At 42.8% G+C, this 72089-nt stretch overlaps 3 protein-coding genes across 6 annotated transcripts in view; all 3 read right to left on the minus strand.

Moving 5' to 3' along the window:
- Nucleotides 1-17024: 17024 nt before the first annotated feature.
- On the minus strand, nt 17025-34884 carry mn1b (meningioma 1b). Of its 2 annotated transcripts, XM_040155443.1 has the most exons (3): nt 33781-34884; nt 30095-33673; nt 17025-18534 (listed from the first exon to the last, which is right to left on the minus strand). In XM_040155443.1, the coding sequence occupies exons 2-3, from the start codon at nt 33621-33623 to the stop codon at nt 18320-18322; spliced, it is 3744 nt and encodes a 1247-aa protein (XP_040011377.1). In that variant the 5' UTR covers nt 33624-33673; nt 33781-34884; the 3' UTR covers nt 17025-18319. The 2 variants fall into 2 exon arrangements, with proteins under 2 accessions (XP_040011377.1, XP_040011376.1); XM_040155442.1 differs by having other exon boundaries at nt 30095-34884.
- Nucleotides 34885-39793: 4909 nt separating this feature from the next.
- On the minus strand, nt 39794-60005 carry LOC120805268 (phosphatidylinositol transfer protein beta isoform). 2 transcript variants are annotated; one of them, XM_040155353.1, is made up of 12 exons: nt 59913-60005; nt 56472-56502; nt 54722-54867; nt 54365-54456; nt 54134-54141; nt 53914-53988; nt 53741-53824; nt 49998-50075; nt 47309-47419; nt 46707-46829; nt 45693-45768; nt 39794-42591 (listed from the first exon to the last, which is right to left on the minus strand). In XM_040155353.1, the coding sequence occupies exons 1-11, from the start codon at nt 59930-59932 to the stop codon at nt 45721-45723; spliced, it is 816 nt and encodes a 271-aa protein (XP_040011287.1). In that variant the 5' UTR covers nt 59933-60005; the 3' UTR covers nt 39794-42591; nt 45693-45720. The 2 variants fall into 2 exon arrangements, with proteins under 2 accessions (XP_040011287.1, XP_040011288.1); XM_040155354.1 differs by lacking the exon at nt 45693-45768.
- Nucleotides 60006-60737: 732 nt separating this feature from the next.
- Nucleotides 60738-72089, minus strand: part of LOC120805289 (tetratricopeptide repeat protein 28-like) — a 162138-nt gene continuing 150786 nt past the window's right edge. For both annotated transcript variants that reach the window (XM_040155400.1, XM_040155401.1), the window contains 11 exons: nt 71127-71267; nt 67735-67879; nt 67392-67571; nt 66672-67216; nt 66106-66353; nt 65900-66024; nt 65429-65660; nt 65101-65177; nt 63450-63579; nt 63193-63300; nt 60738-63041 (listed from right to left, as the gene is read on the minus strand). In XM_040155400.1, the coding sequence (XP_040011334.1) occupies nt 61429-63041; nt 63193-63300; nt 63450-63579; nt 65101-65177; nt 65429-65660; nt 65900-66024; nt 66106-66353; nt 66672-67216; nt 67392-67571; nt 67735-67879; nt 71127-71267 (3544 nt within the window). In that variant the 3' untranslated portion in view covers nt 60738-61428. The remainder of the gene's footprint in view (nt 63042-63192; nt 63301-63449; nt 63580-65100; nt 65178-65428; nt 65661-65899; nt 66025-66105; nt 66354-66671; nt 67217-67391; nt 67572-67734; nt 67880-71126; nt 71268-72089) is intronic.

The raw sequence follows: 72089 nt of genomic DNA on the forward strand, positions 1-72089 counted from the left end.
AGCAGGCATGGAGCCACAGCTGTGTCCCACACAATCATGTCGACTAAGGCCCTCAAAGACAACATGTCTGCGTCAAAAAAATGACAAAGCAGTGTCATATATGGCTACAAGCTGGAGTGAGGAGATAGGAGAATCATGAGCTATGTTAAAGTGACTTAAAGCTGGATGGAAGAGAGAGGAAAAAAGAGTTAGAGAGCAAAATGGAGAGAGGGGGTCAGTGGGGGACATGACAACCACTGGCCCTGTCAAAAGAGTTTAGTCAGACAACAGAGATCACACAGTACGGTTAAGTTAGCTGTGTTTCGCTCACCGCTTGTGCAACTTATAGACACAACTATCCTGCAGTTTCTGCTCAAGGAAAAATGGTGTTTTCAGAGAGGCTTGATGAATGGAGAGGAGAGAAAGGGGCCAGAGAGGATCTTGGGCCCAGAGGAAGAATGCGGAGAAAGGATGAGTCCTTTCTAAGAAGATGGGCGACGGCCAGAGCCGGGAGCAAAAAGAAGATCCTGTTTGCTGTCCCTTGATACAGTATACACACTAAATAGTCTTTGCAGCAGATTTCAGAGACAGACCCTTGTCTTTGTTCAGCTAATAGGCAGACCACTCTAAATGGGCTGTTTTTCAACCCTCTGACACAAAGACACTTTTTCATGACTCCTCAGTGCCATCGTTTTCCTGCTCCTCTTCTTCAGATATCTGGAACAGAGCACTCTCTGTGTCTTGATGTGTCGCTCCCACAGCACAGGAGCTCTGAGCAAACTCTCTCACACTGCTCCTCATTGCCAGCCTCACATCCCTAGTAAAACTACACTGCACAACAGACACAGGCCAGGACTGAGTAACTACAGGCACCCTCACTGGGTCCCATAGAGTAGAATATGTGGACTATTAAATGACCAAAATGGTCAGTCATAATACCCAATGGCTGAAATCAACATTTTACTGCAAACCATAAAGTTTTTGCTCATGAAGATGAAATCAATAGTAGGAAACTATATCCCAATGAAGGCCTGATATGGATTGGTACCATTTACAGAGTGATTCCATGACATGAATCATCATTCTATACAATCATGATATACATTTTAATGAGGTATGTTGCCCTTCTCCAAGATGGTCTGTACTTGTTGTCAACTGCACTGTATACCCAGGAGTTGTTGTTACTTGACTGTTCTGAACCCTCAGGCTGTTTGGCACCTACTGGAGGTGAACTCAGTTCATTATCTAATAGCAAATTCCACCAGTGGTTTTCAGCCCATATTCCTGCATGCAAACAGTAAACAGACAAGTTCCCAACAAATACAGGCACGGAAAAAGAAAAATTACTTACAACCATTTATTTTTTCATCTCCACTAATACTCGAAGTAGTAATAGATCACTGCTGTCAGGTAAGAATCTGCAATCCATGTGGTTTTTTTCAGTTCTAACTTATGATTGGAGTGGATTTCATGGTCCTCAGAAACATGAAACATGCTCCACATATAATGAACCGTGTAAATCTTCAGCACGGGTAGAAACCATAAAACGCACCAAAAGTCAGTTTACAAGGGATTTCCCTGACAGCAGCTTTCTCCTCAGAACTTTCACTTAAAAACTATTTGATTATCAAAACGTATAATCCATAATTAAGACTTGAATCTTTTTGCCCTTAAAAGATTGAGAAATTTTCTTATTTCTGATAGTATCACAATTGGGGTGATCCAGTTTATTTCAAATTATTGTCAAATTAAGTAAAATTTGGTTATAAACAAGGGGAATTAGTATCTTTCTCTATGGCAAAGAGAGCATAAAAAATGAAAAACTGCTGTTTGATGACTGCAAAGATTTATTTTCAGTGTTGCTATTCACACTATGCTGTATATATCCTTTAACTATCAATGTGCTGTTTTCATGAGTTTGGCATCAAATGTCACACAGGCTGTCTGTGGACTTTGATGGATCAATCTCTCTCCCACCAGCCATCCCCAGGGCTTTCATCTGGTTATCTCTGACCACTGTCTGTCTGCCTGACCGCCTCACCTATTCACACTCGGAGGCTTCCACACAGCCCTGCAGCTCTCACTCCAAAAACCCTCCACATATACCATTCTCATTGACCACAACCATTAGTAGGGGCAGGTTTTCAAGTGAGACATCTAACCCTCCCCATCTTCACACTCTTTTGTGTACAACCTATGTGGTATGAAGACATATACGTAAGGATGCCCTATCAACTTACAAGTCACTACTGTTGGGCCTCTCTCAAGCCTATTCATGTCGATGACTAGAGTCATACACATATAAGCAATTTCTCATCCTTCTGCGGAAACTGGGTTGATTCCATGCCCTCCAAGTCCTTGAGGTACATGGGCACACATCCATTATTTGTTGCATCTTTATGACTTTAGTCTGTTTCACCTATAATCGTAATAATTATCAATTACTTTGTCTAAAATTTGTTGTTTGATTCACAGCTTTTTCTTTTTGCTGCTCCTTCCATGACCCAGTTAAATGCATCACTCAACAAATGTAAAGCCCCTGATCTTTCTTTCTCTCACACACACTCATACTTGCACTCAATCTTTCTCCCCTTTTATAGAAGTTCTCATATAGGCTTATTTACATATCCTACAGAGGCATATTCTAAATGTGACTGCTGCTGCTGGAGGCTTTCCCGCCCTCTCCAGCAGGTCTTTTCAGCCCCGGGGTTGCTCGAGTGATGGGATTAGAGGAGGCCTGGAGCGTGTCCACGTCTAGAGCCGAGCAGGACCGTGCTCCGACGACCCACCAACCTCAATGCTATTGTCCTGCTTCCCAGCGACCCACTCCAGGTGCCAGGCAATAGAGAAGATGCTCCAAACTTTCCCAGGAATGAGAAGGAGTGACTAAAATAGTTCATTTAGCACCACAACCTTCTACCACCATCTCACTGAGAATCTGAAAAGGAGACTATTATCAAAATAGAGGCAGAAGGGATGTCTTTCTTGCTCTTTATCTCTCTTCTCTTGCTCACTCGCTCACTCTTTTAAATCTAAATTCTCCTTTTTTTGTTGGGTAGGGGGGCCAGTGGGAGGACAGTTGTTTTGTCTCCCTCCATTGGCTGATTTACATCTCCACAGCTTCTCTATCAAAGTGTCCATTGTCAGTTCTGACCTATGAAAATTACAGAGGACACTGGGGGCCTTTCTACTTTGACAGGCTAGCTAGGACACAGACAAGTGTCCACACACACACACACACACAGACACACACACGCATACACACACAAATATACTCGAACACATTAAAAAATACACAAACAGTATAAACACACAAGATATACCCTCTGCTTTTTTATTTATTCAAATTTTACACAGATGATCAGCGAATATCCATCGTCTCCACTGTACTCGTTTTTCTAAACATACAGAGACTCCAGAAAGGAGAGATGGTGGAAGGGGAAGAAGGGAGGGAGGAGCTGGGTCATCCGGGAATAAGGGAGAGGCATCCATTTGCACACCAATTGTTTTTCCTTCTCTCTGAGCCAGGGAGAAGAGAAAGACCACCTCTCTACCTCTGAGACCACCATCCCTCCTTCTCCTCCTCCTCCTTCTCCTCCCCCTCCTCCCTTCACTCCCCCGACCTTCCCTCCCTCCTCTGTGAAAGCAGCGTGAATGGAGAGCCACATTCAGTTGGGATGAATGGGATGAGGTGGAAATGGGTAGGGGGTCATTCTGACCGCCGCAGCCTTCCAATGCCAGAGCCACATGTGCTGCATATTAACATATGAAGCCTTGTCACTGCTGTATCCACCCTCCCAACCAATCTCATTCACATTCACTCACACATACACACACACACACACACACACACACACACACACAAACACACACACAAACACATGGAGCCTTTTGGTCAGGTGCAATGCCAGAAACACCAGAAATCTGTGAGCATCTTAACAGGATTGTTCACCAACAGCGGGGTGAACTTATGGGCAACAAGGACACAGGAGTGGCAGAGGGTGAGTGGGGCTAGGGTAAGGTAAGTGGGAACCATGTCAAAACCGCAGATAAAGTAAATAAATAAATAAATGAGCCCGATAAAAGCAATAAAAGACAAAGCTTCTACCTCCGGAATTAAAAGAAGAACCCTGAAGCGATCTGCAAATCCGAAAACCATTGAACTGTAGTTAAGCAAATTGGAAAAACAAGTGCAAAAAATGTGAGGAGAGGGCCAAAGAAAACGTACCTTGGGCCCTCGCTGCACAGGGACCTTTTTTAGACTGCCTTTCCTGTTAGACTTTCCCTCATCGAGACAGTGCGTCACACGCAGGGAGTCTGCAAGCCCAGCAGATGTTAACCCTTTGCAAGCTAAACAGCAGCCTTTCCTGAGGAGTACTCCACAGGGCCAATTCACACAGTGTCTGCTGGCTGAGTTCGGTATGTTTGGACTGAGCCTCTTACTACTCCACCATACTCCCCTCAGGCTCTAATCTGTTTTACAGCACAGCGGATTTAATGATCATATTACAACTTCTACCTCTCAGGAATGCTTGTCTAGTATTAAAAAAAAACAGGTTTGGTTTGTGGCCAACCAGCACATGTTGAGTCGTCACAGCCTTAAACAGTTGCATGGTAATATCATAATACGAAAAAAGTTGCACCCCTCACCTCTGACTGGGTATTGTGTATGTGTGTGTGTTTGTGTACTGGTGGGGGGCTAGTTATTAATCACTGCCTGAGAGCTGACATCAGGCAGCCAGTAAACGTTAATTAGGACCACCCAATGGCCAGGCCAGTATCATTAGCTAATTGAGTTTGTTTATGTGTTTGTGTTTGCAGGGACTGAGTAAAAAAGAAAAAAAAGGGAGAGTGTGCGAAGGGAGGAGATGAGGGAGGGAAGTTGGGAGGCAGAGGGGGGAGAAAGGAGGGAGGGAGAGATGTGGGCTTGTCTCATCGAGTGCCTTGTTGTGGTGACATGTCCTTCAGCTCAATCCATAGGGAGAAACAGAGAGGGAGAAGGGGGATGGAGCAATGGAGAGGAAGAGAGGATAGAAATACAGCCCCTCCATCCCAACCACCCACCCACCACCATCACCACCACCACTCCGTCTCAGCAACCTGAGGCCACAGCCACGACCAGAAACTTTCTCCACAGGCAAGTCATGGAAAGAAAGACATAAAAAACCACGAAAATATACCCCCCCCCCGGGCTTGTTTGCGAAAATCAAACGCATTCACACCACACACACACACACACACACACACATACAGTTAATGCACACATACGTTAACACACGCTTATGTGAGCTCATGCACCCTCCAGTCTTTCCCTGGTGTGCGTTTCACACGCCACCTCTGCAGCCTCCCGGGGGCGTTTAGAGTGATGCTGTGTGTATAGAGCAGCCATGCCTCAGTGCTGCATGGTCTCAGATGGCCTGGTGTGGCTGGCTGTGGTTACGCCTGTTGAGTACGCCTGACCACCACATGATGAATCACATCCCCGCTCTGTCCAAAACGACACACACACACACACACACACACACACACACACACACACACACACACACACACAGGCCGACCCACTACTTCTCAGCACAGCTCAGAGCGGTCCCAGCAAGAGAAACAACTGTCCTCTTCCCTCGTCGTGCATGGAGATTAATTTTAACAATCCAAGTCGGAGCTCTGAACAGCAGTACAGGAAAAGCAGAAAATCCACCAAGGAGCAAAGGGGAGGAGGGAGAAAGCTGAGCTGCAGCCCTCTGCTGTCAGGGTCTCTCTTCTTCTCTCTCAGTGATTTGTGCCCTTGGCCAGGTCCGATTCATGTCCCACAGATAGCTCAGCTCATGCCCCAGTAGGCTTGTTAAAGCAGCTGAATGAATGCCTACATGTAAGGATTTGGCCCAAAAGCTAGGACAAAAAACAACAACAAGAAAGCAAATCCAGGCGGACAGGCGACAAAGTGAGACATTGCCCAGTTTGTTTTGTAACTTTCTGCTGCTTTCTTTTTATAGGCAGCACAGTGATCATTGGGATCACTGTTTTCTGCTGGTAAAACACTTCCAATTTCAATTACAGTTTGTGCTAAAAAAGAACAGCGATAATATAAGAGAAACACAATTCGAGGAGAGCATAAAAGATTTCCACTGTGTTTTGAGGGGTATAGCCTTTCTGTGTTAGCAGAAACATCAAACAAGAAACGATCAAACTCACTGAAAGTAATAAAACTGCAAGATTACTTTGCTTGTATATAGTATTAATTTTACTAGACAATGTTTCCCTATGTCCTACTACTTTACAGCAAATCTTAAGTAAAAAATCGGGGCCAAAAACTGTTTTTAATCAAACAAAATCTTGAAAAAGCAAATCAAAGCACTCCAGTACTATCTGGCATCTCAATAACCCCTGACCCCTCCCAAAGCTTCACACATGGATTTAAATCATCAGCCCAAACTGTTTTTGGAGATCATTGTCACCCAATGCAGCTATTAGATCCAGAGACTCCTCTCTTGTTCAGTCCAAAGTTATCAAGGATTTTATTTTGAAAAGTCAGTTTTATTCATTTACAACTCTTGGTGTTTTACATTCAGGGTAGGATTGGTAATTTCAGGGAAATCACAGGGATCCCTTTTCCCACATTAATCATTCTCCAGAATTAAACACACAGTGATTAGACTTACATTACAGAAATTTACGAAGTGAAACTACCCCAGTTAGGACACATACAGGCTGACATCCTTGCAGGTGTATAAATTGTCTTTTAGGTTGTGCTTGTGCGGCTGTATGTGTCCCATTTCAGTTTGTCTGATAAAAAAAAGCTGCCTCTCTCCGTGTTCACCAAACTATTTGGTGTACTAACTGCTAATAGATCACCAGGGATTCTGCTTAGCCATTCACCTGCAAGCTTACACTCCTGTGTGGAGGATAGCACTCTTCCAGTGAGTAGGGTGAGAGGTAGAGAGGGAAAAAAATAAAACAAAGGAAATGAATGGGAAAAGCACCCATTAGAGAGGTAGATTCCTGTTACCATGGCACCTTGGCATGGTTAAAGATATTAGAGCTCTGAGCTAATCCGCCTCCATCCCCCACCTTTCCCAATGCTCCACCTTCACTCCCCTCCAGCACACCTTTTACATGCCGCGGAGGAGGGTTGGAGCGCTCTGTGGAGCATATCCGTGAAAGATGCTCCTGAGCTAGGCAGGGGTGGAGAGACACTTCCAGCTGGATGCTGGGATCCAGGGAAGAAGCTCTAAAATTAGCCCCAGCATGGGGTGCAGGAACAGGGGAGTGGGGAAGGGCTGAGGGAGGGAGCGAGGAAGAAGAGTAGATAGAATGAGGGTAGGAGACTTGTGGAAGAGAAGGAATGCTGGGAGGCAGAGGGGGGCGGAAAGGGTGGTGACAGCACACATCCACTGAGACGCCTCTCTGCACATTCACTAGGCTGTGGCAAATTAAATGTCTGAACTAGCACTTCATAAATATACAGACATACACACACCTCTCCACACACAATTATGCATGTTCATAACACCGGCTCTCACACATCCACACATTCACTCCTACGCATACAGTATGCACACACACGAGCAAAGCATGAGCAAAGCACACAAATACCACATCATTAAATGATCTGCTCATTGTGAGATCACTGGGTGGCTACGCTGGGGCTTAAGCTCCATGAATGGTCCTGTGTCAATGGGCATCTGTGTCCCCGTGTCCCACTTAGTCCCCTGCCGAGGATCCCAACCTGCAGCTCAGTGTGGGAGAGCAGAGGGCAGATGGGTAGAGTCCGATTATAGAGTTGTCTGACCTCTCTCACAGGCAGCTCACTGTGCTCTATGCCCAGGGCCAGCACAGAAAGAGTGTTTGTTGTTGGTATTAAGGGCTAAACGGCTTAACGGTAAGCAGACGTGCTTCTAGAGGGTCGAGCACATAGTTTTGACTTGCTGCCAGACTCTGAGAAACAAGGCAATTCAGGGGCGCCTCACCAGGCTAAAAGAGGTAAAGGAATAGGAGACTGAGAAGGAGAGGCGGATGTAGAAGGACTTAACTATAATTAAGAGGCACAGGTGTGTATAAATTGAATGGTGAGCTTCAGCAATGGAAAGTAACTAGTTTTTATCATTTATTATAATCATACAATTTACTTACCTACTCACTATCTTGTAGCCAATTTTCTTACAGCCAAGTGTGCAGTTATACAACTTTTTCGGGAACTGTGAGTCACTGCACAAATATGTACAATGTTCTACTAAACTGGCTGTGAAGTTGTGCACTCTTTGATGTTGCTCAGTTACCACTTTCTGCTGGGCCTTGGTACCTCTCGAGTCCACTTGTCAACCAGTCCACAGACTTCCTGTTGGGGCTCTCCACTTCCTGTCTGGGTTTGATGTCTCTACGGAGACAGTACATGTCTCCTCAGAGAAAGTCACAAATAAATGTCAACATTTCCTTCAGCTAAGTCAGTTCATCATGTGCGCTGTGTGTGGTTATGCTTTTTCATTTAAAATATTATGCTTTCACACATCCACTGCGACCCTGAACTTATCTAGACATTCCCCGGAGGAGCTGTATGTGAGAACGCAAATATCTGAATCAGTTGGACCGAACATTAAACTGACTTTATGCCAGCTCCCTAGTACAAAATCTGTGTAATGTCCTGTTGAGCCCATGTGTGAATTGAGCAGGTCATTGTCTGGAGAATTCACAGCTAGCGAGGGGGCGTGTTGACGATGTCTCTATCATGCAACTGTTACGAAATCGGCGGAAATCCAAACATCCGAGGGTGAAGAGGAAGGGTCATCGGAGCGTACTTTTTGCATCATGTCCAGCCTCCTGCATGCTTTACCCAGGTTCCACCCCTCGCCTAAACTAAACGGACTTTTTCCAGTAGCTGAGAACACATCTGACACTGACAGTCTCCAGTTGTATGCTACATATGTGAAAGGGCAACTCTGGAAAATGTCCAGACCTGATTCTCCGGACATTGTCTTAACTTCATATGAGAAAACGGCTTAAGTGTTGTACATGCCCAAAGCACATGAAACTGACTGCTTTTGTTATTTCTATGGATTTTGTTACAGTAAAGACTATGTACAAAGCATGGCTTACATAAGTACACAAACTAAAAAGTAAACTGCACTGCGATTAAGTTGAAGTACTGCTAACAGACTGTGTCAACTGTGAGCGCAGCCCGAGATGAAAAGGGCTACAGTAATCCGCTCTAGCCTGTTGATTTCCCTAATCTCCTGCTTTTGTTGTTGCTGGAGCACAGAGGAGGGTGTGACAGGGTCAGGGGTGAAAGTTAAGAGCCTGGATGGATGGAGGAGGAGGGGACAGATGAGGTTTCATGTCCTGAGAAGACTCTGTGCCTCTGGCTGAAACCACTACTTCCCCCTGCAACATTCCCTCCCCCCACCAGGCTAGAGATAAGAGCAAAGGAGGAGGGGCCCTTTTGGAAACACAAACAGGTTTCTGACTCACAAAGGTCAAGGGTCAATAGGAGAACTTCCAGCGGTGAACACCTATCCCTATTTTACATCTCATCACACACAGTCCCATACGCATGCACATACATGTCCTCTGACTAGTGGGCTTTTGCCATTTCTTGCCTTTGGTTGAAGATGTGTTCTACAGAAAACAGCACATCTATGAACTCCTTTGCAGAGTGATTACTCTTGTTGCATTTTCACTTTTCTATTATTTTGTAAAAACTAGTTTCAAACTTGCTGTGACAACTGTAGCGATAGCAAAGTTGTAGGACAAATTTCTGGAAAGACTGTGACTTAGTTAATAGTTGTACTACCTGATGGAAATATCTCATGAATGTAGACTAACAGGAAAAGTTTAGTTAAGAACAGCTCAACAAAAAAGACAGAAAGAATGACTTCTTGCCATACACACCCGCAGGAACGCCCACGCTTTTATTGCACTCCACCATTTTGACGGAGGTGTGAAGGTCCCTCCCTCCAGCCAAATACCTGTGGGATTATTACCGTGCAGCCTGAAACACGCCTGGCCAAAAGACCAACCCACAATCTGGGTAAAAACAACATCCGAGCCAGGGCGCTGGAGAAATCCCCAGCCTTTATGTGAGAGGCAACTGGAGGAGATGAGGTTGCACTAGCATGTCTTCTCCTCTGTGACCCCAGGGGGTGATAGGTTGAGAACAGTGGCTCGCATTGTTCGACTGTAAACACCCCCCCCCCAACACCTCCACCTTGCCTCCTCTTCACACTGTACCCCACCCAGCTGAAGATCGAGTTAACTCTTGCCTGCGGTCACTCCACCTCTCAGGAACCCAATCCTACACTGCTCTGTATCTATCTCCTGGGCCAGCCAGCGAGAGGTTAACGCTTAAGCCCTTTTTCTCATATGATTCATTACCACCAAAACCTCACTGAGGAGAATAAAGGCCATAAGTGAGCACGGCTGCACCACTGCAGGCAGATATCAATCAGCCAGCATGCTGATATTGTGCGCTTTGAGCTTTTGCACTCCTTTGAGAGCTAATGCGCAAATGTATTCCTTGGGCATTGTGTAATTATCATTTTGTGTGTAAATGCTCACAGTTTGGACTGTGAGAATGTGCACCTACTTATCCGTGTGTAATGTATGAGTGTGTGTTATATGTTTACAGAGGGAAGAGGTTCCTTTGTCTTGTTCCCAACGCTAAGGGGCAGAGCAGGGGAGCAGGGCTGGGCCAGCAACTCATAAATCACAGGAGAGGATAGAGACTAACAGCTCAAATTAAGATAAAACCCCCTTAATTATCAGCTAAACAGCCTGGTGTCCCCTCTCTCCCTAGGCTATCTGTCACCCAGCAAGCAGGCACAGTCACCAGGGGACAGACTTTAGTGCTCCTCACACATAGAGTGGAGCTGCTGACACACACACACACAGAGACACACAACACACACTATATGTCCTCCCCTCTTTCTATCATATACACATAGAATAAGCAAGGACTTATCTGAAACTTCCCTACTGCATCTAAGTTCACCCATATCACCAACCAACATGTGGCTGTCAATCAAATTAACTTGTAATGTATCACCTCTGTGCATCTGTTAACCCCCCTCCACATACACACACACACACACACACATGCATATACTCTCCTCCGCCTTTTCTCTCTTTGCTTATTCACCACGCCAATTATCATTACCCTAATGACTTCTCAATGGTCCTCAGTCCTCTCTTTCTTCAAAGGCTATCTCTACCTTGCCCTCCTCCTTTCTCTCAATTTGCAGTCCAATGAGATGTCCTGACATTCTTCTGTGCTTGCAGTGACACACACACTCACACATACTCATATATACGAGCAGCTCCCCTTGCCTTCCCTGGAGGTGCATTGTGAGGCAGTAGGTGGGGAAATTCGGCGGCCTGGGTCTACTCAAAGCTGGAGAGAGTGGTTGAAGCACATTAAGGCAGTGTGTGTGTGGGTGTGTGTGTGTGTGTATGTGTGTGTCAGGGCACATATTTTAGTGAGAGACAGAGCAAGAGAGAAAAAAGGAGAAGAGAGAAAGGCTGCACAAAAAAGGAGAAACCAAAGAACTCTATTTTGGCATTCGTGGTGTTTAAATGTTCTTTTTTCAACAGCTCTTCTTCTTTTTTTCCTTCAGTTCTCTTGGAGGCAGCGTATTGATTTTATATTAGGTCTGAGCTACCATCTGGCTGCTTTTCATTCCACTGTTTTTATAAAGCAAGGGGAACAGAGATAGAGAGAGAGAGAGAGAGACTGGGCACAAAATTCATTCTACTTTAAATAAAGACAGTGCAAGAAAGGGGAGCATACAGAGATAGAGTGTGTTTGTGCCTCACCACATAAGTTTATGTTTGTGAGCATTATGTGTGTGTGTTATGTGTTATATTCATGCATATGGGTAAAGAAGGAATCATGAGTAAACAGACAACCAGGATAGCTGATGAAATACAAAGAGTTCAATTTGACAGCAGTTCCCTGGCTCTCCATAGCATTTTCACAGGGGGATCTCTTCACACACACTCAGCCACCCCCACCCAAAAGTCCCCTCATCCATTTCCTCATGGTTGTCCCCCAACTACAAATAAAAAGAAAAAACAGATCGTCCCCAAGAGAAAACTCTCAGCCCCTGAGAGCAACAAATCTCTATCTCCCTCCATCTTTCCTTCTCTTTTTCCCTACCCATCCCTTAGGAGTGAGGTAACCAAGCACACTGCCTTGTCTCATTCCCTCCTATCATCTATTGATTTGTTTCATCAATGTGTGATTGTCTGATGACAAATATTTAACATCATGCCATGGTATTGATCTGAATACTGTGAGTGAAAGAGGAATTGAGGACACCTTTTTCCCCCATTGGGTCAGGCTCATATTTGTCCTCTGTCTATGGTACATTCTGCAAAATGCATGTAGTCTTTCCAGGTCTTCACCGTAAATAATTGTCTAAATGGGCTGCAAAGTCCAGCTGAAGCTGTGAATTGATACATTGATTTAGAATTTTTATCTATTTTAGATGCCAAGAAAATTGTTTTTAAGGTACAGCGTTTGATCAGATACCAGAAGGATTCAGAGTTCCAAGAGTTCAAAGAGGTAGAATAGAACAGGAAACCTCAGGATGAAACAGAAACAGACCACAGTCAAGTTAGAAATGCACATGTGGGTTTCAAAATTGAAAGACAATTGAAATGACAGTAATACAGATATAAGTATTAATAGCTGACTGGCTCATCTGTAGACACTCCTGGGTAGAGTAACTGATTACATTTCACCATAGTGAGTACTAATATTATGACAAAAATTAGCCATTGATGACCAAGACTTCATGAAAGACACAAAAAACAAAACAATCTGAATTTTATATGGCCATGCTGTATATGAGGATGCCACCGGCATGCCGGGTGCTGATGCTGAGCAAGTTATCACTGAGTGTGGTTGTCGGGTACTGAGCCTGCGCTGAGATCCAGGACTGTTCTGTGATTAATGATAGGGGACGCGCCCCACTAATTGTGGTTCCTGACACAGGCACACGTCCCCAGACAAAGCAGGACAGAGCCAGAGCAGGGTGCCATGCTCAATCACCTTCTAGGAGAAAGCCTGTGTGCTCGTCTGGGGGGTTCGCAGGAAAGAGAGGTCACAAGATATCTGGTGATGACAGTAGAGGAGAGTTCAGAAGTGACTCAAGTATCTAACCAACCGTGGGAAGAGTAGGGAACGTTCAAAGTTTGGCCATATGGCTGGGACTGGGATTTACTTGAGAAAAAACAGAAAACACAGACTAACAGAACCTGGAAAGGTAGAGCGTCCTAACATGGAAGAGGGAGATTTACTAGGCCTTACTTTATCCTCACTGGATTATACTCATTGGATTTTATTTTAAGTCTGCTTCTGGCTTCTGGCTTCTGTAACTACATGCACCTGTTGCAGCAAGATTATATCATTACAGCCATATTGTTTATTTGCATACTGATGAGTTTTGTTATATACTAAAGTATATATAGGGACCTTATCCCTAAGAATGTTACTTCTTTCTTCTGCACCATATGCAGGTCCCAGGTCCATTAAATTCTCGGGAGTCAGGGTTTTTAATATACTTTAACTCTATAATTTTACAACATGAGTAAACATTTTACTCAAGTGACCCATGGACTCTGTCAAGACAGAACACATGGCCCCAACATGCAAATGCTTGTGCTTCCCTTCCACCTGCTGGCATTATTCGAGGGTGAGGACAGATGGAGGTCATGAATTGGCTGCAGCAAGGGACTCCAGACACTCAGCTCTATCAAGAAATCCCTTTATAGGGGGAGCGAGGCAGACCGTTTTCATATTGTTACTATCAGCAAAGAGGGCTCTACAATGGGAGAGTCCCGAGAAAGACCAGATCTGCTGTGGTGTCTGTGAGTATTTATTTCATTAACTTTAGATTGGTGATTGAAATTAGAGCCCAATAATTGTTAAAATTTTCATATTTTGACAGTAAATAGCTAAACTTTAAATTTATATGTCAATGTACATATGTATTGAAGTGTTTGCAAGCACTTGTGTCGATTAGGTGTTGGCATGCATCCATGAACATTTCTTAATTGTACCTTGGTCTCTCCACAGCCCTGCCATCCTGGGTCCAAGTCCTTCAGGCAGAGCCCCCCCTTGGTCCCTCTTCGGCCCCCTAGGCCCCCCAGGCCCCCGTGAGCTTCCCACAAAAAGTCCACAATGCTATTCAAACAATAGGCCAAGGGACAAAGAGCACATTTACACAAGTGGAGCTTTCTTTGAAAGCAAAAAGGCACTGTTTGGAAGATTTCCAGCCCCGCCCCCCCCCAGAAAAAAAAAAAAACCAGAGCCCCTTATGCCCTGCTACACCCCACCTCTCAGTTCCCTAGCTTAAAAAAAAAAGTTCACCATTCTAGTGATGGAGACGTGGGAGCCAAATATACTACACCAAGCCATATCCCACCCGCCAGTCCACAAGCTCCCCCAATTTAGCCAAACCCCCTCTTTACAGGACAAAAGCCCTTTAGAGGCCGAGTGTATGTGAGGGCTCTGGTGGATACCATAGTGGCTTAAAGACCGTGGAGGCCTCTACTCCCAGTCTCCCTCCATTTCTCTTTCCTTCTCTCTCTCAGTCTCTCTTTCTCTCTCTCTCTCTCTCTCTCTCTCTCTCTCTCTCTCTCAGGCACTGAAAGGTTCAGCAAGGGGTAGAAAGAGTTCGGAGAGAGTGGGGAGGGGACAGTGGGGGGGGGGGGGCTGTAGGGTTAGCTCTTATGTCAACATTGTGGTATTTTCCCAAAGATGCATATCGCCTCTATACAAATAAGACATGTATTTATAGGAGTACATAGAAAGCTGCATGAGAGGAGAGTGTTTGGCTGAGCTTTCTGGCCACGGCCCCCATGGCTCCATGGATGGTCTTCATGGCTAGTGAAATTGTTATTCTTTAGATGCGTGTTGGCTGGGAAACACACAAGTTCTCAGGCGACCACACAGTACTCTCCTTCCCACTATGGCTGCCACGCAGAGGAGCCCATTGAAGGAAAATGTCCCGCACCATACATCTTCACCGGGGCTAATATCACAAGGACTCTTTGTCACTGTGTCTCACGGGTCATGTGGCTTGGTAGCAGAGATGTTTGGGAAAACATGTAACTCGTATTACCACACCACATGTATGATGCACAGCAGACAATTACTATGCTATTTTGGATCTGAATTAATTCTTATATTCATATCTATTACAGCAACAAATACTTCGTCAGATAATTGCACAGCATGTTGTTTTACACTTAAATTCATTAAGCCATTTCATCTCCAAGAAGGCAAAACTAGCTACCAGAGCCTCACGTACGTAACAATAACCTGGTATTCACAAACTGTCTGTGAGCATCAGAAATCTGTCAGCACAAGCCCTTGTCCTGCCAAACAAGAGGTCAGCCAAACCAGACAGGCAGGTAGTGTGTCACCACAGGAGTCTCCTGGCCTACACAGACTGTGGTGACTGTTTAAGGAAATTTAGCACCTTGGCATGAGCAAATACAAAGCACAAAGCTCATATTGAGATTAGTCAACATAGGGAAGCACAAAAGAGAAGAAATTGAACCCTGGTTGATCTGTAAACCCAACCCGGCCCTGAAAAAGACAAAGCTTTTGATCTATTAAATGTATGCTAATCAGTCATGTGGTTGCTAATGCTAAATACCAGTCAAACCCGTGTTATCAATGAATGTGAACTTGTCCTTTTGTACAATATGTCCTCACGAATAACAGAAAGGTGACAGATCTAATTGCTGTATGGAATTGTGACCAAATGCATGAAATGTTTACAAGGTTTAAGTGCTTACAAACATCTAGTGAACATTCTGAAATACAAAAAAATTGTGTAAACATAAAAGCATACAAATGCTTTGCGTTCCTAACAGACTAAACCTAAACTAAACCTTGACTAAACCTAACAGAGAACCTCCAGCTTCAGTTTCACAGTGAGCAGTCTAATCAGCATTTACTCCCCAGCCATCTCTCACTTTCTACCCCATTTTCCCTTCTTAAACAGCCCCTCCCAGGTGACATGACAGTCTCTCATATAACCACTCTCTGTTGTTTGCTAGCGGTGCAGCTCTCTGTGCATCACATTCACAACAGGCTCCGCAATCCTACACAGCAGGCGCCCGGTACAGTGGCAAGCACAAATACACCTGAATAACACAGATAGGGTCCTGCAGGGAGTTCCAGTTTGTGTGTGTGTGTGTGTGTGTGTGTGTGTGTGTGCCTGTGTGTGCATGTACGTATTCTAGACAGCAGTGATGCAGTTTGATCACTAGCCCTGTTAGGTAGCATTGACGTCTCCACCTCAGAGTTGGCACACAGGGGAGTTATTGATTAGCATTAAGCATCCATGCAGATGGCCAATAAAGAGCAGGTGAGCCAAAGAGAGCCTGGGGAGAGGGAAGAGGGATGTTTGTGTGTTTGTCGGTGTGCATGGGACTGCAGGAGGAGGTGGGGGTAGTAAGATGGTGCTGTGTAGCCAAAAACAACAGAGATGATGAGACAACAGACTAGTAAGAGGGGTCTTTATATTAATATATATATATATTTTACAAAATGTTGGCAGGAAAGATAATGATTTGCATTCCATTTTAGTTAGGTACATTGTATTTGGACCAATATTCTAATCATATTTTGAAATAAAATTTTTGTCATTGCTGATTTTAGAGGCACAAAGTGTCAGAATAGATGGGTGGATAAAATGGCACACAAGTTGTGAGCAATTGTACATGGAATTAATCTTCTTGGTCTCCTAATCAACCAGGAAGCCACATTTTCTATTATTCCTGATGTTTCTCCCTCTGGCTTTAATGTGACGCAGGTTCCTGCATGCTTGTCAGGTAGGGGCATCAGTTCACAACGTGCCTGTCATATTTGTCACTTGGAATATACAGTAGGCACCCCTGTAATTCACTGATTGTCCTCAGAGTAGGTGTGTGTTATACTGTGCACAAAATCCCAAGCTACACAATAATTTTTGATTTCATATTTGCTGTGACTAATAATTTACGAAAGAATAAAACCAACTGCCAAAGTAAACACAAAATTCCACCTTTAACGTCATATTTATTGTTATTTAGTTACTCAATAAAACATATACAGATATATACAATATGCAGGAAAACAGACGACTGCACTTTACATATTATTAAAAAAAGAAAACAAAAAACAAAAATCAGTTCGCAAATTTCCGTCATAGTCCTCCATCTATTGTTTCAGAAATTCAAATTCAACAGAAGCTTTATTTAAAGATTACAAGATTGCCTAACACACAGCAAATTTTCTCTTATTATACATGTGCAATACCAATAGTCTTTTTTTCAATTCCCTTATTAAACAATCCTCGACCTCCATTTTCAGTTCCCATTGGATAAATTGTATACAACTGGTTGAGATCATAAAGTCGTTAGCAGAGGTGAGTAAAAGAGAAGAGAAGACAAGAGAAGAGAAGGGATGAAAGATATTCTTGCCAATATAAAGAATTGAGAACTACAACAAATTTTAAATGATTGAGGGCAGCAAATGATAACGGTTAAAATTTGCTTTGACAAAGAGGTAAAAAGTTATGTTCACAAAAAATTGTTGGGTTACATTCATGCACAATCACCCTCTTCCCATCGTCCTCTAGTTCTGCTTCTCGGTGCTCAGGCCACTTCTAATGAACCAGTAAGCCTCATTTGAGTGTGGGGGGGGGAAAAAAACAACTTTTTCTGCATTTTAGGAGACTGTAAATTGGGGGGGGGGGCAACAAACACTATAGTTGCCTTGACTTGAAGGATAATGTAAGTATCCTTACAGTAAAAGTGATAGGATGACGGTCTCATAACAAGATTCAACACTGGTATACGATCACAGCCAATGACAACTGAAGATCTCTTCCTCTTATTCTGTATTCTCCTCCTTTGACATTTCTTTATTTTTCTTCAACAAAGAAAATAAAAGAAAAAAAAATATTGATTTGAGGTTTTCCAGATTTGGGCATCGTTGAGTAGAGCCCAAGCTGTATTGTCCAGCAGTATGTGAGAGAGCATCTTAAAGTGTGACTGCATGTATCAGAAAAAAAATGGTATTTGCGTGTGTGTGTGTGTGTGTGTGTGTGTGTGTGTGTGTGTGTGTGTGTGTGTGTGTGTCTGTCTGTGTGTGTGTCTGTCTGTGTGTGTAAGTTCATGTTTGCATTTATGAATGTAAATGTCTTTCTCTCCCTGAACAGGCAAGAGCTGCTCGCAGTTGCCTAATCAACACCTTATCATCATCATCCTCATCATCATTATTGTCTCTTAATCTTCCCTTCTTCTTATTTTGTAATCTTGTGTCCTTCTTCCTGCTGGGCCTGCTTTTTGTTCAAGTCAGTGCCGCCACAAATGTCCCAAATCGGTTGGAGATATCAGAGTGGAGAGAGCGCCAGGACGAGACGGGCCCCCCTCTGCCCTTACTGTCCCCCAGCTCATCTGTGCAGTGGACGGACAGGCACTGCAGGTGGTTCCCTCCACTGCTCCCACTTCCTCCTCCGGCCCCCGGGGCCCCAGCTCCACCCTTACTCTGGGACAGCTCAGATTCTGCAGACAAGCACAGAGAGGAGAAGGTTAATTATGACTGTAAAAAATGAAAAACTACAAGCACCTGGCATTTTCTGATACAGATGAACCATTTAAAATACACACTTTCAATTAAACCAGTGTCATTTTCACATCCCACTCTAAATCTGCACTGTGAAATTATCTCAACACTACCCCCCACCAACCTGAAAGGGAGGCTGTAAGCAAAGCTCCCTCTCCTCACACTCCACCTCCTCATGCCTGATATACACATGTGAAAACACACACACAAACATACACGCATTCATTTGCTCTCGGTCAGGCGTGCAAATCTGGAGCGCTCCTGCATGACCTCCAGTCAGAGGGTCAAAGGACACTGAGAAAACTGGCCTTTAACCCTGCTTGACCCCGTTTAATGATATAATGGCCATGCTACGGTATCAACCCTGTGTCACCACGATGTGGAGCCTCATTTTAAATGGTTGCAACATACTTTCAAAAAATCCATATACAGGTTGATTATACATCATGTTAAAGAGTTCATGCTGATGCCTCAGATGCATCCTTCAAATACGGAGAAAAATCACTTTGTGCTGTGTAACGAAAAAATTTGTCAAGGGGAAGATTGAAGAGGACACAGAGTGTTTGGCTAACACTATACATAAAAGCATAGCGTCACACTTCATCTGCCGAGGTAGACTGCAGCGTACTGAGGAGGTAGAGGACAGAGATGAGGAAAAGTTTTGAAGGAGACACACAAAATACAATAGGAGAAAGGGAAGCACATCAACTACGAAAGAGGTAATGGTAGGGCTACGTGTTATGACGGTAGTGTTGCATTGTGTGCTTTGGGTATTGCCTCCAAGCAAGCCCAGAGCCCAGAGAAAATGTGTGTGTAGATGTTACGGATCCCTCTCTAGTATCAGTCTGATTATTTTCCCATTTCCTCACCACACCGAACACCCCACTGCCTTGTTCCATGTGGATGGTAGAAACAGTACTGCACAAAGACACAGAGCTTTAAGGTGCAGGGACAACTAGGTGTGTGATTGTAGAGACAGGTAGAAAACAGCTCTGACAAGCTGAGTTACATATGTCAGAGAAGGGAGATGCTGTGATAGACAACACATTCTGGAAACAGAGGCTGCAGATCACAACACTGCGGTCACCTAAGAGAAAAGAGAAGCACTGCACCAACCTCCATATCATCCACAACCCTGATTCCCCTTTTCAGCTCATCTTTCTCTGCTACTTAAACAGTTTTGTATTTTGCTCTGCTCAATGTTTTCATCTCCCTCCCTCTCTGCTTTCACAAACCCTGAGGCAGCAGTGACACAGTGTTAACAAAACGCAGCCAAAGAAGAGAAGGCCAGCCCAGGCCAGGCCAGGGCAAGCAGCTAAGACAACCAAGAGAAGTAGGCAGGCAGACATGTAGGCAGTGAGGCAGGCTTGCCCCCCAGCCTGTCTGGGCTGCGACCACTGGAATGGAAAAGTGGGGGGATTTGGTAAAAGGTCAGGCGGCCAAGCCGCCCGTTGTTCCCTGTTTCGTTTGTCTCTCTGAATGTCGGTCTCTGCAAATTTCTCTTTTTCCCTCTCTCTCTCTCCATCTCCCTCCCAAGGACTGGAGACATGGTGTAAGTGGGGGCTGAGGGTGCGGGGGGTAAAGGAGAAATGAGGATTTAGAGCAGTGTTGGTGGTGGCAGTGAGGAGATCTAACATTTGCCAGAGGGTCCAGTCATACACCTCAGCATGGCGGATCCCCGCCCCCTGCCAGTATAACCCCCAACCCCTCCCCACCCCACTCATACTCCCTCTTCCCAGCACTGTGCCCTCAAGCACCCGCCAGCAGCTCATGCTAGCTGGGCACAGCAGGGTCCGCACCGGCCTGAATAGGCAGCCAAGCGTTCCCCTGGCTCACTGCTGACACACAGCAAACTGACAACACGCACAGCCAAAAACACACAACACGCCAACCACTGCTGCCGCTGCCATGCCCACACCAGCCCTTAGCTGATCCACATGCACACACACGACCACATACATATGGACGTGCGTGCAGAAACGCAAACACACAGTCCCAGCTAGAAACATCACTCTGCTTCAACGCAAGGACAAGATTGGAAAATACAAGGACAAAAAATACTCATAGCTCAAATTACAAACACGAAAGCTCTGTTTTCTCACACAAACACACACTCACAAGTTTATCCCTTGTATAATCCCAGGATCCATGTTCAGGTATAAACTCGTATAAAAAAAAATCTTTTTACACATCTGAAACAATTTAACAGATGCTTTCAAAATTTTTTTTTTTTTTTAATCAGTTGTTAATTTTTCTATCAGCTCTTCAAGTTAAAGCCCTGCAGTCCTTCTGAGTGGCTTGTGTGCTATCTGTTACAGTACACTTTTCAATTGACAGCGTATGCAAAATCCACTACTCGTAAAATAAACCAAACACTTGACCGCCACAGGATTAAAATATCACCCACTATTACAGGGTAGCCAGAGGGGATTCAGGGGATGTGATTTTTATGGGAAAAATCAAGACACTGCACTTAAATTGTGAGCATTATCCATGGCGGCGTGTTTGTTCAAAAGTGGAAACGGCAGTGTGAAATTCTACATCACACAAGTCTAAATCCCAAATCACCATGACATTTTACAAGCGGAGAAATCTTTTTTTTTTTTTTTTTTTCTCCCAATAAGATCTATCTTGTTATGGCTGTTCATTGACTAATGTAGAATTCATATCTACAGTAATATCTCAATAATAGCCTAATAATCCATCTGAGGGGAACAAGTGTTTAGCATCAACAAGCGAGGGGGAAAATACCTAATAAAAAGGGAACAGTAACAGCACAAGCAGCTGTGCTGAGCCACAAATACACCTAAATATCCTTAACTACATTACAGCCAGAAAAGATTACCACAGTGATGTGTTAAGTAAATACTGAATTTAATGGGATGCACTTATATCGCCATATCTCTCGCCCCAAGTGCCGTACTTTGTTATTTAGTGTCTGGTGATGATGCTCTCACACACGCACACACAAAGACACAAACACACACACACACACACACACACACACACACACACACACACACACACACACACACACACACACACACACACACACACACACACACACACACACAGCAGCAGCAGGGTTTGGGAGCTGTCTCACAGACACAGCCAGAGACGATTTACAGAGATAAGTAGAGCTTCGAATGCCATGAAGGCAGGGAGCACAGCGCACAGCTCTGGTTGTCTGGTTGACACCAATGTGTCTGGGAGCTGACGGCCTGACATGGGTTTACACGTCATACCATACACACTCAACACATTCGAAGCAAAGCAAGGAGGTAAACAATGGCTGCTTGGAGACTATTTTCTAGCAATTTAATAATACATGTTACAGCCTGCAATTATTTTCTCAATTAATCTTAAAAGACACAACAGTTAGTTTTGTCACAATTAGAAATAATGACAGTAACCTTTGAAGCTGACACAGATATTGTGAGTATTTGTAAAATAAGTAGAGCAGAAAAGAAACTGAATGACATGTATTTCCTTAATGCCGGAGGAAAAAAAATAAAGTGTGTTCAAGAAGGTTTGAATCTACAAAGCTTCTTTCTGGTGCGAGTTCCTCAGAGCCGTCACATTGATTTCCCATGCCCCACAATCCCATGCGGCAGGCCTCTGCCCTTTCTATCCCAAGCTCTATACTTCCATGACGACACTTCACCTTTAACCTCGTGCTCCCGGGGGCGTGACCCCATCCTCTCTGAACACAAACCAGCCCAATCAGAATGCTCCGCTCACTGACAAAAACACCCAAAGGCCTTCGCTCCTATGACAGTGTGTGACATCAGGTCAGATTCCTTTAGCATAACAACTACCACTATGGCCTTGTGTGAGGAATCTTGTCTTTGTCAGCACAAAACACCCGTCACAATCTGCAAAGAAAAAGTCTGATTTCAAAAAAGGGGGCGAGAAAAGGTCTGATTTTAACCAGGAGGGATAGGGTCTAAAGAAAAGGTTTTTGTCGGGCTGAAATATAACACCGTAAGGTTCTCCTTATGATGTCTGCCCACGGTGTAAGAAATGACAGGATATGCAGGTCAATGCCAAAAAATGATCAGAGGTAATTAAGACACCTGCGAAATGCAGCAATATCCTTCAACTACAGGTGTGTTTAAGGGAAGTCTTAATGGAGTAAATAGGGGCTAACAGAGGTATTAGCCCAGGTATCCCGTGCCCCAGGGTAATGGGGGGCATGTAAGGATCCCTGCAACCCCCTCCCCAACTCCACCCAACGGTGACCTTTCCCTCAGTGCAGGGAGCATATCTGGAAAGAGCGGGGGGCACGTTTCTCAGGCAAGGGCACAGGGGTTATTTTGGTTTGAATTTCTTCACTGTTCTCTGGCCTGGAATATAAAAAGGAAAAAAAAAAGAAAAAGAAAAACTTGCCCGGGCAGGCATTGCCCCCAGCGTTCATTAACTTTTCACCAGCAACACACCCATTCCCATTGCCTCAAACTCATACCCACAACATATACGCCCCCCCGCCTCTGGCCACAAGAAGTGCTTAGGAAACCAGACACAAATCAGAACATGGGAAGTGATTTAGTGCCTCCTTCATAACTCACAACCATGTCCAGGACCTGTCCAGGATGTCATCCAAGTCAGTGACATATTGATCTACTTCACTGTCTCTATTTTGTTCAGCACAGCACTGCGCACTTTGTTTTCTGTGTTTCCACCTTTATGGAAAAGGTCAACCACACGTGAAAACAGTGGCAATTCTGAGATTAGTAGCACCAGCATGACAGAAACTTTTTTTTTTTAATTAAAAATTGGAGTTTGTAATTATGGATTCTGTTCCAGGAACAGCGAAAAAAATAAAAAAGGTAAACAGATCATTTTATTTTAAATACATAACATTTAAACTTGATATTGTCTATCGAGTCTTTTGCTGTTACGTGTTAACTAGTTATGTTATTAAAGAGGGACATAGTTACGTATGAGGACATATAGCTACATAGATAAATGTGTTCCTTAAACTTCTACATACAGACAAGAATGAACAATAGTCAGGGGGCATGAAACTGATGGAAAAAATATTTTGAATTGAATTATTTTCTTATCCATAAATGCATATGCTATCTATTAGAGCCAGCCACCTCTTGTGAGAAACTACAGATGTTCTCTGAAAAAAACCTCTCTCAATCCCTGTTACTTTCTCTTTCACTCTATCAGTCTCTACTTCTGTCTCACAGGAAAAACAGCTCCAGTGTCATAACTCATTTGTCATTTCTTCAATAGAAATGAAAGGTGCTGAAGACTACCTGTATGGCAAATACCATAACCACTGCTGACAGCATGACAACATCTGCACCTCTGAAAACCCGAAAACACACACGCATACACACACCTTTTATAAGCTGTCTGTGTATCACGGGCGACATATGAATCGAGCACACATTTCAGGAGCTTTGTGTCCAACTGATCCTTTTTTTTTTTTCTTCTTCTTTGGACTGCTCTGGCAGGCCCTCAACAAGACAGTGGACATTTGGAGGCACGTCACATACATCCACAATCAGAGATTTGGAGCTCCTCATTCTCTGCATCTCCCAAATAAATTCAACTTTCCATTCTCTGCTGCAACCAAGGAGAATATTTACCACTTGCTGAGACAAGTTTTATTTTATTCTAACACCCTTGCCCAGGGAAAAAAAAAAAAAAAAAAAAAAAACACCGGATGAGCTGCTATTTTGAAGAGTTGAAAATCCAGCAAAGCAAAAGGCCTGACACCTTTGTTCATCTTTTTCTCTCTTCATCAGTCGCAAGCACGCTTCTTTAATAGGCTTCCTTTGACTGTCAGTTGTGCTCAATGTCTTGCAAAAGCCCAGGAACATAGAGCGCACATGCATGCACGCACACACGTAGCACATAAACACGATTGCACAAGCACTCACAAACACTGTCTTAAATTCCAGACGCTTTAAAAGTGTGATAGGCATTTTTCAGACCCACACTATTTACAAGTCAAGTAAATACTCTTAAATATTTTCAACACATTAGAGTTAAGTGAGCGTGTTCTACCGAGCGAGACACCTGAGATCGGGGGGCTGAAGCCGTGAGCCTGACACTGAGTCTAAATAAATCAAACTTTATGTCTACAGCTGACAAATCCACACTATCAAGTTGCAGCGTCTACAAACCTGCCCTTCGTCACATACTCACGTGCATAGCGGCACGCACACACACACACACACACACACACACACACACACACACACACACACACACACACACACACACACACACACACACACACACACACAGAGATGCAAACAATCACAAACATATATCAAGAAGAAGAAAATACATCATGATAACAGTAAAAATAGTGTTATTTTCTTTGTCCACATTAGGAATGATTTTGTTCAGGAGGACATGAGTTTCTAAGGACACTGCTTTGTCATTACAATGGGTTTATGTTGCTGAAATCAGCATTTACAGACATAAACTAGCTGTTCTTTTTAGCCCTGATGAACATGTCAATTTCCAAGTCAACTTACAGAAGTTGCCTGAGGATGAATTATGACTTTTGGAAACAATATTACCAAGGCTAATTGCTATGATTATCATAATGATTATCATTACTGCAGTACAGGAGTCTGCGAGAGGCTTGGTGGATGTTTGTTGTTGAAAAAGTCAATATGAAACACCTTGTAATGACAGGTAAAGAACACAGACGGCCCCAAGCTGTGTTTTCCGCATTCAAGCATGTGCCAATCACTTTCTTCTTTTTTTAGAAAAAGGAAATAGAAATTACTGGTGTGATTTTTAGGGTTGTTGTCGTACTGAAATGTCAAAGCCAGGTAGTCTCACAAGACTGTTTTCCATGGTGGAATATCAATATGGCTCTTTCTGTGGATTTAAGTGCTTTCTAGTAGGTGTGATAAGATACAGGTTCCCTCTTTTCAAACCTGTCAAAGTCAGAGCGACAGAGATTTGATCATCGTTAGAGCTGTTTAAGGACTGATTACTGAGCGTGAAGAGTGAAACTATTCCACAGGGTCAACTGTGAAGTGTTTTAACTTTGCTGATAAAAAAAAATGTCACTCAAGCGTTTGTGGCAAAAACACTGAAAAAGTAAAAATAAAAATAACTGAATCACTTCCTACGCCTGCTGATTGCCTGTTATCAAGACTACGCATGAGTTTCCAAATGAACGGTCAGCTTCTGGCTAAGATATACAGAAGAGACGGGAAGAGGAAGAGCGAAAAAGAAATTTTTAAAAAAGGGGAAATAATATTAACTGACACCGTACAAGGAAAGTTTCTCATGTGCACCTCAACTCCTTGGGAGCGGAACATGCCGTGTAGCACTCAAGAGTCTGCAGGCTGTGAGCTTAAAGCAGCAGGTATAACTGTGCCTTAGTGGAAAAACTTAAGCTACGTGCTGTCACAGAGGGGGGAGGCCAAACATGGGGTCCAACGGGGGCCATTACTGCAGCACGCAGCACTATAAACAGTCATACAGGGACAGACAGGGTGAGCTGGGATGCACTGGGTGAACAACCAACAGTACTTTTAGAGCACCTCCTCTACAAATAACGCAGTTTACCCTTTATTGGCTACTTGTCTGCACATTCAAAGGAAGTGAACAAAAAACATAATGTCTAATTTCTGCCCTGTGTCTTATTTGTATCATAGCAAGATTAGCGGCTCCTGTAGTCTCTCTTGCTCATAGCGTTAATACAAACACACCTGGCAACAAAATGATCTGGGGTCCCTCTGAAGTTTCACAGCATTGTTTGGTGGAGCTGCACTGAGCGATGGAAACAATCACCTGATACGACCAAACTGACCCTTGACCCCCAGCAACAGCTCATCTGAAGCAAACTCCTTTGCATGCCCAAAGTACACCCATGATTCATCTGTTCAATTCTCAAGCAGCTAAAGTGAACTTCCTATACAACACTGAGTAAAAACACTAACTAAAAACTGAAAAAACAGCAAATACACATCATGTATTAGTCCTCAGGACAAAACCTAAACCCTCACCAGAAACAGATAATCCCACATAAAGTTGAATGCCTGACAACTAAATTCAATTTGTCTGTAAATTAAAATGAGAAAGGACTCAGTTCTACTTATAATTATAATAAATTCAATTTAGACGCATTTTAAATTACATTTTCATTTTTAATTAGGTATCTAAAATAAGGTATTTGTGTGTAAATGGATGCATTAATTACAGTATGTCAATTTTGAACTTATTAAGTTTTGAGTTTTAATTGTTGAAGAATGAAAATAATCTATGCATAATTCAACAACACTCCGGAGAGAGCAAAATAAGTCATATATGTGTAAATGAAATAGTCATAAGAAAAGTTGTTTTTGGAGGTGGAAAGGTGGAAAACCATTTCACCTGGAAGAAAAAATGTATCATATCTACCACCTTAGAGAACAAATTTCTTAGCCTATATGTGAGACTTATATAACCGTGCAGAATTTTTTCCAATGCAAAAATATCTTAACAGGTTATGTCATCTTGTGGTGATGAGGTAAATGTTATTTCAACTTATAACTGGGAAAAAATATATATATCCAATGTCGTTGGAAATACATATATTTATTTCATCCTAATGGAAATGATCATCTTTTAAGAATTTTTTTGACCAAGTTACATGAAGTTCATGCTAATGGACTAATGAATTTGCCCGATTTTTTTCTAATTAGTGTCACTGACATTATCTCCCCAGTGGCAGATTTTTGTTCAGGAGACTGAGGACTTAAAACTAGACTAACTGTTTGAGGTGGATATTCCTTGCAGTGTGAAAAGCCTGTGGGACGTTGGCTCTTATGGAACTACACTGTGCGCTATGACTTATCTGAAATTATTATGTTATTTTGCTCCCTTCTGTGTAGCCTAAGAATCAGATTCAATCTCAAAATCCCCCTCCCCTCCCAAATACACCTCCACCCTTTTTTCATCTTTGCTGTCTGAAGCACTCAAATGAGAAACTGTCAGGAGCCGTGATTTGTGCTAACTAGCTATCGATCGCTCCAGAGCTGCATGCCTCCTGTCCATGCTGGGAGGGTTGGAAGAGGAGAGGAGAGGAGAGGAGACACGAAGAGAGAGAAGGAGCGAGGAGGGAAGGGGGAAAAGGACCAAAAAATATACGATTCTGTTTTTAAATACTTATTGTTTTTTTCTGCTTTTAAATATCTACTCTTTTGGTGCATTTGTAATGTTAAATGTGCTGTCAGCCCCAGAGAATTAAAGACAGTGAATGCAACAGGGTGAGTGTGGCTGACTACTTATCAGTGCTGGGTTTCCTGCTCAAAAGAATACTCATTAATCATTATCAAAAGTAATGATAATCACTCCCTGGCATCAGGGACTTTTCTTTCAACTGCTTTTTTTTGTTTTCTTTAGATTTTTCTTTTTTTTTTCCCCCTTCTTTTTTTAATATATTAACAGAACTCAATTACCTCTTTTGTAAATGACAATGAAAGAATTCATGGGAACAAAAAAAGCCACGATGTTCAATGACCTTGTCATTTGTCTACTAAATTAGCTGAGAGGACCAATGGAAACGAGTCACGAGGGGGGGGAAAAAATAGCTGGATGAGGGGGAATGTAATAGTTTTGATCATTCTGGCTCAAATGAATATCTTCGCTGCTTTTTATTTTTCCATTCATGTATAATTACGGTGACCGGTCATATTAGCTCACTACACGGTCATTTACAGGGCTCCTTCCATGGAATCGCTCCAGTGCTACTAACGGACACTCTGTGCTCAGTCTCATATAAACAATGCGCCTGGAGCCCAGAGTCGGCGCGGTGCGCGCGCCCGCCCCTCCCCGCACCCGCACCCGCACCGATCAGAACAAAGAGGCGCTCGAGACGCGCTAGGCGCGTTCCACAAATATATATAGGACCTATATAGCCTCTTAATTATATATATCCATACGTCCACAGGCCTTCCGGTAGCTTAACCTTTACAGTGGGTAGCTCTTTCAGATTTTTTTTTTTTTCTTTTGCAGCAACGTCATCCATCTCTGTCTGGGTTTGAGTTTGAAATGATTTGGAAAAAGCCAGCGCAAAAAATGAAAAGACAAGAAAAACAAGAAGGAAACGACACCAAAATAAACACATGAATAAATAAAACCAGCATATTCTACCCTAATGCTGCAATTATAATACACAGTAATGCATACGATTTATTTTCTATTACGATTAAAGCGCACAAAATAATATAAATAGAACAACAATATAATAATGAAGTAATAATAATAAAACATTATTATTATTATTATTATTATTATTATTATTATTATTATTGTGAGGCGAATTACAGGAAGAAACTAATCCGCAGCTGATCAACGTAACCTTAAATAAGTTATCTGCATTTTGATTTAGAGTCACCATGAAAACATTAAGATAAAACGACTTGTAACCATAAGACTACATTTGCAGATTGTAATAATATCTCCGTCTAGATGAAAAACTGTTTCTGTGCCTTCAGGCCATATTTTCCATTTTCCTTAAGAAACCCTGTGTTGTCAGCAAGTCCCTATTTACTTCCAAAAAATTTCTTACTCTAACTGAGTTAGATAAAAATAATAAATCATTTAAAAGTAACAATTATAAATAATAAATTGTTTAACAATAAACAAACTATAATTTAAAACTACATACTAAATTGTATTCAAAGTTTCTAAATCAACTGTTTCCCACGGAAAATAAAATGAAACCTGAATGGCTGTATTAATGCCACCATGATATTTAATCCTCGAAATCCCGTCCTGCCAATCTAAAATCAATCCACTTTCACCAGCTCCGTATTATCCCATGTTAATAACAAAAACAAACATGTAACAAGGCGAGGGAAACCCCGCTGCGCAAACGTATATGCTCAAAAAGCTATTAATCTTCTGAATGTAGCTGTTCACCCTGAAAACCGAGATAAAGAACCACAGGAAATGTTTACTTTTCTGGAGCTGCTCTTTTGAAGTGCCTCTGAAACGAAGAAACCTATAAAAAAAAAAATACGTTGCAGAGAAGGCACAAGGTTTACTGGGTTCAGTCAGATGGCATTTAAAAGTGCTCCATTCTTACAATCACCCTTTACATTTTTCAATAAGGACTCATTTTAACAAGAAAAAGAAAAAACCGCACAAATCGTTATTTTCGTTGTAAAGACCCGAATGGCGCTATTATTAAATGCATCATCTCCTATAAGCTACACCGCTAAAATTCGAAGAACCTGGTTTACAGAGACGCTACTTTCTGGCCGCACAATTTGGACATATCGTTCTCTATTATCAGCGTTACCAGAACATTTGACCTATTATTATCTTGTGTTATGCCGCATTTCAGATAACGTAAACAGCGTTTTAAGATTGATAATATACTGATTTTATGAGCGAAATTGATCAGTTAATGTAGTTGCATGAGCTTCATTGTATGAGAGTGAATGTTAGACGTGGAGGGGGTGAGAAAGAGAAAAGGAAAAATGTTATAAACGTAACCAAAAGAAATGAAAACTGTGTAATTACCTTCTTTACTGTTGTTTTGGCTCTTATTTTTTTCCCAGGGTCCCATGGCCTTGTCATCCTCTGACCCATCCATCATGGCCTTGTCACTAGGCACGTACCAGGTGGCATGCTGCTCTGCCATGAGGGTGTCAAGGTCAATAGTGCCCATTGAGCCCTTCCCAGCGTCCGGGCTGCAGCTCGCCAGCTCATTGTCTCCGTTCTGTGAGGGACAGTCGCCATTCTTTTTGCCATTCTTCATTGCCAGGGGCTGGTCCTCAGAGATACTGAATTGTTGCCGCTGTAGCTGGATCTGGGCCTGCAGAATCTCCAGGGGATGGATTTCCTCCTGGCCAGAGGTGCTGGATGGAGTGCGTACCTGCTCCACTCCAGGAGTGCCTGGGTGGCTCACCCCACTGGCCCCTGTGCCCCCACCAGCATTCAGTCCATAGCTATCTGGTGTAGAGGTAGTATGATTGTTAATGCCCATGCCTAGGGGCTTCTGTCCATTTATCAACCCGTGGTCACTCCTCTGCATTTTGGGTGAGCCGGTGATCATAGGGCTGCGATTAGGCTTGGTTGCTGAGGCGCCTCCTGCATCTGAGCTGGAGGACACCTCATCCTCGTTGCCATAGTGGGTGCTGACATCGTCAGGAAAATCCACTCGTGGTGAGCTACTGTCAGACTTGGCGACACTTTGAATGCCACTGTCCAAAGAAGACATCAGGTCGCCCTGGTCCCCCAACATTAGGTCGCCTCCTTTTCCCCAAGAGGGTGATTGGAGGTGTTTCTCATGGGGTGTGCCCCCACCCCTCTCCCCAACGCCAGCCGAGGGGGGCTGCTGGCCTGGACTTACAACAGGGTTACCATTGTCAGGGGAAAAAAAAATTCCAGGGCTCACATGTCCACTGTCTCTTTTTCTCCTCCCTCTCCCTCTCCCACTCCCTGTTGTTGCCTTCCCCTCACTGCATGGGGTAGCGTCCATGTTGTAATTTGGGGAGAGGGCACTGGCTTCCCCCTGCACCGTCTGGCTTTGACTTGCAGGCTTAGAGTTGCTATTCCCGGTGCCAGGCATCTGGCTGTTCTGGGAAGTGCTGCTCTGAAAATATTCAGGACCAGCACTGCCAGTCCCATTAGATGTGCTGCTATTAATGTCCTGCTCTGTCTGACTCAGTTTTCGCTTGCCCTCGTTTTGGTTCTTCTTGTTGAATGTTACGTTAAGATTGGGGGCCCCTAGACTAGCGATCATGTTCTGGCAGGCCGTGGAAAGGGCCGCCAGACAGCTCTGGCCGAAAACACTGTCTTTAGTGCTGGTTTTGCTGAAGTTCCCAAGGGACAGAGCTCCAAGCTTACTAACAGACGACCGCTGGCCTGAGGGGAACTCAGACTGAGGAGGATAGCTCCCTGGTGAGGTGCTAACCCCCTGGGGAGCGCTGTGGGCCGGCCCCTGACGGTTAGCCCCCCCATAGGGAAACGTTGGCTGTGCTCCCATTGGAGGTGCAGGGAAGTCAGCGGGCCGCCTCTCTGCTGGTGCATTCGGATGCCCCGTTCCTGCTCCTGGAGACTGCATTTGTGAGAGGTTGCCCATGTTCCCGCTGAACTGTGAGTGCATGCCGGGGGAATGGAGAGCCTGTACATGTCCATCTCCTGGTATTCTCATAGGTTCCTGCATGCCCATGCCTGGCCTAAACATCATCCCAGCCCCGTTCTGCTGTAGCCCCATGTCATGGGGCCCCGATTCATTACCCGCTCCACCCATACGCCGTGACATCATCTCCCCTGGTGGGTGGGACCCTTGGAACCAGGAGTTCTCCTGAGTGACATGAGGATTTTGTCCATCAATGTTGGGCATCCTGCCACTATTCTCCCTGTCAAAGTTGGGCTGAGGCATGCTCCCGACTGGGCCTCCGTGAGCCATGGGGCCAGGAGGTACATCGCCATGGTGACCCAGCTGCTGCAGACTGGGCTGCCTCATCCTCTGCTGCTGGTTGCGAGAGGCCATCTGTTTTATCATCATGGCTGCATTCTGGCGCTGCTGCAGAGACTGCTGCTCGGGCCCCGGATGCTGCAGGGGACCTGGTGGGAAACCTTCACTTACAGGTGGGGTGAACTCTCCCGGCAGGCCGGGGTAGGCAGAGGGAGAGAGGTGGTTATCCATACCACCACACCAGCCTTCACCGCCATGTGCATTAGGAAAGTCAAATCTAGGCCTTTTCGCCATGTTCATATAAGGAGAGTCAAAGTGTTGCAGCCTCTGATTCGGGGGCTGTTGGGAGGGAGGAGGAGCTGGCTGTTGCATATTAAACATGGGGTCCCCATAGGGGTGCAGACCCCTATTTTCCAGTCTGTGAATGGGATATTCAAACTGGTTGTGTTGGCCAGGCATCATGACCCCTCCGTCTAGAATGTTAGGGTTAGTAGAGCCGGGCTCAGCCTGAGGGGGTCGGGGGAGGCCAGGGGGGCATGAATTCTGTCTGGCTATCAAGCTAGCCTGTTGTTGCTGCTGCATGAGAGGATGTCTTGCATTGACCCCCGGCTCCATTCCCACGGGCACCTTCCGGCCATTTCCAAAACGCTCAAAAAACACTCCATGCTGAGGCTGCTGGGGCTGTGGTGGTGGCTGGTGTCCCTTAGAGATGCCCTGCATACCTGGTGTCCGTGGCATGCCAGGGTTCCCTGGGAAACTCCCGCTGGGAACTGGCCTCCCTGGTCCAAAATGGGGTAACTGAGATTCTGATTCTGATGGGGAAAATACAGGTACATCGAAATGTCCAGATGGTGGCTCACTTGGGAAGTTGTACTCTAATCCCTCTACAGCTCCCTGGTTTGGCATCCGCCGAGGCTCCAGGCCATGAGACTCAGAGGAGGAGGATGAGGAGGAAGGGAGACCGTGGAAGGATGCTGCTCTGTTAGGTGACTGGTCGAGGGGTAGACAGGGGGCAGGGACAGCATGGCTCCCACTGGGAGGCCCGTGATGTTGAAAGTCAGGCATGTTACCAGGCCGCTGCTGCTGCTGGGGAAAGCCATCCCCTGCCTGTCCCTCTGCGAGAGGATCAAATCCTTCTCCAAAGCCCTGCTGTGGTCCCATGCCATTGTTGTTGTAGCCCATTAGCCTGCCACCATGCAGGCATGATGACCCGGGCTCTGGGCCTCCAAAATTCCCACTGAAATGAGGGTGATGTTGGTGTGGGTGAGGTTGATGGCCATGAGGATGTCCTTGATGAGGTTGCTGGTTGTTAAAAAATCCATGTATGGGTCCTTGCTGCTGCTGCTGCTGCTGCTGCTGAAGTCCACCGCCTGCATGCATGTCCGAGTGGCCCCGCGGGTGAAAGCCCCCGTACTGCTCTCCGTTCATGTTCATATTGAGCCCGAGCATTTGCGGCTCGCTCAGAGAGCCCATGCCGGGTTCCACTGCTCCCGGCGGGCCTCCAGCGTGAAAACCTGGGCTTTTATAATGGGAGCCCATGTTCAGTCTCGGCTGGTTTATGTTTCTGTCTGACTGGCCAGGGTTTCTGCTATTAATCTGAGGACCAAACTGCTCCAGCCCAAACATACTCCCTTGCAATCAATCCCACATGACGGCCAGTTTGCCAGTTTTTCCGTCTGTCCCCAAAACCAAAAAGAAAAAAAAGATATACAAGAAACTATTCAAATGTTTGTATTAAACTGCTGGATAAACTGCTTTATCTGCTTTAAATGTTGAAACTCACCGGATAAGTTCTCATTGTTGTGGATCAACTGTTTTTGTTTTTCAACTTCTCCAAGGACGCGGAGGAGAGAGGGGACAGACTGTGTCCAAAAATGCACGTAAACGGTGTCCTTGTCCTCGTATTTACGCATGCACTTGACTGTTCTTCCTCTTCTTCTTTTTTTTTATTTTTTCGTCTTCGGTTAAGCAGACAAATACAAAACAATGTTATTTAACTTGCTGCACGGGTGACTTATCATATTCCAAAGTTTTTCTGTGCGCATTTCTTCAGGGTGAACATGACACGAAACATCTCGCTAACAAACTAAAAGGAGAGCGCTGGAGAAGTGGAGCGATCTAACAGGGATTATGACAGTTTCTGTCAGCTAGTTCATTGTTCCAGTCCAATGTCAAATGTCCTAGAGCGACTTTTTGTATCGGGTCCCATGCTGGAAACAAGGAGAAAGTCCAAGTGGAGCCGTGTAGTTAAAGACTACCTCTGTGGCTTTAAGGGGGGGAAAAAAAATCTGTCTTTAAATAAATACTGCCCACCGATCTCCTTCACAATCTCGACAACTGCCGAGCAGGCGTGCAGCCAAAAGTCCAGTGTGATGCAAAGTCCACGAACACGGTGCTCCGAACCAGGCACCGGAGAACCGGAGCGTGCCCGGAGCTGCGCGACCCGAACCCGGAGCAGCGCGGCGTACACTACCCGCACTCCACACCGACGGAGCGGCTTGACAGCATCCTTCACCCGCTGCCGGTCATGCGCCTTGCAGGGAAGCGCCGTGCCTTGAGTCCCCTCGGCGCGTTTCGTTCCTGATGTGTGCCGCCCTCCGTTTAACGAGTCTAGTCTGGTGTGGTCTGAGTGCACTTGGGAGCGATTCACAGATACACTCACACTCCGCTCTGCCGCTTGGCGCTGTGTGAGATCAACGCGTCCGGAGGAGCCAGCAACAAGTTTTGCATTTCTGCAGCCACTTCCATCCGTGAGGTCTCAGCCAATCAGAGCGACCGAAGAAAGCTTTGAGGGCGGGACCAATGCTCTTAAGGTGGTCCGCAGAGTGGATGCGATTGGACACTGTTGTGTGTAAATCCGATCTTAAAAATGGATTTAAAGTAAAATCAAATGTTTTTACCTAAACAGATAGAGCAGTGTTTTCACGTTGAAGCTAATCATCGGGTCTGAACTGGATGCTGTCCGTCTTGCAGAGAAAAAATGTTTTTTTCCAAAGGGGTCGCATTGACCTTTTTTCATCATTACACCACAGATTTGTAGTCTGCACAAGTTTAGGTGAGGAAACACTCCTGCAACCCCCGTATCCTCCACTGGAATAACAGGGCTTGAGGTGAAACTCTGCACGTTGCTGTTTTTTGTGTTTTTTACTTTTTGCATGTTGCTCTAGACCTCAGCTAAGAACAAACTCTTTCCGCCCCTGCATCCATTGAGCCATGCAGTGACCACCAGCCCTTCCCCGGACCTGTGTCATCTCCACTGGAACACGCGTTCAACAACATGCAATAAGTGGCAACTTGGTGCAGACCCCTAGTCACAACGATAAAAAGCTGTGGTTGAGGACCAGCAACCAGCTGTTTGGTATGTTTGGAGTTTAGACGCGGCCATTTCCGACGAATCGGCATCACTCACCAATGCTGAGGTCACGCGCTGGATGTTAAATTTGTTCTCATGCGTGAGCAACTTTGCGGGAACAGGCGCGGTTTTTAATCCCAGGCCGTACTCCAGATCAATGCTGAATAATTACATTTTTCCAATACCGGCCTTATTAGGTTGACTTATGGCAGGTGTTGACTGAGGAATGACACCCCATCAGAAGTGTAGCCTGAATATCTGAGCTGATATTGATGCTGGGATGAAGGTATAAATTAGACTAATGTCATAAAGTGTGTCCATTGCACCCCTGTGACCAATCAAACTTGCCCCAGTCTCGAGTGTGAATCTACGTCCCAAAGAGAAAAAAATCCTCCTTAAAAAAAACATCTGAACTAAATCATGTGGATGATATTGAGCCTCGGTTCCGATAATCAATAGCATTCTCTCAGTATTATAGTCTGTAAAATAGGACATGCAAGGCCAAATTAGGATAATTTACTTCATAAACTAATTAACTGTAGGCCCATATTAGACTAGACTAGCTGTGTAAGGTCAAGTGGTGATATAACCAAAGATAAGGCATGAAATCATTGAAAATAGGCGGTTTTCATGTTTATGTAAGTTTGAGAAACAAAGGTCCCAGTATACAGTAACAAAGCCAGCCCAAATAATGTGTGCCCCTAATTAATGCCCTAATTATGTTTTAATAGGACAAATGGCCTACTTTCGGATATATTTTAATCTTATGCCATAGTGTTTCTTAGGCATGTGTTTTATGTACTGTTATGTGATTTGGAGTGCGTCTTAATGTTGTCTGTAGCTCACCTATCAGACTCTCTTTGTGTGTTGGTCTTTCAGTGTATTTATTTGATCTGCTGTGAGATTTTTTGGGGGATACCTTGGCTCTTGCTTTTTTCCCGAGTTCACATTTATCTTCCTGTGCTTAATTTGATAACAAATCCAAAAAAAAGATTGTATTTATTGTGTATTTAAAAGATTCCAAATGTGCTTTAGTCTATAGGGGACCCAGTATTGTGGGTTGTCTTTCTCTCCTAAGATTAAGAGAACTGTGTAATTACTTGAAATAAAGGAAAAATGCGGGATTAAAATGTACTTTCATTCCCCACCCTGGGTATTTTCTTTGGTGAGATGAGAACTCTACATTATATCTTTCCAACATTGTGGATAGTGGGCATTTGGAGAATTTGGCGTCAGACAGCTCTCTACCTTTTGTGGCGGGGGGTGCCGAGAGGACTTCTACCAAACAGACACAGTGCCACCTAGTGGCTGGCGTCAGTCAGAGTAGGGGGGGGGGGTGATTGACCACTTCGATGCTGAGGCTTTCAGGAAATTGTTTTACATAATAGGAGACATAGATCAGAACTGGTACATACTGTAAATGCAATTTTTAAATCTAATTATGAATCTAAAGCAAATATTACACTTCGGTTTATAAGGCATATACAATATTTACCTACATAGAAAATTATTAACTACTAAGCCATTGTCGAGCACAGTGAAATCGGTTCTGTTTGTATTAAAGCAGTGCATTGTTTTATTATGACCAAAAAAAAAACAAAAAATCAGAAAAACGATTTTGCAGCCCCACTGAATAAGTGCTGTTATTTAAAGGAAGCCTATGGGAACCAGTACTAGGGAAAATAATCATTCACTAAGGTCAACAAGTTTCCCTTTCTTTAACAACCTCGGTTGAGGTAAATGGGAAGGAATATAATGTATGTGTATGATTTTTGACAATAAATGTCTTAGATCTGCAAATATTATCAGGTATCCTACAGTACATTGCATTTTCTACATTTTTTTTCAATGTTGTGGATGTTTCAGCTAATGTACAGAGTACACAAGATGGTAAATTTAGCTATTATATGTAGAAAGAAATAACCAGCTCTGTATGCCACAAACTGCTGGCCTACAGACGCAAACAATATGCCCAGCCCTGCACCTAGAGGAGAAGGCTCTATCTAAGAGTTTAGGCAGGAAACAGGTCAGGACAAGGAATGGTGCTGGGAAGTGTGTCTATTTGGAATTTTGGGGGTGTGGAGATGCACTCCTTGCAGCTGAGAGGGCAGCAGCTCGGAGCTGAGAGGGGGCAGGGACAGGCGGTGATTGTGTTTTGAAGGAGACATGGTGTAGAGTATCTGTCTTCTAGAGAGAGAAGGAAAGGCATGTTGAGCTGTTGAGATGTTCTGAAGGTTGCTGTGCTTGTGTGGTGTGTTGCTAAAAAAGATCACACTCTGTCTCAGTATCACCTTGCTGGAGGACCGCCTCCATATCTGAGAGCCAGCTGGATGTAGCATCATTAGAGTTTTAGCCCGACAAACACAAATGTGTGTGCATATCAAACTGTTTTAGCTGTGTCTGCCATCACTGCTCTGTGAAGTCGCTTAGATGTACCAGAATTCATGTTCACTTCTCAACTGATAAACGCCTGTTGTATCACAAAATCCCATTAACAGCACTAGAAACAAGTATTCTGCAGCTCAACAGCAGGGAAAAAAAAAAAAAAAAAAAATCAAGATATCGTTCTGACTGTAATACTTATACCCCTGTGATACAGTTCCTGCTGGCTCTGTCTACAGTGTTCTCAAATGGAGACAGACAAGTTAAGTATGACAAACCGATGGCATGGTCTCTTTCCCCCCGAGTCCCCAGTGATGATAAATGCAGCTCAGAGCTGCTACTCAGGCGACTTCATGACAATGGACAGTCTACAGGCTTTCAAGCACTGTCACAATACCACACTTCTCTGCAGTGATTTAGTACTCCATTTGTCTCAATATTTTACTCAATGGGACAAGATAGCAGAAGTGGGTGCCCTTCTCTACTCTTAATTTGTGGTGTTAAGCTTTTCCTCAGATAGACATATATTAACGTGGGGGTTGCCCAAAGCGACAGTTCCTTCCCTCATTGGGAGGGGATGGCGGGCATCCTGTGAGGCAGTGTGGAGCAGAGCCTCTGTGTGTCCTCTATGAGCCTGTCACTCAGCTGAGCCATCACAACTCCCTGGGTCAGGGCGGGTTAAACAGCATCTGTCATCCAGAGAAGCGCCATTGTATTAAGGGGAGGGATGCAACAGACCCCCCCTCGCCGCCTCCTCCTCTCCTCTTTGGTTGGCTCCACATCTCTTCCACCTCTCTCAGAACAACAGGAAAGACTCAGGAGAATCTCTGGGGCTAAACTTGACCCAAGCCCGGAGGATGAGGAAACACTTGTGACATCATTGCCAACGCGTGAAAGCCAGAAATAACTTTTCCTCTCCAAGAAAACCTGTCGCCCCTGAGCAAATCTGGCCCCAGGGGAAGGTCACATACACAAACATGGTAGGGCTGGACTAAACTCTGAGTTTAATCTTCACTGTGCCACTTCCTCCAAAAACAGAAGCTCTCATCCCAGTATGTAGTCTCTTGGCAGGAAATGCAGCCATGTGGTGCAACAAACACTGGTAGAGCTTTTTTTTTTATGTGTAGTTCAGGCCTTTACAATCCATTTTGACACATTTAAGAATACTGTGAATTCTGCTTATGATTTGAAGCAATGGAGCTGGCTGTTCTGGCTATCAGTTTTTTTAGCTCTGAACATCAAGTCTTTCTTCGACAACATGCCTGGATGTCCTGCTGTGTCAAGTCTCGAGCCTCCCTTTGAGATCCATTTCTTCTCTTCATCTGTTGCCTCATCTATTTAAACTACAGAGGCTCACTCATGACATGTCCCTTCATCTTCTCTGCGAGCAAGACACATGGATGGATGGATACATGCCTACTGTAGACTACTGTGAGCTGCCACTTAACAGGAGGTGTGTGGGCGAGTCTGCCCATCTCCCCTTTTAGAAACAGCATTATTTGCTTGTTCTGGGGCAGATATGACTGGTTTCCTTGCAGCAGGCACATGTGACCATTCCTCCACAAACAATAAAAAAGGCGGATATCTCAGCCAGCAGACTGGCGGCTCTTCCTGCTCTTTAGCACGGATTCCGCTGTTATTGTGTGACTCTTCTGACCTGTCTAGTGCATGCTGGAGCCACCAATAACTTTGCTGAAGGAATGTTTACCTTATCTGATGTGCATTTTACAGTAGAGAACTAATACTTGCAATCTTTAGCCCTCCAAATTAATTCCAGCTCAATCTACATCTTCATTGAAAATCAGTTATTGTGTATTATTCAAAAGACACAGACCTACACTGAGTAGACAGTTGCTTAAGAGCAGGATAGCTTGTCAAGACTGCATCCCAAACTAGCAATGTATGGGCTTGCTATTGCCATTAGCAGGTAAGAGGTTTTACAAGGGGAGACTTAGAACAATGATACATCTCTTAAGCCCATTTATAAGCACATCCGCTGGTCTCCCCACCAGGCCCCGAATCTCCAACAAGCACATGTATACAATCAGACATAAGCACAATCTGAAGATTATTTTCCAGACAGAATTTATTCGATATTTAGATACAATATGAAGACTTCATGGCACAAAGATCTACAGAAAAAAAAAAGGCACAAAATATCATACATTCACTACCGTGTCCCCTGAATTTCAAAAGCTGATCAAAAACATTTAAAAGCAAGCCATTTCGAAATTCAACAGTTGTAGATTTCATAAATTAGGATAAGACTGTACAGTTGCTTTGTGAATACTTCCTCTCCCCTATGTCATTGTCTTGAGAGATGACAAAACACTGATCTAAGTTCTTCTCTTTAGCCACTGGGTTCTCCATTCAACAAACAGCAGGAATCGTTAAGATAGACTTGGAAACATTGATTACTTAAAAGACAACTTTTCGCTCTTTGAGACACGCATACAATCCCAGCGCAGTCACAAAGACCAAGTGGCTGTCTCATATACTGCAATAAAATGGAACAGACTGCATCACAACCTCCTCCCATCATATTCAAAGTGTTACACCATATTTCCCACAGAAAAGGATATGGTATAGTGAAAGGAAGTTAATGGTTTCGGCGCAACTGATGAGCAGCAATACCAAAAAGATCCTCTTGTCGTATTGTTCACCTGAGATGATTGTGTTGTTTTGAAAAACGTTGCCTCAGACATTTGCTTCCAAATTTTCCTATGGTAAAACAGCCTACAATTGCTGAATACATGTAAACATATCCATTTATGCTCTTTGGACAAGCTATACAATAACCCATTACTGAGGAAGTAATCACATTCCCTCATTAGATTGACAGAAAATAAAAGCATTAGAATTTCATTATATCAGTGTCTTAAAAATGTGGAAAATAGATCTCTAAAAACAAATCTACAATTCCTGCACAATTTAAGACATTGACACACCAAAAGGACACAAACACACTCAAAGAACACCAGTAGTAATCAGATGAGGAAACCACGTCTACTGTATAAGTATGTACACTAGTGATGATCAACACTGTAGGCCACTGCCAAATGATTCTGAAGCCTAAGGGGAGAAAGTGCACTATGGAGCTCAAAAGTCAAGTGTCATAAAATGGTATATCCATCACATGGCTGGTCTGAGGCAGACATGTCAATTTGCAGCCCTTTGCAACAACAACAGTGCACACTGGCTGTTACGGTCGCAACGTACAGAGTTTTACTTGCCGAAGGAATTGCACTTGCTCAGGCGCTGTGACACATACCAGGAGAAAAAAAAAAAAAAAAAGGAAATCACATGCAATTCTACACCCTGAAGAAAACAAAGTCATCACAAAACAGCTTTGCTCATAAAGCTCTGTCTGCCATGATTTACTCCTAATAAGTAGCAGCTAATAGGTAGTGCTAACATTTAGGTGTAAGGAAAACTGCCAGTCAGAAGAAAGGGAGGTAGCTAGAGCAATAGCTGGCAGCAGAGGTACAATAGGTATAATAGGTCCATCAGATATAAAAGGTCCGGAGATTAAGGCAAGCAGTGCTGTGCTGGTGTCGACTGGGCACTGATAAGGCAGTTATGAATCTGTAAACACACCTAGAATGAAGCAGAAGAAGAGGCCTTTTGGAGACGGTCTACTTCGGAGAACCAGATGAGTGAGACAGGCCTCTGGGATCGCCCTGGTGAGCTGGGACGAGCAGTGCAGTGCGGTGTGGTGCGGTTTGGTTTGTGACAGAGGCCGGAGGAGTGTAGCACCATCTGTGGCTGTTTTTCAGTGCAGTTTTTCTCTGGGGACGTCTGTTAAGGAGGTGAATGCTGTGTTGGATGTAATGTGTGAATGTCTTCAGAATAGGGAGTGTGTGGGGAGAAGGAGGGGAAAAAAAAAAAAAATCTCTTGAGGTGTAAACACTTCCATAGTAACATCCTTTAGCTGAACAAGCTTGCATGGATCTGCCCAGCTTGAGCTTTTAAGAGATCAGTCACCGCAAAGGCATCCACACCTGCGAGCATGTGTACATGTGAGAACGAATACACGTTTATCCTCATGCGCGCAATGTATGTGTGTCATATGCATGCGTTTGTGTGGGTTTCTATTAAATCTATACGGGAATGAGAGTGAATTCCTGTAAGGGCATGATTGTCAGTGCTAATAAGATGCAGGGCTTTGGGTAAGGTGGACTGATGGGGGAAGGATTACAATAGGCCAAGGCGCCAAGGGTGTTAGTAATCTCTTAAAAGGAGGTTGTGGCAGGAAGTAACATGAGTATGACAAACAGACTCATGCCAGGGAATGCAAACCGCTGAGCCACAGTGTGTACAGTTAAAACCAAGAGGGAGACAAAGAGAGGTCAGACAGGGCATCATATTGAGAGGAATGTTTTGGAGGGTAACATTTACAAAAAAAAAAAGTAAACGAAAAATAATACAAAAGGAATATTTGGTCCAACACCTGCTACTGTTGAATCAAATCAATGAATTTGCTTTAGTAACACAAAATCTCTCTACTGCAAGTAGCTCCTCTTCATCTCTCTCCAGAAGGCTAGGTCTCGTCAATAACATGATGCTGATACCTGGTCTTTCTATGCCCAGGAGATCAAAATTAACCAGTCTTATCAGCTAGGATCGTGTTGGTTTCAAGAAATCAATTCCTCAGTGGATAGAATGTCTATGATTGGGTGCAAGTCAGGGATCTGCTCTAGTGATTGCAGGTAGCAGTGCCTCCTCCTCCACAACCTGAATCAGTTAAAGTAGAAACTGGCACCAAAGGATCATCGCTGCTTTTATCGGGGGGGTTTAAAATCCTTTGCCTTTTCATTCGTCTGCGGCACTGGTTCCTCGTACTTCTCCCCGTTTGCGAAGCTGTGGGTAAAAGGAGGGAAATAACACACATTAGATTTTTGTAGGCTGAACAGGCGAGGGCAGGTTTAGTGGACGCTTGCATATTCAGTGGAACCCTTCATGAATGTCACTAGTTACGGCTCAAAGGGTTTAGAGTGATTTCTATTCATTACACAGGACTTTGACTTTTACTTCTTGTCTCACAAACCATTAAAAATACAACAAATTTCTTTTCACAAACAAAAGTCTTCAGCCTGTCCATAAAATCTGCTCCAACAGTCCTTATCAAGCCTCTTGTTTGTCCTCTAGGTAGATAAAAGCATCACTTTCAGATTCTCCCACCCTGAGGCTGATGGCTTTGGAAAGTCAATTAGTGTTAGAATCTGATAGCCGAACACCTTAATGGAACAGTTCAAACTAACAGAGGCTCTAAACAGAGGAATAGACAGATCTGATGAAATGGCAGGAAGATTCACCCCCCACACTTCTCCCTCCTTTTTCCCCATCCTCCCTCCCTTTTTTCTCAAATCACAGCAAAGACTCCTTCGCAACTGCAGAATTCCATTTGTATGTTAATGAGGAAAAAAGGAGCCGTCTTGAAGCCACCCCCCTTTCTTGCCCTTTCCTTCTCTCATGCCTCCCCCTTCTACAGTAACAGCACCCAACCAGTATACACAAAAAAGGCAGACATGACTTCTGGTGCATCATATCCATAAATGAAGTCTCTCATTCATCCACTGCAGTCTTGTCAACAACCTTAGTGGTGATGTCTGTATGTAGGCTTCGGCCACCATCATATGGTGCCATCCCATATAGTCCAACTGTGACCCTGCTAACCCTTAAGCCCAGAGGTTCAGGCCTTGTTGGCCTCCTCACCACAGCCCTCTGTGATGGCACCAGCCTGCTTACTTAGTCCAAGGGAAAATGGGAAACACATGCTGAAGTGGGCGAGATTGGGGAGTATGTTTGAGCTTGGCCCAATTTGGCCAGTCCAGTCCAGATTCCTCCCTTTTTCTCCTTGTACAGCCAAAAGCTCCCAGAGTAGTTCCAAGAGCAAACCAGGGGTAAGGTTTTACAGAGAATGTGATTCACAGAAATTAAAAGACTCTGATTTAAAAGATGCCTGTTTTTCGTCTGTTGCCTTGTATTCCTCTATAGGGAGGCTCTGGATTGCAGGTACTAGTCTTTAGCAGGCCCCCTGTGCATGTTTTTAACTGCTGGCCCCCTCTTAAAAAAAATAGCACGTGTGATTCTGAGAAAAATTTGCCCAGATGTCTGGACATATCTAGAGGACAGGGAACTTGCATAACACAAGATTGGACACATACACAACATGCACTCATAGAAACCATTTTCACTGGGTCAGCAAAAAACACCTGGGTCATTCTGTGTCAAATCAGATCAGGTTGTTGCAGCACTGTCTCATATTTTGTTTATACCTTGTCTATATCATGAATGAGTCCGAAAACCAAGGCCTGTGAAATATTTCTATTCAAATCTTATCTTTTTTCAGCCCTTGGTATTATTTTCTTTTTTATAGCCTAAAAAAAAAAACAAAAAAACACCTGATCTGGGAACCATGTTTGGGCATTCATATCTTGACAAGTAATATTCCTGCCCTCACCAAACTTTGTAGGATGGAAGACAAACATGTTTTCTGTATACATTTTTCAGTCATTTTCATATGACCAAAATGGTATGTGGGGTAGCTAGAAGGAACATTAAAAAAAAATGTACAAGGAAACTAATTGAAGTATGGTTATTAAGGGTACAAAGTGCCAATGTCCTTTTCTTTTTTGAGAGATTTGACAGATATTTTACCTATGGCAGAAAAACGTCCATTTCAGGATTACATTCTTTTTTGCTTGGAATAAAGGATAAACATGTTTTCAGTATATTCATTGGAATAAAGGACATTTGAGATGGGAATTGTGTCTCCTGTAAGGTCCTGGACATTGAAAATAAGCTAAATATTTTTGATAAAACCTCTGGTATAAAGAGGGAATAAGTGGTACCTCTCAAGCGCCAGTGGGAGTATCTATTTGTCTTTCCACATAAAAGGTTGGATGTGTTTATACATGTAATTTCACAGTTTGCATGTTAGAAATTTATGGAAATTGTACTGATACTCAACATGTCTACACAGTGAAATCATCAGTATATGCCCTTACATGTTATCAAGAAAACAACAAGCATGTACCTAATTCAGTCCTGTTGTTCAAGTTATGAGGTTAAATGATAGTAATTTTCATCACATGTAATTTCTAGTACATAAATTGCTACATTGCACATCATTGTAAGTTATTTGAATTTTTATTGAGTATCTTATTCTTTTTAAATATTGAATATAAAATTTAACCACTCCATTGCATATAGTATCTGTCAGAGTTAATGCCTTTTTCTATAATGAGGCCCTGATAATAAAGAATATAGCTTGCATTAATGACCTACAGTAAAATGAGCCTACAGAGAACATTATTTCTTTACTCCAATCCATATTTCAGAGGCTGGGACACACATAAGTAGAGATAATAAGGGAAGACCCTGCTTCTTCATCATGGAAGTTTTTCTTCCACAGAGGTAAAACAATGCCTTTAACTATGTGTATTTATGAAGGGAACATGGAAGGATATTGGCACATTGTACACTAAATTAACATACAGTAAGCTATTTCCAGATACATTTTCCTGTTCTTTAAGAGTGTAAAAATTATTAATGAAAAAGGGCCAAAAAATATAAAAAGATTGGAATTGAACAGAAATATTTTAAAGGCCTTGGTTTTGGGACCCAAACATTATAGAGACAAACTGAACAATATCAGATACAGTTTTGCAACCGCTTTCTTGGATTCTGTCTGAGTTGACACGAACTGACCCACCTAACGACATAGCACATACATCATATCTCTGCGATCTAGTGTTATTGATTAACTCATTCAGAGTAAGCTATGCAGGTGCATGTGAAAGCGTACATGCTTGTGCACAAATAGACAGTGGATTAAAAGCCCTTTCAAAACACCGAAGAGTGAAGAGTGAAAGCAGCATAGGCGTGCGCCAACACAGAAACCTGACAGGGAGCAAAGAAAGCATCTAAGAGACTGGCCTTTACCAGTAAGAACTTACACAAAACTCAGACCTACACCTGGCCTGGCTACTCGTCTGCAGCCTTTGTACCTCGCACAGAGCCTTTCTTACGCATCTGGACAAAAATAAAATACAGTAAATCATAGAAATATGGATGAGGAAGCCTGTGGGGGAAGCTAGGACTAGGCAACACCAAAAAGGGTTTAAAAAAATGTTGAGTTTGTTTTTTTCATTTGTTAGTTATGCATCTCAAAATTTATTCTGAAATAAATGGGATTCAAGGAAGTAAAAACATTATTGTGATACAGTAGTGTTAATGGGATTTTTTTTAACTTTAATGTAATATAATACTCCATTTATTCATCAAATGTTTTAGAAGAAAAATCCACTTTCTGCTATTCACAGAAAGTGGAGAGCATTAAATTAAAAACATCCAAATGAAATATTGGTAATTATTATTGGCAGTACAACAAGGGTAAATACAAAGTTACAGTTTAAAACAAAAATTCAAAATATTAAAAAGGTGTAGAAGATACATTTTCAGTGGACAGCAAATCATGTGCAAACACATACAGTGGTTAAAATGGCAATATGAATATTCATTCTATAAAATGAAAAATGCAAGTATTATGCTAAGAAATTAATTTGTTGGGGGGGCAAAAATGGCTGGTCATTTTTATACTTGCTAAAAATTAAGAGAACTTGAATTCATATCTATGGTAACAAAGGGTAGATTACCTTCAAGAAGTCTATTCAGACAGGGGTTTAGGATACAAAATTACTTCCAGGAGGCTTCCTGTTTTACCACACTAGCCTTCCCCTCCTCTAATCAACTTGCCTTCCAATCACTACATGTTAGAACAGACTTCGTAAGATAAAAAAACTAGACTGATGTTGCAGTGGTTCATCTGCAGCTCTGGCAAATATTAGGCAAGTAATGCCACAGCCTGTACACTCTTGAGGTTGGAGACAGTTCCCTGCACAAAGCCCTACAATAACTAGTATGTAAAAGGTTTATCTTTAATTACGGGTAATTTTTACTTATGTACTCGCCTCATCCAGCTCCCGTTGTGTCTCTGCCTCCATCTGCCTGATATCATCCATAGTCAGCTCCACCCACTTATCAATCCAACAGAAAAGTTGGCGGTGAAAATTAGTGAAGATCCTCTTCTCTTGCTAAGGAAGACAGTTGTAGTCTTGGTTAGGGTTGGGTGATATGGCTGAAATCAATGTCACATTAATAAGACTATTTTTGAAAGATAGTGTACATTTTACAATATGGAAAATGAATGTAAAATTGTATTATAATAATCACATTCATGTTTAATGCTTTTAAGTTTGTTCCACAGGCATAAATTACAGACGACAAAACTCTTCAGCCCAAAAAATTCAATAGCTCATTCTTTAATTACAACCTGCTTGTAACCATTAAAAAGGTTTGTAAAACAAAAATACAATACCATCTTATCATGATGATACATTTACACTGGAAGTCAAAAAGCAATACCACCGAATTATCACCCAGCCTTAGTATTGGTCAATCTGAGAGTCAAGAGGCAGAGTATTGCTTATGCAAACTGGAGCTCTCAGGGCCTCAATACAACTCATGAGCCATAATAAATGCACTTGGTGAAGTGTCAACATGTCCCTCTAACCTCATGGATGAAGTTCTCCACTTTGGTCTGCAGGCCCCACCACTTGAACTTGACTGTGACCAGTTTGTAGGCACACATCCTTGGGCAGTCAGTCTTACTAACCAGCTCTTTCTGTTTGGAGAGGAACAGCGCAAGAATGACAAGACTTAAAACTTAAAGCACAGTATCAGAATAAATAACAGCAAAAACTTGACAAACTTTGCTATGAGAGAATAATCGTAAAAACAGTGGAAGGCTGAGAGATTATTATTTTAGACTAATCGTGGCTGCATTCAAAGCGAAAAATCATTAATACATAATGCTTTGGGTATGGAGCTTCTGAAATAATTATCAATATGAAGATGTGCTCTGCACAGATAAAGGTACCCTAATCTACAACACACTTTCTAAATCCATCTGCTGCTTGCACTCTGCCTTCCTCTGAAGAGAAGAAAAAAAAAAAAAAAAAAAAAAAGATGAGGGGGGCTGGGGCAGAGCAAAGTGGATAAACTCCAGATGAAGGGACCATTTCTCTGCCTCCACCCTGACAGCGACACCGTTCCCAAAAGGCAAGCCTTTGTGGCCACGGAAGGCAGATAAAACGGTGCTCGCGAAGCGATAAGGGCGTCGCGGTGCAAAGCTGGTTACATTATTAACACCTAGGACCTGCTTGCCCCCAGAACACACATACTCTCCCTCCGAGAACACCTGTTTAATTAATCACTTCATTCTGGCTCGGCATTCCAAGAGAAAATGCCACAGACCCGCCTCAATCAACCTCATCCCACTGCCCTTTGATGCTACGATCATGGAGGAGAGCGAGAGAGGGGAAATGAGAAACATTTCTAAATTTGCAGTGGGTTTAGAAAAGTTGTCATCGCTAAAGGAGAACTTCACATGAAACGGATTCTACATCAAAACATTTACGGTGACATTTCTTCTCTCCCTCTCTGTGCCCCACTCAAAGGAGCAGAAGTTTTCAGAAATACAAAGGGTACTGATATGCAAGCATGTGTGCATGCAGAGATAGACAAGAGTTTTATTGCTCTGAGAAGCTGGCAGAAATTGTGCCTCTGTTGTCACATAACTACTTTTTTTCCCCTCCACCTTTTCAAAAACAGTCTTTTTCCCATGTCCACAGCGGACGGGAAAGTGATCTAATTAAAAACACAAAATAAAAAAAGTTGTGCTTCTTTATTCATACTTTTTAAAAGCTGTTTGGCTGACTTTGTTCTGTGAAAATTCTTGAAGCAGAGGAAAGTTTCACATGGCGAACTTTGAGGGCTGCACTGCAGAACAGAAATTCTCAGTGCTCTAACAGTGAGCAGGACCCGTTTGTAAGGCTGTGGGTTACAACAGGGTTTGGAGGGGAAAGCAACAAAACTCCTGACAAAAGTTTCTCTGTTTGGATGAGCTATGTCTTATTGACTCATTACATTCTCTCAAGAGTACTTCAGTCTATTATTCAGAATTGCTGCTTGTCAAATTTAGAAATCAACGTCCATACACAGTCTCTTTCCCATTTCTGTCTTCATCTAATGTCACGCACAAAGTCTGCCAGACGGCACTCAGAGTAGAACCTTTATCTGACCCGGTGACTTGAAATTTCTATTACATCCAATTAGAGCTGAGAAAGATGTGATTTCTTTTCATCAAATTGCAGCATTACAGTGCTATGGACACCACTCTAGCCTTCAGCCAGCTCTGTGCTCTCAGAATGACTGATTATTACAGGTGATAAAAATATAAAAAGACACAAAATAATTGTGTAAGTTCAAGTCTACAGCATTGGGTCTATGTGAATAAGTTTGCACAAGCTTTGCACATCTTGACACTGCAATTTATCTCCTTTCTTCTTGAATTACTGTTTAACTTCTGTCAAGTTACATAGGGACCAAGAGTGAAAAGCACATTCTCAAGTCCAGCTATAACTACTTGGTTGGATTGAGGTCTGGACTCTGACAGTGTGACTCCAGGACATGAACATTGTTGTTTTAAAGCATTTCCTGAGTAGCTTTGGCTTTGTTTTGGGGGTTGCTGTCTTGCTGGAAAATAAATCTTCTCCCAAGCAGCAGTTCTCTTGCAGACAACAGCAGGCTTTCTTCAAATTTTCCCTGTCTTTAGCTGCATTAATTTAATTTAATTTAACTTAACCCACCATGTTCATAAGCCTTCCAAGACCTGGTGCAGAGGAACCTCCCCATAGCATGATCCTGCCACCAGCAAACGCCTCACAAAAAGTTAAATCTTTGGTCTCCTACCACTGAACTTTCTACTGGGTTTGAGACTCTCCCACATACCTTCTGGCAACATTAGCCAAAATGTCATGTTTTGTTTTCAGCAGTGGCTTTTTGTTTGTTGTGGGTTTCTCCAACCATTGTGAATGTGTTGTATGCATGGTGGCGCCCATCCCGGCCACTGAACCCTGTAGCTTCTTCAGAGGTGGCATAGGGCTCTTCGTGGGGAGGACAGTCTGCTCTAGACATATTTACAGATGTTTCATATTCTTTCCATGACCAACCCTAGTTTATTCAGTGCCTTGGGAATTTGGTTTTCAGACCCAGATCTTGTGTGAATATCAATGACCAGGTGCACATCCTCTCCAAAATTCTGGTATACAGGGTCAAATGTGGGTTGAATTGTTTGACATTAATTGCCATTTGTGTGTGAATGTGATAAATCAAATTTCCGTGGCTCACAAGGGTATTACCTTCCAGGTGGGCCCAAGAGGTCCTCTGCCGGTCTTAGATGACTTGAACTTGGTGGGATCCTCATCTGGCTTGTAGTCCTACAGTGAGAACAATTTATATAATTAATGTTTATTCATGAATACCACTACACCATGAATTGAACAATAAACAGGTGTTCTGTTTAATTTGGCAACAAAAGTTTTTTGGTCAGTTTTGGGAAAAAACAAAAAACAAAAGAGTATGTTAAATCTATACATCATTTCTGTAATAATTCTCTAAAACAAAGCACTAAACAAAAGAAATTTTCATTTCATGATAGCATTAAGTAGGTTGCAAAATTGGTGGCTCGGAGGTAAAGGACTGTCTATGGGGCGTTGAGGCCACCAGCAGTATCTGTTCAGTTAGGGTGACATTGGAGCCAGTACGTCTAAAGTGAATGTGCTTCCATCTACCTGCATGTGTCCTGATGAGTGCTTGTGTCGCTGCACATCCAAGTATTTTTGTGTGGGGGTCTACAGCTGCTCTAACTGCAAAAGCACTCCTTATCTTATATATCCAGTACATACAGTAATGTCTTGTCAAACCCTTTTTAGTAAGCTAACTACTTATTCCCCCATTTCACAGGAGGACGTTGGTCCCATAACAATAAGATTTTTAAAGCATATAGAAAAATACAGACCGATACTGCGTGCATATGCCAAGCATGTGACAAACATGACAAAGTTGACTTCATAAAGCAGGCAAGAGAAATAGTAATACAAATAAATGAAATGGCTTTCAAATTATCAACAGCTCAAGGGCCCAGCAATTTCAAATAAATCATGATGTGCCTGCAGCTAAAAGCTACTTTTCAGGGCTATCGGCCAACAGGAGGGTGCCCATCGGTGGAAAGATAGGAACACACACACACACACACACACACACACACACACACACACACACACACACACACACAGAGCTCCATCACTGTAACAATACAGTGTGCTGCACTAATGAGGCCTGTGAATCGATGTGCCGTGGTAGACAAAAAGGAGCTAGTCCTCAAGTAAAAGTGTGTGTTAAAACCCGAGTCTGTTTGTGTAGTGTGTGCGCTTGTATAGTTCCGGCATACGAAGCACTGTGAGCCTTAATTACACTAACAAACTCATCTGTGCTGGCGGTACGCCCCAGGCCCTGCAGCCATGCCTGAGGCTGTGGGCTGATAGGGCCCTCAGACACAACACACTGCTCCAGCAAGGCAAACACGTCCGCCTCGTTAACTACCCACCGCAAATAAACACGTACACACACAGAAACTAATGCTACTCAGTCAAATAGCCACACATATGCACACAAGCACACACAGAGCAACAGTGAAATGAGGCAATGTGATGTCAAATCACAGCAATAACATGTAACATCTTCAAATAAGATTTCAGAGATTCCACATGTAGTATTAAAAACTCATACGGTTAGATACATAAGTATTTGGACAATGACAATTTTCAAAATTTTGCTTCAATACACCACCACAGTGGATTTGAAACGAAACTATCAAGATGTGATTGAAGTGTTAACTTGCAGCTTTAATTCAAGGGATTTAACAAAAATATCACATTAACTGTTTATGAATTACAGCCAGTTTTATACATGGTCCCTCATTTTCAGAGGTTCAAAAGTAATTGGACAATTGAGTGACAGTTTCATGGCCAGGTGTGGCCTGTGTCCTCGTTATTTCATGACAAATTAAGCAGACAGAAGGTCTGGAGTTGATTCCAAGGGTTGAATTAGCATTTGGTAGCTGTTCATGGGAACTCTTAATATGCGGTCCAAAGAGGTATTGATGCAAATGGGGGAGGCCATCATTACGCTGAAAAAACAGAACAAACCGATCAGACAGATCGCAGAAACTTTAGGCGAAGCCAAATCAACAATGTGGTACATTCTTAATTAGAAGGAATGAACTGGTGAGCTCAGCCACACCAAAAGGCCTGGAAGACCATGGGAGACAACTAAAGTGGATGATTGAAGAATTCTTTCCCCGGTGATGAAAAACTCTTTACAATATCTAGCCAGTTAAGAACACTCTTGAGCAGGTAAGCATATCATTGTCAAAGTCTACATTCAAGTGACACCTTCATGAATGTAAATACAGAGGGTTTAGCAACAAGGTGCAAACCACTGGTAAAACTCAAGAACAGAAACGCCAGATTAGACTTTGCCAGAAACCATCTAAAAAAGCCTGCCCAGTTCTGGAACAAGATTCTCTGGACAGATGAAACCAAGATGAACTTGTACCAGACAAACATGTCAAACATGGTGGCGGTAATGTTAAGGCATGGGCATGTATAGCTGGCAATGGATCTGGGTCACTGGCGTTTATTGATGATGTGACTGCTGACAGAAGTAGCAGGATGACTTCTGAAGTGTATAGATCTATTCTATCTGCTCACATTCAGTCAAATGCTGCCAAACTGACAGGACGGTGCTTCACAGTACAGCTGGATAATGACCCAAAACAACCTGCAGAACCCGAGAGCCTCTCAAGGCAAAGACATGGAATATTCTTCGATAGTCAAGTCAGTCACCTGACTTCAACCAAACTGAGCATGCTCTTTCACTTCCTGAAGACAAAACTGAGGGCAGAAAAACGCACAGAGGAGCAACTGAAGTTGACTGAAGGAAGGCTTCATAAAATGGACGGACTATGTGTAAAACTGGCTGTAATTCATTAACGGTTGATGCAATATCTTAGTTAAACCCCTGGAATTAAAGCTGCAAGTCTACACTTCAATCACATTTTGATGGCTTCGTTTCAAATCCAATGTGGTGGTGTACAGAGGCAAAATTACGAAAATATTGTCACTGTCCAAATAGTTATGTACCTAAGTGTATTTACATTTTGAAATATTATTAAAGGAATCCTAGAATGCTCAAATGGTGTGTATAATTTTGGTAAATCATAATGAAATGGTTACTAGAGATGTCCCGGGCTGATCATAAGGACCGTATCGGGCAAATCAGGGCCTATTTTAATGGATCACAACCGTGAGTAAACTGTTTCTCTGGTTCCAACAAAATCCAACAGAGTGAGACTGCTTTCTAACAGATCGTGTGATGTCACTGTCAGGGTTGGCATTTTCAGTCACACCATATCAATAATTTAAGCTTGTAATTTATTTTGGAACCGTGACCTTCAGTATTTGGATCAAGAAGCTCATAAAAATAATGTGTGAGAGATTAAACAGTCCACAGCTTTGTTACTTCAATGTAACAACCGATGCACAGGCTATTTAATAAACATTTAAGTAATGTTTGCTTTTCAAGTTCATTTTTCAGTTCCTTTTTGTTCCAGTAGAGCAGAGGATGGAAAATTGTGCTGGAACAATTAATCAGTTATTCAAGCAACAGACCAATAATATATTAAAATCAACCACAATTTAAATATTGCTAACTTGAAGGAATTTGTCAAATAAAAATTTCAAACATTTGTAGACTCAAACTTCTCTAGTGTGATGATATGCATGTTTTTCCAGTTCAAAATCAATATAAAATCTCTTATTTTTGAAATGAAGAAATTCCTGTCTGTACAGAATTTTTTTGTTAACAGTATGCCCAAAGGTAAAATAAATGATAATATTAATGCTTGTCAAAAATCATTCTTTATGTATCATGGATTGAGTTTGGAGGATAGCTTGGTAGTGATCAGGCTTGTCCACATGAAGGCGCCAAACTATGTTTCTCTTGCACTGGAAATGTGCAAGAAGAGAGTTTTTCTACTTACAGCAGGGGACACTTGACTTCTGTCTGCGATGTCGATGGGCACAACACTTACATTCTGCCATGTGGAATTCTCTAGTTTGTGCACCTGAACAAAAAATGTAAGAAGAAGAGCATACAAACTCAAATCTGCTGTTCAAACTGGAGATTTGCCTGATAAGATGCAGAGGTACTCACATTTTCTTGTGTTCCAAGGTCTGGTTTGTGCCATGTCTCAATCTTAATGAAGAAATTGTCTTTCATATACTCGTTCTAGAAGGAAGAGTCTGGATATTAGAAAACTGAATGCATAATATAAGTATATTGAGTAAACTGAAACAACTTAAACTTAGTTACAATTGGAATATTTTAACAATTTAAGAAATGCAAAAAACTAAGGCCATTTAAGGCTACCTACCGTCACAACTGGATCAAGGTTAGATGTGGGGAAAAAGAAAACAAGAAGAAGAAGAAAAAAAAAGAAACACCATTACGTATATATGTATATAAAATAAAACAAACACTATAAATTCACACCAACAGAAAATACATGGCCATGATGCAAGTAACACAAGTGTATTTAACCCTGGAGAGGACTATGGGTTACAGGGCAAAGCAAAGGTAAAGTGATATCGGGAGGGGGACTCACTAGTTCTGCAGTAGGGGTAGGCATTCCAGGCTTTTTCATGGAATATCAGGGAGCCTTCGGGGGCTAACAGCTTGACAAACCCAGGAACTTTACTGTAGGGTGGGCAAAGAGGATGGGAACAGGTAGATGTAGGTAGAGAAAGTGAAAGGGAAGACACATTCACTTATCAGTGGTTCTACACGTAAGACTATGCAGGAGACAAGAAAACTGAACAAGGAATGTTTCACAAAAGAAGATTAGACAACACTGCCACTGCCTGGTCAAACGGTGCTATTACACTGTAAGGAGGCAGTTCTGAGATCAAATAATCTGATTTTATAAAAGTTAAAAAAAAAAAAAAAAAAAAAAGGCACATACCTCTTTAAGTGGTAGATTTTGTGTGTATACTGTCCTTTCTCTCCATCTTTTTCGTAGGGCTCATTCTTGAGTACCTCAATGCCCTCACCACCACCTGTCTCATTTTTACTGGCTTCAGCCACAGAGAACAGCTGTCCAACTTGATACTGTAACAGATAACATAACACAAAAACACATCAGTGGTTAACAGTATGCACAGAAATTAAATGAAAACTGTTCTGAAGTAACTTGCTGATGCTCCATGTTCAATGAGGTATACAATATGTCCTGAAACAGGACACAGCTATGAACAGCATTTGCATCTCACCAAATTTAAGTATTTTTTAATACTAGTTTTTCGCCAACTTTTTCCTCCTCTTTGCTTTTATCTTTGTTTTTCTATGTTCTAGGTCAGTAGTTCCCAACTTTTCTTCTTTTGTTGGCTTATGACCCCTTGAAATAAAACAAAGTCAGCCTTATCACAGGCTATAGTCTTACTTTGAGTAATTAAATCCAAAAAAAGGAAAAAAAGTTTCCTTTTCAGTTTAATTTGAATAATGTTTAGAGGCCTGAAGAGGTGAAAGTATCCAGTATTGTAGAAGAAAAAAAAAAAGAGGAGAGAAAAAAAAAAAAAAACAAACAAAAAAAAAAAAAACAGCAGCTTGGGAACCAGTTACAGAGTCCTGTGTTGTATATTTATGTCGTGATTATACGGACAAAGCATTTATTACTTGATTAGTTTTTAAAAATTGAGCCATTAAATCAGCCAAAATAAACTTAAGATGTAAAAGTGTTTTTGTCCTACTGCCAGTCCAGTGGATTGTAGATTTATATAATGTGCCAAGAAAAACTACAGCAGAACTCAATAGTCAAATAACCCTGTGTCACAACTGTGGTGTGGGAGCAAAGGTCTTTTTAAAATTATACTTCTGTCTTTCCAAAACAAAATACAATAAAGAGCAGCCCTAATCTGGACAGTCTATTTGCATTTCAGACTATCACACAATCTGCAGACCAAATTAACTACTGCCTCGTGTTATGATTGAACAATAGATGATGTAACAGAAGGGTGGATGTTTGCTTATATTTCAGATATCAGGGCTCTTTTTAATGTCTATCCTCTAAAAAGAACATGTAGTTTTCATATAGTTGGAATGAGCTTTAAAACGCTGCACTAATTGTAAAGAGATTTTATCATCATATAAGGCAGCAGGGTGAGACAGGGAGTCATGTCATAAACCTCTATAAACACAGGGAACAATTGCCTGCTCAAGTAAAACAATCACAAGAATTATAAATTATGCCTTTTTAGATACAAGTGTGTTCCTTTAAGTTGCAACAGCAGCCAAACATCTGATATGATAATACAGTGATGCATTTATTAGTCACTGCCTTTATTCTGTGTGAGGAGAGAGCAATTACTTTAAAGAAATGTGTATTGCAGATACTTGTTCTAATTCCTATTAACCATCACTCTATGACACATTTTCATCCCAAATCAAGGATTCAGGTTCCACTGCATGTCAGACTAACAGAAAAAAATGAACCGGGTGCAAGTGGAAAAGTCTGTTAATAATATAGTGGTACTGATAAAAACAGACTACTTAAAAATCAAGATTCTTTGCTTTCATATAGATTTCTTTATCAAAACAGCGACTAAAAACCAGTTTTAGCCACTAAAAACCATCGCTCATTTAAAAAAAAAAAAAAAAAAAAAAAAAAACGATAAAATAATAATAATAATCATAAAGACAAAAAACTGATTACTCACCTCCTCAACACTACAGGGTAAAACAACACGGCTGCAAAAGAAAGAAGTTTGGTATCATTCACACAACAATATTAAGAAACTCTGCAAGAAGCATAATTTTGCTTTAATTCAAGGTGAACAACAAGCTTAAGTGTAGAATTACCACCAAAAATAACTTTAGACTCAAGGAAGGTGCAGAAAAATAACTCAGTTCATTGTTTTTTTGTTTTTTAAATCATAAGCCAAAATGTATAAAATATTCAAAAATGAATAGCAAATTATTCAGTACAACAAAAATACATTGATACTGCAGGTATCATATCGCATATATTAAATGTAAAATATCATTCATTTTCAATATATAAGTCTCAGTTTCTAGAAAGAGGAAACATTGTGACTATTTGGGTAGGTTTTTCCAGGCATCTAGTCATCTGTACACAAAATTCCTTATAACTGACTTACATTACTTATTATATGACTGTGACGTGTCAATTGTCTGTCACTCTCCACATAGTATGAAGCAAAAAATAAACCAATGCAGAAGAAGCAGTACTGCTGCCATGCACACTCCATTATTGCATTAGAAATAACCTCCACAATGCTGAGGAACAGGAAGCTGGTTGTGGTCACTCTTCCTGAGGAAAAAAACTACTAGTGCCCAGTTCGACACACTCCTGACTTCAGCAAGGGGAGAGGAAACCATCACAAGACCAGCGTGGAAAAGTTAGAGCTGAGCAAGTCCAAGACTTGATTTAGCTACGAGATGTAGAAAAGTCCAATCAAAAGAGGCTTTAGAGGAAGAGGAGCAAAGGAAGATGCAAGTGAGCCATCTTGGGCAAAAAACAGCAAATATGTTGTGATAGAGGGTGCAGTTGTTTGAAAAAGTAAAACTTATATCTGAATCTTTATTAAATAAATATCAAAATGTTAAAGACAGTATTTACTCCATGCATAGTAAAAGTATACTGCAACGTTTTTCTTCATGTCACAACAGAAGTCTGTTGTGACAATGTATGTACAATGTATTTTTTCTACTGCAGGGTGTGGTATGCTGTACTCAAAGCAAGATTTACCCTGACAAATAACATGAAACGTCTCTCAGTGACCACTAACCACACAGTGCAAGAGAACAAAAATGGTAGGCAGAGGAAGTTCTCTCAGAGCAGTAATCTACAGCAAGGCCGTATTCTACCTGACACACACACACACACACACACACACGCAAAAGGCATTTTTGTTTTTAAATTTCTGACTGCACTCTTCCAATCCATGTGCTCCTTAATGTTGGTGATGAGCTGTGGTAAACCATGTAAATGAGAATTTACGTTTTATCCAGAATTAACTGTACTTTATTAATTTGTGTGGAAATAAGGTTAATCTTCACAATGACACCCAGTGACAGACATGATGTGTTTATTACTCCAGGCTGCTACAAGACCAATGACAACTCTAAAGCAAGGATTCCTAATGACTTTTGTTGGCATTCAACAAAATCAAGGTGCACAGTGTTTGAAAAATAACCTGGACAGGAGCATAGTGAGTAAATGTGGAGTAATGGTTTTAAAAAGGACGCATTGGAATTTTCTGCAGAGCTTTAGAGGAACACTACATGGATGTGGGCACATGTGGACACATTCTGTCGTCACTGAGCATAGTTGGTGAGTGGCCCCTTGCACTATTTAAACAAATTACAGAAATTTCAGTGTCTTTTTTCTGCTTATCACACAGGTACTTTCATGGAATTAAGGCCTTGTAGTGCAGATGTCCAATGTATTTTTAAAAATGTCATGCTGTGTAATATTTATGTAATAACACACTGTGGTAACATGGTTTTATATAACTCTAATCAGTATCCTTACAGGGTTTCTAGATTTCTGTGGAATATTATACAGAACTAAACCAAGACTCCTTGTCCAACCATCTAAATATCCAAATAAACAACAGTGTGTTAAAAATAAATTTATGGATGTCAGAAATGCCAACAACGCCTAAATCACAATCACTTGAGTGCAAATAAGTGATACATTTTTAAGTCACCTTAAACCAAAGGAAAAAATGAAAAACAACAGCAACAACAACAACTACAACAACAACAACCACCAATAAATCAATAAAATGAATGGGTTTAGGCATGTTCCTGAATAGAAACACAGTATGGACTGGAACAAAGTTCTTCAAGAGTCATATCAAACCACTGAGCATACAGGACCCCACACAAAGACACTACTCTAACAGTCCAACAAAAATTTTGCTGATACGCTTAATAAAGTTTGTTGGTATCCATCTAGATTACATTCTGGCTTTCAATTGTATTGCTTATACTTTAGCTATTAAAACTTCTGTTTGTATCACACTTAACAAACAACTTCTAATCTGATTTGTTAGACTGGTGTCACGTTCCTGTGCTACAGGACTTTAGCTTACAATATGAAATGAGTTTGAAATTTCTGGAGAAACTGAACAAAATAAATAAGCCTCACGGTAAAAGAGGTCATGTTAGTCAACTACACATAAACGTCTTGTCATTCCTATGAAAAGACAGAGACTACCTGACAGGCTGAGGAGAATAATCTTACAACAGACGTCCTGCTTTCATCAAAACGCACCAACTCCTGTACGGATGGAGCCAAAGTTAGAAAACTAGCATCCTTGTATCTCCCGGTCCGGCAGGCGCATATGTTTTCAAGAGCGGAAAGCTAACATTGGCTGAGCATGTTTTGTGTAGGATTATGGCTAGTTTACTGCTGTGGTCTGCACAGTGGTCTGTGGTTTTCTAATTCATAGTGGCTTCAATGTCAACACGAGCATCTTTTGATCCAACTTCATGACTGACGCCTAACGGCTAAGTCAGCTAGCGTAATCTAAATACTACTACCGCTAGTAAACTAGTTGATTTAAACCGGTTGGCCTGACACAAGAGAACCAGCGAATTTGCCTATTAGTGTCTTACCTGGGGGTAAGATAAGCTGGCCCCGACACGGGTTTGTGTGTCAGTGTTGCTAAGATAACATTAGCAGCGCTAGGTGAGTTCCCATTCATGTTATACCTTTAGGTTAGCTAGCATTAGCAAATCGTCAGCTAATTTGTAGTTCAAGTTAGTTAAAAGTTTTACGGCTTGACTGCACAAATGTCGGTACTCTTGTCTTTTAAACTCGTAACACAAACCATAGTCTGAAGTGTTCAAAAGTCAGCTGCTTGACGTGAACGTATGAGAAACTGCGAGATAACAGCAGCTGTCACGCAGTGCCGTGCCGCTGTCAAAGCCGGTAGGCCACAGCAGCTCTTGAGCAATCCCACCCTTCCCTCGTGTGTCTGACACAGACACCGAGACAAGATGAAAAGTTTTCATCAGCGTGCAGCCACCGGGGGAAAAAAGCCCCGATTAAGAGGACTCGTTTTTAAACGACGCAGTTGCTTCTACGGGATCAAAAAAATAAGTTTAGACAGAAACGTCGCACTTACTACTCCTTGATGAGGACCATCGTCGCTCGCTCCTTTCGACACCACTGGCGCTGCCCAGCTACCTACCGCTGACTGCTGCTGACGTCATGAGCTGCTAAGAGTGGCGCCCGGTCCCTCCCTCTTGAGCGCTGATTTGCAGAGGGACTCAGAGACGCCCCTAACAATTACTACCAACCAATCCGGTGGCGTTTAACCCGCCTACTGTGCAGCTGTTCTGATCAAGCCAGTTATTCCGTACGTCACATTGAAACCATGTCAGCTATTAAAGCCCCGCATCATTTCAGGTTTATTGTCGGCTGCGCGACCCGAAGCCCACTTGCTTAATCCAGTAATGACGTGTTGTTCGACCTGGTGCCTAGCATTGGGTGCGTCTACTGTACATCTCGTATAGCCGTGGCTCCAAACACTTTTGCTTGTGGCCCCTTGAAATGAAGCTAGGTGTACGTGTACCCCCTTCTAACATTAGTTTGGACATGAATTGTGAGTAGCTCAACCTAAGACAGATTTTTCCTTCATTTCAATTGGACGATTTTTATAAACCTAAAGAACAAAATTAGAGAACATACAGGAAAAGTTAAAAAAAAGTTATTTTTGTGTGACAGAAATAAATGTTTTTTATTATCTTTATCTTTTTCTATGTTATTTATCTAAGGGCCCACCGATATATCTATATCTGTAGTATCTATCGACTATATCTGTCTATCTGGGACGATAGATAGATGCAGGCTATCACACAGTGGTATCAGGCAACATAATACTAATATAAAGTCAGGATTACAAGAAAGCAAACATGATGTTTTTTTTTATTGAAACAGTTTACTGATAAATGACAGATGGTTGTCATGAAACTTTCATGTTTAATCTCAAAAATCATGGGCTAAAAAGTCATACATGGTACTTAACATTGAATAGCAAGAGAATCCATGCTTCAGAGCAGACAGTCAATTCACAAAGAAATCAGGCAAAATGCCCTTTTGATTTCAATAAAAAATATTAAATCTTTTTTCCCCACTCTATCCATCTTTACATGGTACAGTTTTGTTCACTTTTTAATAATATAAAAACGCTTAATACTGATTGTGAAACACTGGAATTAATTTACAAAACATAATAATAATAATTATAATATTAATAACAATAACAAACAATAATAACAATAACCATTAAATTTAGAGAAAATCAGTCATAACTGTTGCATCTTGGCCCACACAAACAGCAAAGTTTTGGGGGAAAAATACCAAATGGCATTTACATCTACCTGACACACAGTTACACACAAACACAGTATCAGGTCGTTGAGTATTTCTCATTGCCATTTACAGTGTTATGGGCACAAAGACAAGACACTCTCTAAAGCATTCATATGCCTCTGCAGGATCACACTCACTGACCAATCAAATTCTTCTCACTGTCAGTCAAGCTTGGTGGACCAATAGTGGTCCTCAAAAAGTGCCCTACTCCTCCAGCACACAGGATAGTAAATGATAGATAAAAGTATAGGACCGTTTTAAATGTCTCAGCATTTAGAGGAAGGAAAAAATCTTCCAGGCGACAGGAACTTGTATCCATTGCCAGCAGGTAGTCGAATAGAACGAGCACCAGGGCTACTGCTTGTGGAAATAGTAGGTGATGGGGCCACTTTTCTCTGGGTGGAGCAGTGGTGTCCATTGGAGGAGTTCTTGCTGCCCCTATCCAGTGACTGCAGCCCCAGCTCCCGCAGCTCCAGGCTGTCTTGAGTATCATTAGGGGAGCAATGGCGTGGGGAGAGGTTCAGCAGGCTCAGTACATCCCTACTGGCAGAAGCAAGGGGTCCAGGAGCACTGTGGACAGCTTTGACAGGACCTAGATGTTGCTGTTGTTGGGCTGTGGCATTAGCCCAAAAGGTCTTCAGATTGTGAATAGCTTGGACTTTTTCATCGATGACCCCTCTTCTTAGCCGGTCCAAGTCTGTGGCATCAGCTGATGTAGAGCATGCAGAGCCTGTAGAGGAGTAGGACAGGGCAGGGGATGGAGCACTACCAGCCGGGGACTGGTGACCAGAACTGGGAGACACATTGCTCGGGGAGCGAGAGATGTGGCCGCTGTATGGGGAGCTTGGGTACTTCAATTTGAACTGTGCATGGCTGTCCAGAGTGGGCGAAGGATGGCTGCCCTCTTTTTGGGAAGACTCAGAGACTGCAGGACTATTGTAGCCAGAGCTTATCTTCTGCAGTGAAGAGGAACGTGAGGGAGGTTTGGGTCTTGGGGAAGACTGAGCTCGGCCACTAGCGCTGCTGTTGGGACGGCTGAAAGCGCTAGTTTCAGAAGAGCGGAAGGTGCTGCTCCGAGCTGAGGTTCCTCCAGCTGTCCCACCCTCTGCCCCAGCTCGCTGAAGACTACCCACAGCTCGTAGGTGGCTTTGAGTCTCTTCCAGAATCTTCTGGGCCAGCTCCTGAGGATCCAGAGGGACCGTTTTTTCTTCCTGAGACTTGACAGTACTGTCGGTCTCGGTACTTGACTGATCAGATTCACCTGTGTCTGAACTGCTCACCTTACCCACTTTCTGGAATGGTGAGTTTGGGCTGGGCACAAGGCATGTTTTGACAGGGGATGTGGGGGTGCTGACACTGCCCCTTGATGATACTGATACAGTGTAGCCTCTCCCTGCTCCTGTGCTAGACCCACCAACAACCCCCCTGCCTCCACGGTGGTGGCGCTGGCTGTGGCCTGGCGGCAGAGGCAGAGAGTCACAGTGACTTCCCAGTGGCTCGCTGCTGATGATGGAAAAACCTTCATATTCCTCCTCATCCCCCCGGGCTCCTGCCACTGCAGCAGCTGCCCCATGAGGAGAAGAGCGACTACGGGGAACATGAGGGTGTTTGTGAACAGAGTAGTGTGCTGTGGCCCCGCTGCGTTGCCGATGACCAAGGAAATCACACTCTGACTTGGAGGCAAAGCTCATGGAGGAAGCTACAGAGCTGAGGCTATAGACAGAGATGGCATCTGATGCCTGGTTGTCCAGGCAAGGAGGAGAGAAGGGAAGGCTTGAGTATCCCATGGGCAGTGGGTTGGACACAGACTGGGCAGAAGCTAGAGACTCAAGGGAAGATGAGCTGTCCAGGCTCAGACGCTTGGGCAGTTCTGTGGAGTCTGGAGAAAGAGGAGGAGAGAAATGGAAAATTGTGACACCTGATAAAAACAAAGTGCACATTCTGGATTATTCTTAAGTACAGTCATGCAACTGAAAATATTAAGAAGGAGAGAAATGATGCACTGAACTTCAGTACATCAGTATACTTACCAAACAACGCCAGCAGAGACTGGAGAGCAAAGTGCAAGGTGCGGCGGTTGGCTAGCTTGCCTGTCTTCAGCACCACTTCTTCTTGGCCTACCTCACATAAGTCAAATCCTACACACACCCAAAAGGACAACAGTTGTAACTTAGAAATTTGTCAATGTGTCATTGGGTCTGAGTCCACGGAGATACATGGATGCACGGTGGGTAGGAAGTTGGAAGGGACAAGAATCAGTAGTTTCATTAAGTAACAACTGACTCACCAAGAGCAGCCAGAAATTCATGGCATCCTGGCAATCTCCATAGCTGCACACTAATGGACACCTGGATGGGCAGGAGGGAGAAATCCTGTTCTTTCTCTCCTGTCTGGAGTTGGACCAGCACCTGGTGGAGCTGGAGAAGACAAATGGGGAAAAGATGCAGTGGTTAGGAATGACAAGAATACAATAACCTGAAGAACTCTAGTGGAAATGTGATTAATGGCTTTAAATTAATTTGCGTGATCAAACAATTTCTATTCTATCAAGAACTTGAATCATCCAAGTGCAAAGTTATATAATTCCTTACTCTCAATTAACATTTACTATTTAAGTTTCCTGATATAATGTCAACCACATCTTATTGTGGAACTACTGTAAAAAGATTTTCTTGAGTAGGAATAAATCTTTTTCTTAACATGCTTGAGTCCTATTCATTTGTACTTAGGGCCACAGAACATCAAGCAGAGCTGAAAGGGTTTCAGGTTTTTGGGGGTTTAAACGTGCCCCGTGAGCACGCCTGTTTTGTTTGAGGATTATTTGGCTTGGAACAGAGACAGCTTTGTCAACTTGACGTAACTGTGCAGAAAGTAGAAACATGCCTCTTCACTTCACTTCACTCTTCATTATTATGAGAGGTTTGGTTTTACATCGCAGCTTTATCCCTTCTACCACCCTGAAACATTCCTCCGACCTGTAACGAACCAGGGTTTTAAATCCTTAAATACTCGAAATCCCTAAGATCTGACTGCAGGAAGTAGCAATGAAAAAATTATGAACAAGACAACACAGTAAATGTTTGTTCAGCTACACTTTATGCAAGCGAATGCTAAATGGCATGTGCTCAACAAAACTGATCATTAAGTAGTCATGCAGCTTCTACACAAGAAAGTGTTCTAGAAAGTTTGGCAGGACAGACAGTGGAGAGTGGATAGAGGAATAGGGTAGAATGGGGTGGAGTGCAGGTCGGTGAAGGCACACTTACCATTGCCACCATATTTTTAACAGCCTTCAGACAGCACGTTAGGGGCAGGGGAGAGAGAATAGGCTTTTAATTGCATGCACACAGGCCATTCACAAAGGGCATAAGGGTTCAGGTCAACAAGAAAGTTAACAGCAACAAGTAACATACATTTTCAATATATTATAGAGTTTGATGAAATCAGCATTCACAGATAAGGCTGAGCATTTTTCATGTGCCTTGCACTGAGACCAGTATTTGTAGTAGGAAACAAAAACTGCTAATCATCAACTAACTGGACAACCTTTCACTTTAAGCATGTGATAGCCACATATTACACGTAAACAGGGATAAACCTCAGCAAAGTAAGATTAATTCTCTGGTGTCACGAGTTCTGGTGCAAGAGAACAGGACTCCGATTGTAGTTAAGACTTTGTAATTAAAGGACTGCTAGTAAGGCTTCCATGCAGCATTTCAATGCAGATTAAGCTGTAGCATGAGTTGCTAATGTGTTAGCATCTAGAAAGACCTTCATGATAGAAAGGTGTACCAGAGAAAGTGTGAGCGGACTGCCTCAGTAGTCCTTAATACTGAATAATAGCAATGGTATTTGTCGTTTGATCCACAGACCAATTTCTATCTGCTGCATTAGATTTAAAAATCCAGCAGCATTTGTTCAGAGCTGCAGAGGCCTACCCGGTTGATGAGCTGCTCTCCTGCCTCTGAAGTTGTGATGAGTTTGCACAAAGCCTGGAGAGCTGGCGGAGGCAGACCTAAGGGATGGGATCAAAGGAAGTTCTTCATTATTCATACTCAGGGCACGTTCTTCATTAGCCCAAACCAAATAGCACTATAACTAAACAGGTGATATCATATGGAAGAATATGAAACACGGTTAAAAACAGAACAGGACAGACCAGCCTGTGTTATTTGTGAAAATCAATGTAAATTCATTGAAAAAAAAACAGCGGGCAGTTTCTGAATCTGATTGAACTGCGATGTAGAGCTTGTCTCGGGTACATACCCAATAGTGATTGTAAAGTGGTGCTGCACTGCTGAAGCCTGTCTCCTGGGTCAGCAGTGGGAAAGAAGACAGCAGCAGGGATACCGGTGCCTGCAGAGTCAAGACGGAAGCCCACAGCTGTCAGCAGGGCTTGCCAGCCAGGGACACCCCCCACCTTGTTCTCCACACTCTGCTGGGATGTATACATGGAGTTACGCTGGCCGTTCTGTATCCTCTGAAGAGACTTCTCTACCTGCAAGGAGCATGGCAGTGAAGCATCAGTATTATAGTTTGTCACTGGTTGTGACATTTTTTATGAGTAAGTCCCTGTGTCTGTGTGTGTGTGTGTGTGTGTGTGTGTGTGCGTGCGTGCGTGCGTGCGTGCGTGCGTGCGTGCGTGTGTGTGTGTGTGTGTGTGTGTGTGTGTGTGTGTGTGTGTGTGTGTGTGTGTGTGTGTGTGTGTGTGTGTGTGTGTGTGTGTCCATGTCTCACCAGGTGGAGTAAAACTCTCAGAGCATCACGCACTCGATCTGGATACTGCAGGATCTCTGCCAAAGCTTGGCCAATGAGGGAAGATGGGCTGTTAAGCTTCACATCATTGCCAATCAGCATATATCCTGGACAGAAAAAAATGCAAATGGTCATCTTTTTTATTATAGGAATGTAGATTTAACACATATGTGAATGACATCTCTTACCTGCCCAGTTAGAGGGGTGAGAGTACTGCTTGCTACTCTGAACAGTCTTCATGGCATCTGCCAGGGCTGCACTAGCCTTGGTTCCATTGAGTAGGGCAGTGTAGAAGGCATGGACAAAAACCTTGGAAGCTGCGACAGGGACAGGCCACAAGGACACGAGAACACACTGAGCCCCAGCAGCCAGGAAGGCCCTGGTCAATCCCACGACACCGTCTGCTGTGACCTTGCTGCTGGACTCCTGGTATGAACTGTAGCCACAGTGACACACACATGTGGATAATTGAATAAGGAAGGTATGAAATATTTACCAGATTAACATTTAAAGCATTATTTGGTGTTAACATCTTCCAAGGTTATGCTCTCTTGTTCTCATCCCTTATATACAGTGTATTTTTATTAAGTAGATAAAGCCTTAATGTCTGTAAATCAATTCTAAATCTGCATCTATAGTAGGATTAATTTGATCCTAGTTTTCCATTGTTATTTGGTAAAATAATCAATTCACTGCCTCAGAACTATAAATATCAGGACCAAAATCCATATAGGTTTAAATTTGTTACACCTACCCCAGCACCACCAGCTTGACAGGCAACCTCAGGTCCAATATATCTGCAGCTGTAAGGAGGAACTCCTGGAGGGGTGGACTGTCACAGATACTCTCCACGTCACTGCTGTCATCCTGCATGTGGAGGGACTCTGGGATAGTGTAGCTGCTTCCAATGGAGCCCTTCCTGCCTCGACCACTGCTGCCTCTCCTCCCCCCTGCTCCTCTCCCCACTGTTCCCACTCCCACACTTGAACTTGCCCCACCAGGCACGCCCTCCGGGTTTGGGGTGAGCACCAGAGCTGCCAATTTCCAGGAAATGTGGGTGGCAAAGTGGGCACACTCAGCTTGTGTGAGGGCACTCATCACCCTCTCCTTGGTAGCAGAAGAGCCAGCCAGGGGTTGGCATCCCAGCAGTTCAGCCACCATCAGAGCCTCCTCCTCTGCAGAGGGCATGGGTCCCCACAGCCAGCGGTCCATCACAGGTGAGGGCAGTCGAGGGTTCCCCACCACTGCTGCCATTGAGACACCACCACATGGAGCTGGTACTGGGCGCCGAGAGTGAGCCTAAGAGCACAGCAACAAGGCTTAAAATCTAGCTCTAGCTCTAATGACTTTGTCCATATCCTATAAGGATATGGACAAAGTTGAATTTGAGGCCATAAAATTCATCATCAGTTTTTATAGGAGTTCAAACAGAAGTATGGAATTATTTTTCAGTCATTTGAATTAAAAGCTCAACCTTTGCACTGGATCCAAGGCCATGGATGGAGGGAACAGCGATGAGGCTGAAGCGCTCATACAGATATTCATTAGAAGAGCTTCCTTTTAGCAGGGCGAAAGGGATGAGGTAGAGTTCTCCCTCCAGCACCATCACCAGTTGTCTGTGTCTGCCAACAGGCCCACTGGAGTGCATCAAGCCCTGTCAGACCAAAGGATTAGTACGAAAATACACATATACAAAATAGCATTCAATACGTGGTGCTTTTGAGTTCTATCTCATAACTTTATTTTCTCTTATGGGCTTCTCTCTACCACACAACTGCATCAACAGGTATACAATGACCCATAGAGGTAGCACTCACCCCCTCCATAGGTGCGATGAGCAAATCATAAAGTGCACGGAGCGGAGGCTTGCCGAGGTTGCTGGAGCGGCGAGGCAGGGATGAGTTGCCATCTTTGGCGGGAGACATGGTGTTACTGAAAAGGCTTGTCATACTCTGGCAACTCCTGTATAAACACAACACAAAACAATACATGTGAAAACAATGTTTTCATTTTGTTCAGAATACTTTCATGCTACAGACCCAAGCTCCAAAAATATATGAATGGACAACAACTCTTTTTTTCTGTTTTCTTTAAGTTACAAAATGACCTTCTGTCACCCAGATATACAAATATCTAAGATATCCTATTTCTGGGCCATGCTTTTGTCCCCATTGGTCTCCAATGTCACGTCTGTGCTGACATTATTCTTCATGAGAAACCTAAACAGACCTATATTAAAATTAAGAAAACTAGGGCTGACGTTGAGGTGAACAAAAGGTTCCTAATGGAAATTACTGCATAAAAATTAGTTTGAAGCGAAAATATTTCTCAGTGCTGTGACTATACCATTTTACATTTTAATAAATGTTGCCAAGCACTAAATCTTTTTTGAAAATTTTCAAATAAAAGCAATTGTTGTCAATAAAAAGCAAGTCGTTTTGTCCACTTAACACTAGAATCACTGTATCTTAACCTAGTCCTTGGGCTACTCAGTTCTGGTCTGCTTTTTACGTCCAGTCACCCCGGCTTTATAAAAAATCCTGCACATAAACAGGGATCTCGGGCATCAAATTGTTCTTTAACATCAAACGTTGCTCTTAATGAGCTTTCCAGATGTGCTGGGAATGTGTTTGATGAGGTCCAACTTGCTGCATAGTGTTGGCTCTAGCAAGATGTAAATTCTGCCGCTGTAGCTTCTATCAGTTTGTCTGTGGTACTGGAACAAAGCTGCAGCAGAACAGAGTGATCCACCACTCTCAATCATAGAGGATCATCTTTCTTTTTCTGACATGCTAACTTTCAAATCTAAGCAACAGTAAGAGGTAGATAAAGGCAGGCCATACCGGATCTCCATTGTGATGTGCTGCAATACCTCTATAAACACATACTGTACATAATTTCATATGACATGAGGCAATACCGATTAAAAATATTAATTCAATATATAAACCTCCACTAGATGGCAGTATTGCACTGTGGTAGTCTTGTGGGAGCTTACAGAAACATGTGGTGAATGTCAGTTTGCCAGAATCCCCACAGGAGGTGGAGGAGAGCAGGGTTTATCCCATCTTTACAGGGAGCTACTCTACATATAATTAAAACTCAAAGCTTCCATTTGATGGAAGATGGGCTTATGAGCCTCTTCAATGCACTACCAATAACGCTGCAATATTTTCCATTTCTGAAACAAACCAAAGATAACAACCCAGTGTGTTTGAGGCATGTCTGCTGTGAGACGGGAGTGACAGCTCAGGCAGAGACTCAGGCAGAGACACACAACATACTGAGAACTGTGCTGATGGTGGCTGTGGGGCTAGAAGCCTTTGGTGCTGTGGGCACACAGGGCCAAGCATTATGGCTGCACTTGTCACTACTCTCCATCTGTTCCACCAGCTAGAGTTTCTTCCGGGCCCCAGCCAACAGACATCTATCCTGCCCTTCTGGTAGCCCCAGGGCACTGGCCTCCCTCCATCCTCCCAACACTCTGTCATTTTTCCCAAGTCTTGGCATGATCCTCCATGGGAAAGCAAACAATCGTTTGTTAGCCTGACATGAAGAATGAGACAGGAGGCAAGGGATAAGATAAGAGAAGGTGAGTGTCAAGTGTAGAGGGAAACAGTGAAAAGAAAAGACTAAGAGCAGTGAAGCTGAAGAGGAAGAAGGCTGAAGGCTTAGTTTGGTCTGCAATTGCAAGACTTGCTTTAGGTGTGATCTGGGGGGGTTGATACAATGGTAGACAAGTTAGCCTCTATTATACTTAAGCTTTTTACACTGGCCTAATTTCTAGCTATGATATAAATTATCACTTAAGATAGTGCCCACTCAGGTCTTTTGATGCAGGTGTCCTGTTCTGTCAGTGCTTACGGTTTCTTGACTGACAACTTCATCAAGATCATCAAACCATCTCATTATGCTATCATTGTGCATAAAACATTTTCAATTACACACTGAGGGGATTAGACAGGAGAAGACTTTCATTATCACCTTCTCATAGTAATCCTTCTAAGCTCCCTGGTGAAGATTAGATCTCAGTGTTAAAATAGGGCAATCGATGATAACAGCAAATGATATCACACCAAGAAGCACAGATCTTTTAATGCTGAGTATATTGTTCTCGTACCTATTTTGATTTAAATGTCATTCAAACAGAGTTTATTATATTTTTTCTCCTTTCTCTTAATTATGAGTAATTATGGAAACACTGCAATCCTCACACCAGTAATAGCTTAAATCTTAACATATAACAGGAATATGATGGGGGGAATTGAAGTCAAAGAGAGCCCTTGAAAAAAAAACACATAAATGTACATTATCTGACAGCAAACCCCAAGATGTATGACTTGAAATGACTTTGAGGTTTTCTTCCTTTTTTCTCATGCTTTAGCATTGCGATAGACAATAGGCTCCTAAGCATGAGGAGCTTTATAATTCAGAGTTTTTTGAGGCCTGAAAGAATGAGTGGATTATTACCGGCAACCCATTAAAGAGGCTTAATGAGCACCAAGACTCAATTAAAGATGGAATTACCCTCTCATCAAAGAGCAGCTCAACTGTGGACGAGGACAGGGAAATATGACCCAGACACACACACATATGCACACACATGCACATTTTCTATTGGTATACATTACCAATCAGCACAATGTAAATGAATACTTTGCTTAGTATCATTAAATAATACACTGAACAAGCCAGTGGCAAACTCACTGAAATCTCCACAGTCTGCACAACTAACAGACAGGGTAAATATCTTAAAACCACATGGGTCTCAATGTCTGCGTCTGGCAATTACACACACACACACACACACACACACACACACACACACACACACACACACACACACACACACACACACACACACACACACACACACACACACACACACACACACACACACACACACACACACACACACACACACACACACACACACACACACAAGGCCCCATCAGAGTAGGCGGTTGATAAGGGCTTTAGCAGCTTGGCTCTACTCAGTCTATTTAACAAGGGGGATTCACATGCTGCCTCTGTACTGGATAAACAATGGAGAAAAGACTCCTTTCACAGATGAGCCACAATACCTGCGAATCTCCTTACGCAAGCAGATATTTTAAATCTTTTTTTTGTGGGAAAGTAGGTCTTAGTAGCGCTTGTTGATTAAGGCTGCTCTGTAGGAACATGCAGGTGATTTGCAACAATCTCCTACCTGTTGAACAGGTTGTTTCTGGACACCATGCGCAGGAAGCCTGTCGGATCAGTGACTGAGTTAAGCTTGTTGTTGAGCTCCTCAAATTGTTGGTCCAACAAATCTCCCGCCTCACTCTCTGTCTCACTGCTTGAACACCCTCTGAAAGACAGGGAGAGAGAGAGAAAGAGAGAGGGGGAGGGAGAGTCATGGAGTTAGAGACATGCACAGCCACTGAAATGTTGGCAAGAAAAAGGCATTTCAGCAAAGCAGACAATACACAGACTTAGATTGTTTCTCTGTGGATAAATCAACTACATACTCCTGATCTGCCCAAAACGCATACTGTTCAACCCAAACACACTTGGCATAAATTCCCAGGTTTCGTCCAACACCCTAATGGTAAGCAGATTTAAATCCTTTTATTATAATTCTGGAGATGCTGAGGAGTCAACCACTCCCACCCCATAATCACTACCTCACCACCACTCTCCCCCATCTCGATATCCATTCCTGAACCTCTCTTCTGATGTACCCATATCATGTAACTCTTATGTCAGCTTCTTGCTCTCACTGTAGCTGAGTGTGAACTTATATCATGGGATCTCTCATCACCTTATGCCCCCACTACCACCACCACTGAAGAAATGTTGTAAATAGCACAAAAAAAACCATATACTAATACATAGATTTCAACTGTCACAAAGGGTGGATCCTCCCCTCTCTATACATCATCCTTTCTTTCACACGCATATACTCTCACCATTATTCTCCATCCCATTCATTTTCTCTCTACACACATTTCAGAGTGCTGCCTCCCTTTATCTGCACTCTGGAGAATGAATGGGCTGGTAAGTGGTGCCATATTGTGCCCATCCAGGCGCAGTGGCGTGTGTACAATTTCCTATTGGAGTAGTAAATGAGCTGGTAATGGGGCAGGAGGGCCAGGCTGCTAGGGTGGCAGAGGGTGGCACAGGCTGGCAC

Source organism: Xiphias gladius, chromosome 19, assembly GCF_016859285.1.
Source record: "Xiphias gladius isolate SHS-SW01 ecotype Sanya breed wild chromosome 19, ASM1685928v1, whole genome shotgun sequence".
NCBI lineage: Eukaryota > Metazoa > Chordata > Actinopteri > Istiophoriformes > Xiphiidae > Xiphias > Xiphias gladius.

Excerpts from the sequence above, each read along its gene's own strand:
- LOC120805268 (XM_040155354.1), bottom strand. The coding sequence starts at position 59,932 with ATGGTCCTCATCAAGGAGTA. Across the intron at positions 54,457-54,721 it reads AAAATCTACCACTTAAAGAG|TAAAGTTCCTGGGTTTGTCA; the intron begins GTATGTGCCTTT and ends CCCACCCTACAG. Across the intron at positions 46,830-47,308 it reads TGGAGAACTTCATCCATGAG|CAAGAGAAGAGGATCTTCAC; the intron begins GTTAGAGGGACA and ends TGTCTTCCTTAG.
- mn1b (XM_040155443.1), bottom strand. The coding sequence starts at position 33,623 with ATGTTTGGGCTGGAGCAGTTTGGTCCTCAGATTAATAGCAGAAACCCT. Across the intron at positions 18,535-30,094 it reads CCAAAACAACAGTAAAGAAG|AATCTGAGCTGTCCCAGAGT; the intron begins GTAATTACACAG and ends GCTTGTCTGCAG.